This window comes from Pipistrellus kuhlii, unplaced genomic scaffold (genome assembly GCF_014108245.1).
Source record: "Pipistrellus kuhlii isolate mPipKuh1 unplaced genomic scaffold, mPipKuh1.p scaffold_m20_p_1, whole genome shotgun sequence".
NCBI classification, from domain to species: Eukaryota; Metazoa; Chordata; class Mammalia; order Chiroptera; family Vespertilionidae; genus Pipistrellus; species Pipistrellus kuhlii.
The window spans coordinates 33,757,182-33,817,305 of NW_023425404.1; the positions used below are offsets into that span (position 1 = coordinate 33,757,182).

A 60,124-nucleotide genomic window follows, 5' to 3' on the forward strand; every position below is an offset into this window, starting at 1 on the left:
ACTGCATTCGTTCTTCATGCAGAGTTTAATTTGTTGTTATCTGCTGAAACCGGTTTGGCTCGGTGGATAGAGCGTCGGGCTGCAGACTGAAAGGTCCCGGGTTTGATTCAGGTCAAGGGCATGTACCTTGGTTACCGGCACATCCCCAGTGGGGGGTGTGCAAGAGGCAGTTGATGGATGATTCTCATCGATGTTTCTATCTCTCTCAATCCCTCTCTGTGTAAAGTCAATAAAATATATTTAAAAAATGAAATCAATTAAAAAAAATAAATTGTTGATATCCATCTACCCCGGTGCTAGCTAAAACGGAGGTGCGGAGGGTGCGGGTGGACTGTGCTGAGGGCCTGGGGCTCGGAATTGGAGGCCGTGCAGGTCTGGCTAGGGCGCACCGGAGGCCAGAGGTAGGGGTGCGCCCCCGAGCCCAGGTTTGCCTGGCTGCGCCTCACGCAGCCTTCTCTCCGCAGCACGACTTCGGCCTGGAGAGGAGGACCCTCTTCTGGGTGGAGGCTGTCACCCGGGGACCCTGCCAGTTCCAGTGCGAAGCCCCCGGGTCGGCGTCAGCCCCTCCAGCCTGGCTCTTGCTGGTCAGCCCGGCATGCGGGCCGGCGGGCCTGCCTGCTGCAGCCACGGGCCCCGAGGCTGGACCCCAAGGGCAGCCGGAGGGACAGGAGGAGGAGGAAAAGGAGGAGGAAGAAGGAGCCATGCCTGCCGATGAGGACGAGCCGGGGCCTCGCAGCCCCCAGCCCAGCGCTCCCGGGAGCCCCAGCCCGGGCCGCCACCGGCGCTCGCTGCCCGGGCTGCGCGCCGTGCGGTCGGAGCTGGCGGGCGTGCGGCAGCGGCTCTCCGAGGGCAGCACGGCCGCCCGCCCGCGCGCCTTCCTGCAGCGCATCCGCCACCGGGCCCGGAGCCTGTGCCCCAGCCCGGAGCCGCCCCGGAGCCCCGCGCCGCCGCCCCGGGGCCCCCGTGCGCCCGCCCCGGCCCCGCGGCCCTCCACGGCGGGCGCCGCGCCCCCGCTGCGGAGCCGCAAGCCCGCGGCCGCGGTAAGGAACTTGCGGGCTCTGCCAAGATCAGCGGCCAGGCCCCCGTAGTTTGGGTCCCCAGCCATGTCCACAGCCAAGGTCCCCTCCTCTCCGTGCTCCTCCTCCCGAGCCTTTCCCGCTGCTCTTCCTGCAGCCTTAGCTCAGAGGGCTCCCATCCCCCGGTGCCTGCGTTGCCTCTGCTAGGGCTCATGCAGGGCGTAGTTATCCAGCACCTGTCTCTCTCCCCCCCCCGGAACATGAGCTCGCCTTCTTTTAGGGCAGGGGTTGGTGCGCACGCATTTTTGTTTGCGGAGCACCCAGAGGCAGACTTGGCCCCTAGAGGGTGCTCAGTGAATGTGACTCAAATCCAGGGCTTGCTGGGCAAGGCTTTCTGTGGACGCTGAGCTGGACGCTCAATCAGGGAATAGCCACTGTCTGTAAATCCCTGCCAGACACTGGGTGGGAAGAGACAAAGTCCAAACCGCTGGACAATTGCCTCAGGGGGCGTGGAGACAAGGCAGGGCGATCATGTGTGGAGAGAGAGAGAGAGAGAGAGAGAGAGAGAGAGAGAGAGAGAGAGAGAGAGAGAGAGAGACAGAGAGAGAGAGAGAGGTGAGGGCTGTTACAGGCCGGGAAAGCTGGGGACAGAGCACTGTGCCCAGCAGAATGGGGAGCAGAAGTGAATGTACCATGAACCCAATGAAGCTAAGCCTCAGGCCACTGACTTTGCTCTTTCCAAAGCTTTATGCCTAATTTTATATTTATAATTCTATCCTATTTTTTTTTAATTTAAGAGGTCCAAATGTATAATCATCAAACTCCACACAACCTGGAACCTGAATAGGTGGGGTGGGTCAGGATTAGCAGCAGGAGGTAGCAATAGGGCACAGCTTTCTGTCTTTTTCCCCTTGCCCCCGGCGGCCCCAGTCAAGCCAGTAGGTACAAAAGAATGAGGCCAACATGACATTAAATCCCAAAGAGACTCAAGGTCTGGCTTCTCCACTCACTGGTGTGTGATCTTACGCAAGTCACTGAGGTGCTCTGAGCCATCCCTTCTCTACCTTGTCAAGAGGGCCAGCCAGCAACCCTTCTCGCCATCGTTCAGAGCAAACATAGAGAAGAGGCGCTGTGAGCTGGACCGGCTGTGCCCACATCCTGGGCCAGATGTGAAGGCCAGGATGGCTCTTCCCCGATCCAGATTAAAATAACTCTTAAGCCTCATAACAACCCCTGAGATACCCAGTGTGACCACCTTCATTTCACTCTGAGTAACCTGAGTGAACAGTAGAGATCCAGGCTTTGGTCCAGAGCAGGATCCACGCTCCCCACTGCATTCGCCTCTGTACTCTGTACGGAAGGGGGCGTGAAAGGCGCCTTTTAGAATGCCCTGCCCAACCAGATGTTCTCCCGCTGGTAAATGACTCATCCAGCTTGTCTGCATTTCAGTCCCTCAGCCCATACACTTGCCTGCCACCTCTTGAGCGGGAGCCCCAGCCACGCCTCGCCCACAGACCGCACCCCAATTCTGCGGACCTGCTGTCCGCCCTGAGCCAAGAGGAGCAAGACCTCATCGGGCCCGTGGTCGCCCTGGGGTACCCCCTGCACAGGGCCATCGTGGCTCTGCAGAAGACGGGGCGTCAGAGTCTGAGCCAGGTGAGCGATCCTCCGGAGTTGGGGGGCCGTGGAGCTGGAACCAGAAGGGTGGCCATGTGGTTTTATCTTTACTTTTATTTATTTTATTTATTTTTAAAATATATTTCATTGATTTTCCACAGAGAGGAAGGGAGAGGAATAGAGACCTAGAAACATCGATGAGAGAGAAACATCAACCAGCTGCCTCCTGCACAACTCCCATCAGGGATGTGCCCATAACCAAGGTACATGCCCTTGACCGGAATCTAACCTGGGACCTTTCAGTCCGCAGGTCGACGCTCTATCCACTGAGCCAAACCGGTTTTGGCCACGTGGTTTTTATCTTTAACTTGAAGAAATTTTGTTTCCTTCTCTTCAGAGGCAGAATCTCAGCCTGCCATTAATTGTTGGGGGTTATGAGCAGCTTCTAGGTCCTGAAGCTACCTCTGCATAGGAGTTTATCAGGAATCCCTGTGCACACTTGGGGGCGCCTTGATATTTTACTCCTCTCCTGCTTTGTATCCCAAATGCAGGGGCTGGCGCTTTGGGCAGCCAAGAATCTCTCTAGCTGCCCGGTGGAACTTCTTGTAATGAGCGGTGTTTTATATCTGCTGTCCAATACAGGATCCACCAGCCATATGTTATTACTTGAAATGTGGCTAGTATGACAGAATTTTATGTGATTGAAATTAAAATAGTTACATGTGACTACTACTAGGTGTTGCAGCTCTAACCACTTCCCTCAACGAAAGAATTGTGTTCAGTTTGACCAAATCCACCTATCCATCTACCTATTGGGTATTTCCTGGGTGTTTAGATATGGCTGGGAGGTAGGGGGTTACCAGGGTACAGAAAAACCACTATTGTAGGCTGGAGTGAGTCCCCAGGAATCCACTCAGATGGAGTAAAGTAAGGAGGCTCTTGGGATTAACCCCTGCAGAAGGGAGTGGACAGAAGCAGGAGTGGGTAGATGGAGAGGTTGAGCTTTGTAGACCCAACGACAGTGTCAGCCAACTCCTCAACTCTGGAGCAGGTATGGCCCTCGAGAGCCATCCTAAGTGGGGCTGAGCTGGTCAGACCTTTATATCCCTTCATCAATCAGGCATTAGTGGTGTTAATATTTAGTTAATATTTGTGTGTGTGTGCCAGTCCCTCAATCTGAGAGTACACAATTAGGTCTTCTCAATTCTTTTTTTAAATTTTTATTTATTTTTTAAAATATATATTTCATTGATTTTTTTACAGAGTAAGAGAGAGGGAGAGTTAGAAACATCAATGAGAGAGATACACCAATCAGCTGCCTCCTGCATAACCCCCACTGGGGATGTGCCCGCAACCAAGGTACATGCCCTTGACCAGAATCCAACCTGGGGCCCTTGAGTTTGAAGGCTGATGCTCTATCCACTGAGCCAAACCAGTCAGGGCTCTTCTCAATTCTTCAAGGTTGCTATTACTATCCTCACTTTGCAGCTGGGGAAACAGGCTGGTTCACTCTGAATCCTTGTTGTTCAATGCTTTTCTCTCATTTTCTGCATGAGAACCTTTCAGGGAAGCACCTAGGCTCATCTTGATTTCAGAGAGGATGGGAGAGGGAGAGAGAGAAACATCAATGATGAGAGAAAATCATTGTTTGGCTCCCTCCTGCATGCCCCCTTCTTAGAATCCAGCCCAAAAACCTGGGCATGTGCCCTGACCGGGAATCGAACCGTGCCTCCTGGTTCATAGGTCGATGCTCAACCACTGAGCCATGCTGGTCGGGCAGCTTATGGGTAGTTTTAAAACTCCCAGTAGCTGCAATCAACACTAAGGCCACGATCCATTGCTGTGGGTGAGCTAAGAGGTGACGGGAGATCTCCCATCTGCCCTTGCCCCCACTCCTGCTTTCACCTTTAGAAACTCTTGTCTACTTTTAAGCTAGCTCGAGCCCCTCCTCTAATAGTGGCCCCACGATGGACAAGGCATTAGCTCGAGATTAGGTGACCTAGGCCCTCGTCTTGGGGCCCTGGGCAAGCTGCCCTCATCGTCTGGACCTGTTTCCTCAGGGGTGCAAGGCGGGCTTGGCTGGGTGGTTTTTCAGATGTGCTCCAGTAAGGCCTAGGTGCCCTAGGCAGGTGCTTGGACAGTTGAGAAGCTGAAACCATTCGTTGATATTATCCTTGCTTTCTGCCTACCTCTGAAGGGCTGCAGAAACCCAGCCTCTTTTTTCTCCGCTTACACCCACAATTCTTATGGTCTGGCACTGACTTCATTTGGCACTGACTCCCCATAAATCCTGCTTTGATTTGTCGGGGCCTCATGATTGCCAGTATCTGGTTTATCTCCCCCACTGGGCTGTGAGCTCCTCGGAGGTAGTTCTTAATTCACTTTATAAACACAGCATGTATTTATGGAGCTCCCTCTGCCTGCCATGCTGGGTGCTGGGACACAGTGGTGAACCAGCCCTTCCCTCATGGAGCAAAAAGCCAGTGGATGAGAAAGATGGGAAAGGCAGTAGGGCAGTTTTACCAAGTTGTTTGTGCTGTGGGACCACCAAGCACAGCACCTTGGAAACAGGGCAGAGGGGGTTCCCAGGTAAGAGGAGTGAGGCCGGCCGTGATGAGGGGCCTCTTGGGGGCTGCGGGAGGAGCAGAGATGACTGACAGGCAGGAGCCTTTGAGCCCTGGTTGGAGGCAGCACTTCACCCTGAGGCCAAAGCAGCCCCTGAGGGCTAGGCAGGAAGTGACCGACCGGAACGGGTCTTCAGCCTGGGAGGTCCGCTCTGTCCCCGCCCCTTTCCAGCACAGACGCAGGTCTGTTGCATGGTGGGGGCTCATGAAGTCCTGGGTGGCAGAGATGTATGTGTCTAGGGGTGGGATGGGGTAGGGGTGCCCAGGAATGGATGGCACCTTCATACAGGTAGGTGCTCCCCAAGGAGGGCGAGCAGGCTGCATGGGTGGTGAGTGAGAAGAGACCTATGTTGCAGGCCTGTCCCACCCCCACTTAGCTTCTGGGAACACCTTAGCTCACCCTAACAGCCCCTAGTGTGGGACAGTTGGTGTCTACCTATCCATGGCCCATGAGGTTTCTGGGGCCATGTCATGTGTGGTGGATTGCCTAGTCAGCTGGCCTGAGCTCAGGCCTTACTGAGGTCCTTGAAGTGTCTGCTCTAGCCCATCCACTGCCCCTGCTGTTCCCCCCTTTTTTAAAAACAAAAACAAAAACAAAACGTGTTTTCATTGATTTCAGACAGGAAGAGAGAGGGCGAGAGAAATAGAAACATCAATAATGTGAATCATTGAACAGCTACCTCTTGCATACCCTTTGCTGGGCATCAAGTTCTCAACCCAGGCATGCGCCCTGATCAGGAATCGAACCGTGACCTTCTGATTCATAGGTCGATGCTCAACCTCTGAGCCACCCATCTTATCCCCTCCCTCTCTGCCCCTTCCTGGCCCAGTTTCTCAGCTACCTCAGCGCCTGTGATCGGCTGCTGCGGCAGGGCTACGACGAGGGCCTGGTGGAGGAGGCCATGGAGATGTTCCAGTTCTCTGAGAGCCAGGTCAGCCGGCCCCCTGCCTGAGCTGAGGCAGAGAAGGGAGGGGGAAATACACATGAGCCTGGTGTGTGGGGGCATATGGTGCCAGAGCCAGCCTGGGGGCGACAGGGAGAGAGCCTGCTTGCTCAGCCCTGGGGAGCAGACAGCCAGGGAGATGAAGCACAGAAGGTGAGAGGATGAGGTGGGGAGGGAACCAGAGGCACGGCTTTGTATTGTTTCACTGAATAAGCACACGGGTCATTGAATGCCCTCTCTCTGTTAGACACCCACATAGGAGCCACAGGCAGCACAAAGGTGCTTGAAAACTCTGCTCAAGGAGCTGGCCGTCTAGCTGGGATCCAGCATAGAGGCCGCTTTGGGCCCAGTAGTACATTCTGCGTGCCTGGTGAATACGATCTGTCCATGCTCAGCAGCTGGTTCAGGCTCGAGAGCAACTCTTCACGGAGGCTGATGGAGGGACAGGAGGGCGGGAGACATACAGAGAAGGAGGGAAGAAGAAAAGCAGGGTTGCTTCAAGTGCTGGTGCCAGAGGAGGAAGGAGGACCAAAGCTGTACTGTGTGACACCTCGGCAGAGATCCTGGACTACGCATCCTCTGGGCACCAGTATTCGGCTTTCCTCTTCCTGCCCCAGCCCCCACCACAGGTAGTCAGGAGAGAGCTGGGGCAGGGGAGTAGAGCCAGGACCAAGCCAGTGGCCAGGCTGGGGACCTCCTTCCTTGGCCCATGTCACCTCACAGGCAGGTTGCCCAGGGTCAGGTTTACCTGGCCTGTGAGGGCCACAGCTTTCTGGGAGTAGATACAGAGGAGACTGGGGAGGGGGCTGCGCGGGTGGAGGATAAGCCTCAGTGCCCTCTCTGCTTTCCCTTCCTCAGGCAGGGGAGTTCCTGCGCCTCTGGGAGCAGTTCAGCGACATGGGCTTCCAGCAGGACCGCATCAAGGAGGTGCTGCTGGTCCACGGCAACTGCCGCGACCAAGCCCTGGAGGAGCTGGTGGCCTGTGCCCAGTGACCTCGGGGGCACTCTGCAATGCCCGGCATCCCAGACCTGTGCTCACCCTGGCAATCCAAGTCTACAAAGCGATGCATACCCGTTGTAAAAATGCAACAAGGCCAAGGTGGGAGCGAATGCTATAGGGGAGGCAGAACTTCCCCCATGTTGGGTTTTCAGCTGGACCAATTAACAAGAGAAAAGCAGTTAATGAATATATGCAGCACCCATTATGTGGGAGAACCCTCAGTGAAAAGTAGCTCAAAGCAGGGGTTTAGAACTCTGGCTTATGTAGCATCGACAAAGAGCACATTTGTATAGAGATAACAAGACAAAGGAGATCAGTTTAGCCTTCTAAAAATGACAGACTTGGAAGGTACATATATGGGAGGGAACTAATGGAGTAAGGCTCCTTGCAGATTCCTCTGTGCACCTCTGGAAGGATAAGAATCAATCTCAAGAAAAAGAGAATTTATATCCTGCCTTTAGACAGAAGAAGGAGAGGGAAGAGAAAAGCTTTTCCTGCATTTGCTGCTTCTTAATTGCCTTCAGCTAGAAATAATTTTTATGTCAAAGAAGCATATTTTGGATGACATTCTGCCTCCGTTTAATACCCAAAGGATTGGCTAAAAGACTTGAAAGTGGTTACCGGTGGGGCGGGGCAGGTGGGAGGGGTTAGACAAGGAGCTGTGTTTTCTCATACAAGTCTTGTAAAACTACCTTTATGTGAGCCTTTAAATTGTGTGCTTTGGTTTTCAGAAAATTAAAACAAACAAGCAAAATGATGGGCAATTCTTTTGGGTCTTACAGGTTCCTGGTCTTTTTGTGGAAATTATATTTAACCGTGGGTCCAAAGATCTAATTTCTGATTTTGGTTCTGCTGATGACTGGCTCAAAACTTTTTTGGGCCTCAGTTTCCCCAGGAAAAGTAGAGAGATTGGACCTGGCTGTTAGTCATACGAATCCCCTGGGAAGTTTGTTAGAGTCGCAGGCCCCACTCCTGGAGAATCTGACTCAGAAGGTAGGGATCCGTTTTGTTTGTTTGTTTCTTTTTTTTTTTTTTTAAAGAAGCTCTCTGGGATTGTTTCTTTAAAATCTTTTTTTTTCCTTTTTTTAATCTGCTGTTTGTTATTGTTGATTTTCTTCACCCATTTTCCCACTTCCCATCCCCTGGGCCCACCTCTGGCAATTGCTAATCTGTTATCTGAATCTATGAGCTTGGTTTTTTATTTTTAGGTTTCACATATGAAACCATATGGTATTTGTCTTTCTCCACCTGACTTATTTATTTAGCATAATATCCTTGAGGTCTACCCATGTTGTCACAAATGACAAGATTTTATTCTTTTTTATAGCTGCACTAGAGGCCCGGTGCATGAATTCCTGCATGGACAGGGTCCAGTCGCCCTGCCCCGATTGGAGCCAATCAGGGCAGGCTGGCCAGGGGAGGAGACCTGGGGGGTTGGCTGACGGCCCTTCCCCCTGGTCCAACTCCCAGTCAAACTCCTGGTGGAGGGGACAATTTGCATATTAGGCTTTTATTATATAGGATAACATTATATTATATATTCTATATAATATTCCATTATATAGCCTATATAATAAAAGGCTAGTATATATCCCATTATATATCTTATATAACAAAAGGCTAATATGCAGTTGTCCCCTCAATCAGGAGTTTGACCATGGGATGGGGCGGGTTGTCAACCACCATGGTCCCCCCAGCTGGCCCTGCCCCCAACCAGCCCGCCTCAACCCAAATAGGGGGCGGGGTTTGCCCACCAACTACCCATTCCCCGCCCCCCCCCCCCCCCCGCCTCTGCTGGACCAGCTCGATCAGGGTGGGCCAACTAGAACCCCTTTTGCACAAATTTGTGCACCGGGCTTCTAGTGTGTATGTGTGTGTGTGTGTGTATATATATATATATATATATATATATATATATATATATACACACACATACACACACACAATTTTTAAAAACATGTTTTTATTGATTTCAGAGAGAAGAAGGGAGAGGGAAAGAGAGAAACATCAGTGATGAGAGAGAATCATTGGTCAGCTACCTCCTGAACAACCCACACTGGGGATGGAGCCTGCAACCTTGGCTGGGGTTGCATATGCCCTGGCTGGGGATCAAACCATGACCTCCCAGGTTCATGGGTTGACTTTCAACCACTAAGCCACACTGGCGGGGCATACACAATTTCTTTATCCATTGATCTGTTGATAGACATGTAGATTATTTCCATATCTTAGATATTGTAAATAATGTTGCAATGACTATGGGGGTGTACATATATTTCTGTGTTAGTGTTTTCATTTCTTTGGACAAATACCCAGAATTAAGATTCCTGGATCATATGGTAATTCTATTTTTAATTTTTTGAGGAACCTGCATACTGTTTTCCATAGTGGCTTCACCAATGTACACTCCCACCAGCAGTACACAAGGGTTCCTTTTTCTCTACAGCCTTGCAACTCTTATTTCTTATCTTGTTGATAATAGCCATTCTAACAGGTATGAGGTGATATATCATTGTGGTTTTGATTTGCATTTCCCTAATGATTAGTGCTGTTGAGCATCTTTTCATGTACCTTCTTTGGAAAAATGTCTATATAGATCTACCTATTTTTTGTTGTTGTTAATCTTCACCAGAAAATATTTTTCCATTGATTTTTAGAGAGAGTGGAAGGGAAGGGAGAGATAGAGAGAGAGAAACATCAATGTATGAGAGAGACATCAACTGGTTGCCTCCCACAGTCCACCTGACCAGGGCCAGGGATTGAGCCTGCAACCTAGGTACATGCCCTTGACCGGAATAGAACCCAGGACCCTTCAGTAGGTAGGCTGACGCTCTATCCACTGGGTCAAACCAGCTAAGGCTAGATCTGACTTTTTTTTTTTTTTATCTGCCTATTTTTTAATCAGATTGTGGTTGGTTTGTTTTGTTTTGTTTGTTTGTTTGTTGCTATTGAGTTGTTTGAGTTCTTTATATATATATTATAATTTGGATTTTAATCTCTTATCAGCTATATGATTTGAAAATATTGTCTCTCATTGCCTTTTGATTTTATTAATGGTCTCCTTTGCTGTGTAGAAATTTTATAGTTTGATGTAGTCCCATTTGTTTTTTGGGGTTTTTTTGTGTGTGTACGTGTGTGGCTTTTATTTGCTTGTTTGCTGCTTTTGCTTTTGGTGTCATATCCAAAATATTGCCAAGACCAGATGTCAAGGAACTTACTACCTATGTCTTTTTCTAGAAACTTTATGGTTTGGGGCCTTACATGTAAGCCTTTAGTCCATTTTGAATTGACTTTTGTGTATGGTGTAAGATGATGGTAGAATTTCATTCTTTTGCATGTGGCTGTCCAGTTTTCCCAACATCATTTTTTAAGAGACTGCCCTTTTGCCATCAAATATTCTTGGCTCTTTTGTCATAAATTAATTAACCATACACACTGGGTGGTCAGATTATTATGATCTCTGAACACATAATAATCTGGCCACTCAGTGTATATATACTGAAGCGTGGTGCATGAATTCGTGTATGGGTGGGGTCGAGGGGGAAATTTGCATATTAGCCTTTTATTATATAGGATATACACTGAGTGGCCAGATTATTATGTGTTCAGAGATCATAATAATCTGACCACTCAGTGTATGTCTGGACTTTCTATTACGTTCCGTTGATCTATGTGTCTATATTTATGCATTTATGCCAATATCTCTGGGCATTCTTACTCACTGTTCTGGGCCCAGGGCTAGCATGTCCCTCAGGGTCAGCTGATCTGCTCTGACAGTTTGTAGTGCTATGTAGGTCTGTCCTCCATGTGGGGGATGTTCCAACTGGGAGCAGGGTTGTCTTCAATCACCACAGGCCTACCTACCCCTGGGGCTTGAGGGGACCAGTGTCTGGGCTGCCTGTGATTAGGGCAAGCAGAGGTCAGAAGCCAAAACACGGGTGCTCCTGCCCTTCCCAGCTGGTCCTGTGCAAAGGCCTGCAGCAATTCCCACAGAATACAAAGTTCTCACCCATCCACCCGGCAGCACAGCTGGACCTAGAGCTGAGGCTGTAAAACAACAAGCGAAATCTCCCACAATTCTCATGGCTCCAGCCCAGACACCTTGTCTGAGCAGGGAGCGAGGACGTCTGCAGGCCCACACAGGTCTCAACGGCAAGTTTGGAACACAGCCCAGGTCTCCCGGGCCCATCAGCCCTGGTGCTTTCCATGGAGCCTCATGCCTGCCAATTTCAAACCACACTAAAGATATTTTGGGGCCTTAAAATACCTCTCTGCTCCTCTTCCTCTCTCCTTCCCTCCCTCCCTTCTACTCTTGAATTAAATAACTTGTAGCAATGTAAAACTATTTTGAGAAAATCAGCTAAATGTCCTAAAGTTGATAAAAAATAAAACTGCATTTGGAAAATAAAATAAAATTCAAGTTAAATTTCTAAATCCAATTGTTAAATGTTAAATCCAAAGCTATTTGTGTTTTTATTAAGGTAACCTGGCCTCAGACTGCCACTTTATTAAGTCTCCATGATTCATAGTGACCAGTTGGCAGGCCCCTCACACATGTGACATGTCCTTCCCCAACGACAGTCCTCCCATCTGTCTCTACCTGCCCCAAACTTCCCTACCCATAGAAAGCTATTATTTGATTAAAAAATGAGACACCAAGACATCATCGTTAGTTTGAACTGTTTTTAGGAGGTAGAATAGTATGAGTTAAACATATGGACTCTGAAGTAGACTGGCTGAAACCACAATCCCATCACCAACTAGCTGTGTGACCTGTAGAAGGTCACATAACCTTTCTGTGCCTTAGTTCCTTACCCATGCCTTATGGCAATTGAAACTTCCCAACTGGGATGATTCATCAGGAGAGTGCACAGGAGGGCTGTGGCATGGTTTTGAGTAGCTTATCCATATTTATACCCTGCCTTGTTCTAGAATCAGTACTACTTTTACTCTGATCGTGCTCCTCTTCATTGTTATGATGAACACATCAGCATTTACAATCAGACTGAGAAATCCTGGCAGAAGCTCTCCCCACCTCTGGTCAGAGGGTTTAAGAAGGTGCAGAGGATTCTGGGAGTACCACCTTGGTGAAGGACAATCTCCACAGCTAATCCTAAGGGTCAGGTGACTGCATTGGTGGCTCCTTGAAATGGCAGCTAAGGACACACTCCGCTCCCTGAAGGCAGGATCTAGACAAGGCAACCCTTGGTGCCCTGGCTGGTGTTGTTCAGTGGTTAGAATGTTGGCTCATGCACCGAAAGGTCAAAAATTTGATTCCCAGTCAAGGGTACAAACATGGGTTGCAGGTTCCATCTGGGTGAGTGCAGGAGGCAACTAATCAAGATACCTTACATCAATGGTTCCCTCTCTGTTTCTCTCTCTCTGCTCTTCTTTCTCCCTCCTCCTCTCCCTCCCTTCTACTCTTTCTACTATCTATAAAAATCAATGGAAAAATATACTCCAGTGAGAATTAACAAAACTATTTATATCTTTCTATCTATCTATCTATCTATCTATCCATCCATCCATCCATCCATCCATCTATCCATCCATATAACCCTTGGAGAGGAGGCCAGGAGTATGGTAGAGTCTAGGGTCCAACTGCTAAACCAATGCCTGGCCCAAGGATGCAGAATGAAGCAAGTCATACCTTGATTCTTGGTCTCAGTTCTGTCCCCTCTCCTCTCTCCCTCAGAGGCCCAGTGCCAGCAAGTTGAAGAAAATCTCCTGACTGATTAGGAAATATTTTTAGGAAGTAAAATATTGTGAATTAAATGCATAGACTCTGAAGTCAGACCTGGGCTGATATTATAAACGCATAAACTATTTCAGGCTGAACTCTCATTTTCTGTGTGGTCCCTTCCCAGGGAAATGTGCACATCACCTTCTATTAATTGGTCCTTATGCCCCCTTGTTATAAGGACCTCTGTAATTAAGATGGGCCCACTTTGATAATCTAGGATAATCTCCCATCCCAAAATCTCTGATCATATCTGCAAACTCCCTTTTACCATGTAAGGTAACATAATTCCAGGGATTAGGACATGAACATCTTTGGGGGACCATTCTTCAGCCTACCACAGAGGGGCAATGCTTAACCCAAAATAATATGTGACTAACGGTGGAATTTCAGGCAGTCATCTAGCGGATGTTGTTGTACAGGGACATTCCTATTTTGGAGCAGAATGACTGTGGCGTAGGCCTCACCCCAGGGGTCAGGGTCTCGGGCAAGGCTGGACGCTCCCTGGGCTCAAGCTGACACAGCTGGCTCCGATCCTGTCTCTCCTCTGCTGGGAGCCTCCGGGGCTCTTGCTTCAACTTGAGTCGGGCTCCTGTAGCTGACAACACTCTCCCGGCACCAGAGAGGGGCCAGCTGCCCGGCTGCCAGAGCCTCCCTCAGCCCTGACCCTTCCCCTCTGGGAGGGTGGAGGGGGGTTGCCCTCAGATCAACTTCCTCTTCCCTGACCCTTCCCCCTCTCAGGCCCCTTCCTTCTCCCCTTCCTCCCAGTCCTTCTCCCCAGTCTGACCTCTACCCGCCCTGTCCTGTCTTTTCTGGTGATTGGAGAATTCTTTTGTGGGCCCCTGCAGGAGTGCTGTTTGTCTTAGGAGAGGATTTAGGGCACATGTGTCAAACACAAGGCCCGCGGGCCAAATCCGTCCCGCCAGGCCTTGCAATGTGGCCCGCACCGCGCTGTCATCACTGCACTCCGCTGCGTTTCCATCACAATGACAGTTTATGACTGTTCAGTAAACCATTCGGCCCGCGATTTAGGCTGGATTTTAGATTTTGGCCCCTTCTCTGATTGAGTTCGACACCCCCTAATAGGGAGAGGGCTTCACTCAGGAACCGCATGGCTGGTAAGTGATGGGTTTTAGGCACAGGAGAAGCTGGCGAAGGGATGGTGTGGCCCTCCACCTCCTCCTCTCTCTCCTCTGACCATCCATGCTCTCTTGGTAAGACTCGCTGCCAGCAGGTGTTTGGGGAGCTCTGAAAGCCTTCTCCAACGAGGAGCGGGGAAGGCTTCCGGAGCCCTTCCCTCCGCACAGGGGCCCCGGGGTTCGCCTCCCCTCACCCTCACCTCTTAAGGGCCAGGGCTTTGTTCCTCAGGGTCAGAGAAACACTCTGACAGCCAGGACTCTTCCAGAAACTAGCTAACTCGCTTTCTTCTTCTCTCCTTCTCTCTCCTGTCCTCCCCGTCACGCGCACACTGTCCTCAGGGGACAGACATTCTCTGCAGGAGTTTGGGAGCATTCCTGCCTTCACATTGGGGACAAGTGCGACGCTGAGTGGGGCAAGAAGTGATCACGGCTCTACTCAAAGTCATGGCCCCTTCAACCACCAAATCCTTTATTTTTTTAAAAAATATAATTATATATATATATATATATATATATATGATATATATATTGATATATATATTGATATATATTGATATATATATTGAGATATATATATTGAGATATATATATATATTTTTTTTTTTTTACAGAAAGGAAGGGAGAGAGATAGAGAGTTAGAGACATTGATCAGCTGCCTCCTGCACACCCCCAACTGGGGATATGCCCACAACCAAGGTACATGCCCTTGACCGGAATCGAACCTGGGACCCTTCAGTCCGCAGACTGACGCTCTATCCACTGAGCCACACCGGTTTTGGCACCAACCCCTTTACTGAGTTGCTCCCGTGCCCTCGGGCCGGCACTGGTCCCTCCGTGAAGATGCTGGGCCTGTGTTCCATCAGCCCAGCTGATGAGCCGAAACTACCATCCACTACTCATCCTTCCACCCAGCAGGCCTCTATTGCCTTCCAGTTGGGCAGGACTGGGCAAGGCGGGAAGAGGAATGAGAAGCTGCCTGACCCGGGGTGGAGGTTCCCAGTGCGAGGCTGGGCAGTGGGTGGGCAGCAGCCGGCCGGGAGCAGGTCAGTGCCTGTGCGGGTGACGATGGCCGGGAGCAGGTCAGTGCCTGTGCGGGTGACGATGGCCGTGAAGGGGGACAGCAGGTTTGGGCCCAAGGGGGCCTGTGGAGGTGGCGCTTTGCTGGCTTCCCCCGTGGAACTGTGTCCTCGCCAGCACCCCTGCTGGCTCCGCTCCCGGGCCAGCCAGCGGCGGGGCACCCGTCCCCTCCCCACGTTCCCCTCCTGGCGGGTGGCCTGCCTCCTGCCCACTCTCCTCCTGAACCTGTCCTTATAAGGCCACTCACTCAGGGGACGCGTGCTCCATGTCCTCTGGGACGTTGCCCACACAACGTCATCTGCTGTTTTATTGCTCAAGATTTTTAACCTATGATTTTATTTTTTTGTCATTGGGAAGATGTTTACAGGCTTAGCAGAGACATTAGCAGGGTGCCAGCTTAAGAGGGAAGGAACGGGAGCCAGAGGCTGGGTACCCAGGGTCCCGAGGTATAGCTGAGTCACAGATTCTGAAAATTCCCTCAGCAGCCGCACAGCTCCATGCACCTCAGCCAGCCCCGTGCTGGGCACAGGAGGGGCTGGGAGGGGGGCGGCCCCGAGGGACTCTGCCATGGGGTGGACAATGCATACGCCATAAATTATGGCGCAGCTAAGGAGGCCTCCAGGCAGACGTGAGGCTCCACACTCAGGCCTCCAGGCTGAGCGATCTTCTAGGAGGGGCCACCCTGAGCTGGGCCTTGCAGGGTGCGCAGGAGTTCTCTGCATGGAGAAGTAGAGGAAGGACATCCCACCAGTCACTCAGGCACGAGACAACCTGGGATGGGAGGGGGGATGGGAGCTCCTCGGTGTGCCCGGGAGGAGGAGTCCGGACCTTGAGGCGTTTGAACTTGACACTTGTAGCCAGGGAGCACCAGGCTGAACACAGAGGCAACAGAAAGGAGACCGTGGTGGTCGCTGCTATTTTCTTGCCACCACTTAGGGGCTATTTCTCCTCATTCTTAAGTAGCACCTGGTGAGCGCGGAGGAATTACCTGCCTTGCCATGGGGGGCCATCTCAGTGTGCTGTCAGTCAGAGTGCCCTGTCTCCCCCTGGCCAGGGGTGGGCACATGCCGCCCACGCAGGGCCAGGCACGAGGCCTGGGCTCTTGATGCACTCCCGCTGGCTGCAGCCTCTCGGGGCCCGTGCACAGTTCCTGCTGCCGCAGACCCCGCGGCTGCTGGGCTCCTGGCCTTTCCGGGCCAGGTGCACTCTCTTCCCAAAGCCCTTCTGGTAGCACCCTGTTCTCCTTAGCTTTGCTGACAACCACAGCCCCCTGCTGGGTGCAATGAGAGAACACGGGTAAGGCAGCCCCCAAAAGGGGAGAAGAGTGGGTTCTGTCACCCTGGAAACTAGAGGAAGGTCCAAGATGGCAGAGCAGGAGGAGGCAGGTTGACTGTCAGGAGGCTGGGAAGTCCTGGTTCTCGCAGAGGGGTGTTATCTCATCAGGAAATTGTCACGGGGTCCTCTCACTGCCAAGGGGCTGCCTCCTTCATTCCATGGTGAAGCCCTGGGGGGCAGGGCCTGCACCTGGTTTGTCTCTCTGCACCCCCTTCCCCAGCTTGTGGTTAGAGGAGGTGCTCAGAGTGTTTGCCGGATGAAGAGGAACAACGGGAAGGGAGGGAGGGGAGGAGGGAGGAGAGGCAGCCCAGGAAAGTAAGCGCTCCGAGGAGTGGCCACGCTGAAAGGCTTCCAAAGAAGTTTCACTGAATTGCCAAGTGAAGGATTCACCCGGAAGTATTAAGGGAGCTCGGGGTACTTGGGTGACACTATCCGTGGGGTGATTTCGAGAGACAAAGGCAGCCCAGCCCCTCAGAGCCTGGAGGGACCACAGGGCTGGGGCTGGGTGAGCAGAGGTCCTGGCCGCTGCAGGGAAGGCCCTGGTGTTCGTCTGCACATGAGCTCCCCAGGGCCCCGGGAAGGAACAGGCTCTCAGTCCCTTTGTGAGGTGTGAGGTGTGAGGTGTGAGGTGTGAGGTGTGAGGTGTGAGGTGTGAGGCGTGAGGTGTGAGGTGCTCCTTTGGGGAGATGTGGCCCTTTCGATGGCAACAGGGCTGGGCAGAGACAAGCGTGGGTCATCGTCCCTGATGGGGCCAGCAGCAGTGGCCGCTCTGTGGTGGGCCGGGCTGAGCTCTGAGAAGAGGCTGGTGCTGCAGGTCAAGGAAGCCACTACCCCTGTCTCTGTGATGAGGAGCTTTGCTCTGTCCACCCCAGCCCCAGGCCAAGGGGGACTGTGGCCGAGGGGATGGCTTACTAGCAATCCAGAGCTATTTTCAGGGTTCAGGGTAGGTCACTGTTTCTGCTGCTAAGAGAAGCATTTTGAGCTTCCTGGGGGTGCAGGGCCTTCATTTACAGGGGCTGGGCCTTCTCAGGATCTGGTGAAAAGACTCACATGCCTACCCCTGAACCTTACCTGCCCTACTCCCTAAGACAGTACGGGGTCAAGAAATTAAATTCTGGAGATGATGCCTTCCCGGAGGAATAGTGTGAGAGGAAGGGAGAGGGAGAGAGAGATCAAAACATCAATGATGAAAGAGAATCACTGATTGGCTGCCTCCTGCACACCTCCTATTGGAGAACTAGTCCACATCAGGCATGTGCCCTGACCAGGAATCAAACAGTGCCCTCTTGGTTCATAGGTTCTCAACCACTGAGCCACACCAGCCTGGCAGGAGGAGGTGATTCTAAGGCCAAAGCCTTTCTTGGGGCTCCCAATCATGTAGTCATTAATTGCCTTCTCCATCTGAAGCCAGAACAATTGCTGCTGCCAAGTTTAGCCACTGTCCTCCCCTGAGAGTAGAGAGCTTTCTGGTTTATTGATACTTGCTGTGGGCTGGGCACCATCCTAAGCTCTTTCTGTGCCCTCTCTCTCTCACTTCGACAGCCCTATTGACAGATGCCACCTGACGTTAGCAGTGACGAAAGGTCACATAATTAGGAGTGCTAGAGCTGGTTTGGAATCCAGAAAGTCTGAGCTAGAGCTGGAGCATCTTAGCTCCCCTCACCACGGGCCTGCACAGTCTCTCACCTGGCCACACAGCAAGTGTGTGCATCAGATGGGGCTACTATCTTCAATGAAAGGTGCAACATTGGGCACAGAGAGGTAGGGCAGCTAGCCCAAGTAACCCAGCAAATGGGTGGCAGGACTGGGCCTGGAGTGAGGGTATCCAGGGCTCCTCCTGAGTACCCAGCAGGATGTCTGATTAAACCTGGTAAAGGCCAGGTCTGGCCAGAGAACTAGGCCCTCCTGAGAGGTGGGGCCTGCAGACCTGCCTGGTCCCCCACTTGGGAGGGGGCAGAAGCTGTGCACCCTGGAGCGCATGCATCTGGTTCCGTTCCCATTCCCAGCCACTCCTCCGAGAGCTTCTAAAGGTCACTTTGTTCCCCTCAAACTCAAGTGGCTTGGGAGGCAAGTCCCCAGCTTCCGGTCACCGAGGCACCACCCCTTCTGGTAAGACATCCCTCCGGTTCCCATCACTGTACAATCAGGCCACGGCCCTGAAATGGACAAGTTGCTGTATTCTCTCTGTGCCCACACTAACCTCTCAGTGACACATGCCCAGAGAGACCAGGGCCAGAGGGGACAGGGCATGCATTTCGGCAGGAAGAAGAAAGGAACCTTGAGGAAAGAAGCCATGTACACAGAGTGGAAGGCCGCTGTAGGGAGAGTGGAAGGCTAGTGACAGGACAGAGTTCTCACCTCTCCTGCACCTGGGGACTGAGCGGCCGTGCAGACAGGGCCACCCGGCAGGAGCTGTGACCTGGTGAGTGCAGGAAGAAGATGGGTGCGAGGCAGCCCTGCAGGGAGGGATCCAGGAACAAAGTCCCTTGACTTCCCACTCCTCCCACACCCACCTTCTGCTAGAACCGCCCCCCCCCCCCCCATTTGGAGCCAGAATCGGGAGAAGAGCCCATCGATACAACCCAAAAGGGCAGCCTCCTGGGTGTGGAGCATGAGAAGGGGAGAGTCAGCCTGGAGGGGCAGACAGGAGCCGGGCAGCACAGGGCAGGGCTTGGTATTGGTATCCATCTTCCGTAGTTACCACCTCCGACACTTGCTGTGGCTCCCCACTTCCTACAGAGGAAGGCCCACGTTGTCAGCCTGGCACTGCAGGCTCTTCACACCTCAGGCTCCAGCCTCCCTCCCCACCCGAGAGCCACAGGTGCTCCACACAGCAGCTCTGCACGAGGATGTACATCTCACCGTCATCAACATTTTACACAGAGACCCAGTTTGCCTGAGGTGACACAGCTGGCAAGTGATGGAGCTGCCAGGTGCCCTGCCACCAAAGCCGACGCTTACCCGTTCTGCCATCCTGAGTGCTGAGAACATCGACAGGAGAACCACAGGCAACTCGTCACAGGAAGGGTCTCAATAAAGGGGTGGGGAGAAGAAGTAAAAGGAAGGGAGGAGAAAGGAGTGCGAAAGATGAGCAGAACATATGCTGAGGTAGGTTCTCATCTTACTCTCATACCTGACAGAGCCAGGGTTTGACTAAAAAACCAGCTGGTTACCTGTCAGGCAGAGCCAGCTTCTGCAGAGTGGTGCGTGCAAGATTCTCAGTCCCTAGTTTTGACCCCAACCCAATGCTATGTCCCTCAGAGCACCTGAAATTGCCTCTGCCAACCACGACTTGGAGTTAGGCACACCTATAGAAGGCCCTTGTTAGAATGAAAATGTTAACTGGAAAGAGAAATACTGGGCTAATGGCATCAGGCCACTCTTACAGTTGTCAAAAGTGTGTGTGTGTGTGTGTGTTTTGAAGGCCCCAGGTGCCCAAATACTACAATTAGAGATCAACTTGTCCCCACCTGCTGAATGAAAGCAGAATGCTCAAAGCGTGGGACCAAGAGAAGTGAGACTTACTGGAAAGAATAAGGATGGAAGTCTGGAATCAGGGCGCAGGCCTGATGGGTCATTTGGAAGGCAGCACAAGAGAGGCAGCACGGTGCAGTGACAGAATTCTGGAGACGTGGGTTTGGCCCCGGGTTGTCCACTTGGCTTCCTTCTCCTCCCGGTAAAAAGAGGGGGGTTGGATGAGATGCTTACATCCTGTTCCAAGACCCCGTGACCCCACAAAAGGCCCCCTTTCCCTTTTGTCAGCAGCTGAGAGACACCGGAGTGGGGCTCCCTCTGTCCATGCTCCCCCACTTCAGCTGGACAGAATCAGGATGGCTGCAGCAGACACTGCTGGGTGAATTCTAGGAGACTCCTCCATTGAGACCCCATATCCTGTGCCCGTGACGGGCCTGCTCCGAGGTGGCCTGTCTGCCCACAGCCGTGTCTCCCACCAGCACGGTTAATTTGCTGCTGCTCCTGGGAAGTGGCAGCAACTTGACGCAAAGTAATTAGGATGAAAAAGAGGCCCAGCTGCTTGGGGCCAAAGGAAAATAAACAGACCAGCCCTGTGTGTATTCCACCGCCAAGAGCAGCAATTCTTCACAGGGTGATTACCACTTCCAGCTCCAGCCTCCTCCCCTCCACAGACGGCAGAGAAGTGGCCTACCAGCTGCTGCTGCTCCCCGACCCCACTCTTCTGACAGGGAACCTGGCAGCCCAGCACCTCCTCAGGAAGGTCTCCCTCATTACCTGGCCCCCTACCCCTGCAGAAATGAAATCTACCAGTCTCCGGGTTTTTCCTTTGGTTGATTGACCAATTCATTCATTCTTCTGACATCCATTGAGAGCCATTCATTCGTTAAATATTTATTGAGCCCCTATGTTCCAGTCACTGTTCTGGGTCCTGGCTGGTATAGCAATGAACAAACGGAAAAATCTGTGCCCTCATCAAGCTCCATTTTAGTAGGAGGAACAGACACTAAACAAGTAAAAATATAGCATGGTTGCCCTAGCTGCTTTGGCTCAGTAGATAAAGGGCCAGCCTGTGGACTGAAGAGTCCCAGGTTTGATTCCTGTCAAGGGCACAAGCCCCAGTTACAGGCTTGATCCCCAGTCGGGGATATGCAGGAGGCAGCTAATCAATGATTCCCTCTTATCATTGATGTTTCTATATCTCTCTCCCTCTTCATTCCTCTCTTAAATCAATAAAATATATATTAAAAAATATATATATAGCATGGTAGACAATGCTAAATGCTATGGAAGAAAGAGAAGCCATAAAGAGGAGTATGGAATGTAGAGAAAGAAGAGGTAGATTTTAAAGGAGGGTGGTCAGGAAATGAAAGTGACATCTAAGCAAAGACCTGCAGGAAGTGGGGGTGAGCCAGGCAACCAGTGAGGGAGGTGTGCCCGGCAGAGGGACACCGTGCAAAGGCCCTGAGGTGTGCCCGTGTTCAGTGAGGCTGGGGGCGAAGGGTAAGAGAAGTCAGAAAGGAAATGGACTTTGGTTTTTTACTCATGTGAGCAGAGGCAACAGGACTGGCTGGCATTTCATTCTGGCTGCCATGTGAGCAGACTGAAGGGAGACCAGCAGGGAAGCAGGCCCTGGGTGAAGTGTGAGAAGGTCTGGCTTCTCCTGCCTCTGTCACCAGGCTACATAAGCAGAACAGGATAACTTCCAGGGAGAGGAAAGCTTGGGGTGCAGGACATCCAGACATTAACTCTCTGGGTCAAGGAGAGAGAGAGAGAGGGAGCGAGCGCGCGTACAACCGGAGAGAGCTGCAGGGAGTTGGGCTGCAGGGCTGTCATGGAGGTTCAGGAAAACACTCCTTGCTGCATGGCACACACGTGTGCCACATATACTAGTACCGTGGTCGCCAAATTGCGGCTCGCGAGCCACATGCTGCTCTTTGCCCCCTTGAGTGTGGCTCTTCCACAAAATACCACGGCCTAGGCGAGTCTATTTTGAAGAAGTGGCATTAGAAGTTTAAGTTTTAAAAATTTGGCTCTCAAAAGAAATTTCAATCATTGATGACATATACACATAAGGAACTGTTTGACATTGAAATTGGGTCTCAAAAGAACTGTTAGCCCAGAAAGAAACTCACTACAGACTGATTCATATGCCTTTCAGCATAACCATTATTGCTTGTCTCATTTTCGATTCTTATATTTCCAGTAGGACATGATTTCACTCATCTAGGGGAAATGGTGAACAGCATAGACTGATGAACAAGAACAGACCCAGAGATAAGGAGCCATGGGTCAGACTGTTGGACCCCAAAGGGAGGGTGGGGATAAAAGGGAGAGACCAACCAAAGGACTTGTGTGCCTAACCAGTGGTCAAGGACAATAGGGGAGGTGGGGGCATGAGTGGGAAGGGGTGGGGGATTGGGATGGGGGGTTGAGGACAAATATGTGATACCTTAATCAATAAAGAAATTAAAAAATAATAAATTTTAAAAAAGAAATTTCAATCGTTGCACTGTTGACATTTGGCTTTGTTAACTAATGAGTTTGCTGACCACTGTACCAGATCTCTCTGGGATAACAGATTTCTCATCGTGGGCCTCTGGGCTGGGGCAGAGGGATTTCTGTACCTGCAAACTAGGCACGGGGACAATCCTTGCCAAGTATGTCAGGTTGTGGGAGGAACACGAAGTCTGACCTTTGGGGCCAGAGTGGACGATGGGCCATTATGGAAACTTCCCCGAGAGGGAGTCTCTGTGATAGTGCAAACAACCCAGGGCCTCCACCAGGCACTGACACTCTTGTGAAGTGGGCCATTAGTCTCCCAGCTAGATCCTAAGGCTGAAGAACCCAGGACAGTTAATGTTCCTCTTGGAGGAGGAGGAAAAGGGCTGGGTCCAGCAAAATGGATGAACTCCTCAAAGTAGAGGTGCTGAGAGAAGGTAATGGAGGGGAGTGTTAAGGAGACAGGCAGAAACACCCCGTCCATCTTAGAATGTCAGCCAAGCAAGAAGGCAACAACAGAAAATAAGCGTGTGGTCCTGGGTTCAAAGCTGGGCTCTGCTACTTCCTAGATGTGTCTCTTCCAATCTCATACCTTTGGGTGTTTTGGGTTATTTTTCTTCCTTCTTCTTTAAGAAGGGAGTAGGAGTGTTGGTGAGATGTCTATCACTAAAAAATTCTTACAAAGCTTAAATAAGTCAACTGTGGGAAAGCTGTAAACATTGCATTGTTACTATGCACACAAGACAGCCCAGAAAGGGCTGCTCTGGATCAAGGAACAACCAAATCTCAGGAGCCAGCAGGCCCCATCTGGGCTGGCCCATGCAGCCAGCTGCAAAAGCTGACCAACACAAGGCTCTGTGGATCGAGAGCAAATGAGCTGACAGATCTTGAGATTGCAAGTCTCAGGGTCGTGAGCCCTGGACTGAGCAGAGATCACTGTGTTAAGTAGGCAAAAGGAGGACTGTGTGTCCTTTCAATGTTATCCTGGGCAGAATTGAAGAGCTAAGAGTTACACAAGTCTCTAGGACAGTGGTCGGCAAACTCATTAGTCAGCAGAGCCAAATATCAACAGTACAACAATTGATATTTCTTTTGAGAGCTGAAAATAGACTTCTATGCATGGGCCATGAAGTTTCAATCGCACTGTACACGCATGCCTGCATGTGGTATTTTGTGGGAGCCACACTCAAGGGGCCAAAGAGCAGCATGTGGCTTGGGAGCCGCAGTTTGCCAATCACCGCTCTAGGGGAATGTACTTTGCTTTTATAGTTTACTACTGATCAGTGTCCTGGCTTTGAGAACTTACATGCTACTATGCATTTGCATGTACAAATATGTATAAGCATGTATGTGAAGATGCAAAGGATTTTAGTCCAGTAGAGAACCACACAATTTATGGTTTTATTGACTTGTAAGACATTAACCAGTTTCATTTCTTACCTTAGCAAACTTACTTCAGTATGTCTTTCCCAACTAGATATACAAATCTCTGCATCTCAAATGCTCCTTGGAGAAACCTACCATTCCTCTGGTTCCCTTCTTAAAAGAGTTAAGTAAGTCTTGGATAAAAGTTATGCTTTGACAAAACCCCAAAATGAGGACTCTGCCATACTTTGGCATGGGCCAGTGGCTGTGGGCCAGCCAATCAGCCTCTGAGACTCACATATCGCATCTGCCACAGGGAGAAGGCACCCGACTCCAAGACTGAGGTAGGGCTGCAGTGAGGAGAGGGATGGGAAGGTACATCATTCACAGGATGCAGAAGGCAGGACTCATTGTTATGACTCATCACATTAGGCTACTCCAGGGCTAGAAGGTCCCAGCCTCTGAGGGCTGCCTTCTCCCAGGCTTGGGACACAAACCAGGGGAAAGGCAGGTAGGGCAGTTCTGATGCTAGACTCCGTGTGCAGATGCTGCATTCTCCACTTGTGATGAGGCCAGGATTTCCCATGGGCCTCGGGTCCTGGAGGATGGAGACCTTTCAGGACCACACAGGGGCATGGAAAGGATGGAGGACTGGAGTGCGAATCTGACCAGGAGCCAGGGTGGGGTATTCTAAAGGAGGGACAAGTGTCTTCAACCAACACCAGGTCCCTAACTAGTGGCCTCTGTAGCCTGTCAGAACCTCATCATATTATTTTGTGGGTAGGAAAGTGCCCAGCTCAACTGACAGCACAATAGGATCTCTACCCTTGCTATCTGCATACTTGTGTGGCTGTACACGCACATGCAAACACACACACATACAGAGAATGATGTCAGTCAGGGGTCCAATAAGCAATGTAGGCGGCTAAGGTCAACAACAGCCAACCCTGCACAGAAGAAGGGAGCACAGAGCCAACAGAAAAAGAGAAGAAGAGGAAAGGCATTCCAGGCCCAGAGAACAGCAGGGGCAGAGGCTGGAAGGCAGAATTAACCTGCAGAATGTGGGGAAGGATAAGATGAGGCCATCAGAACTGGCCCGAGTGTCCTGTAATCAGGGAAGTTAATAATCCACTGACCCTGTGGTAATTGTAAAAAGGAAGTGGACAAGGGCTTCCAACTGGGTTCTCCCCTGCAGGGCCACACCCCGTAAGGGGTATGAGAACCCCCTTTTTCCTCATAGGTCTCACTCCAGGTTCAGTTCAGTTATTGTCTCTATAAGCCAGCCCAGCCTTGCCCCATCCTGGAATGCCTTCATTGGTAGCTGTTCTGCCTTAAACCCTGGGTTCACAGACTCATATGAACCTCCCCTTTCATTAGCTAATTATCCCAAATATTTCCTCATAGTTAGTGTACCCTCCTTCCTGGAGTTAGTACTTTTCCTCTCCCTATTTTCCTTTGCCCTGATTTCCTTGGTACTTTGTTTTTTATATATTGGGGGTGGGGGTGGGGGGCAGGAGTTTGTTTTTGCACGTTGCCTTCAACCCTTTGTGGACCAAGACACAAGTATGTTTAAGCCTTTTGTTGTCCTGTCAATGTTCTGTTAAGACGAATTGTTTTGGACAAAATTCTAAGCTTTGTGGACCCCTGTCTGGCAACTACAGATTACATTAGGGCAAGCACTATGCAGGGCCCACAGTAATTGCCTAATTCTTGCCTCGTGATTGGCAGTTTAACATTACTTAACTCACTCCTAGCCATGCTCAATTACTGGTCCATCATTCACCTACAAGCCTAGGTGATAAAAATCCCACTCTCCTGCCCTTTCCACTGACCCCCAGCTCTCAGAAAAGCTCAAATAATTTGAGGGCTCACACCCCAGCATTGCTCCCTGAGTTTCTTGGACATGTACACACCACCAAAAGACATGCGATTTAGACCTCGCAATCAGAGAGAGAGAGAGAGACGTTCCCTGCCCAACTAAGGCCGGCCTCGTAGACTCAGCCACAGCCCAGGGAAGACTCAGGAGGTCGTCCCCTCCTAAAGCCAGGGGTCACAGTTCGGGCGTTGTTAAGGCCACAGGCCCCGGAGCACCGGGAGGCAGCCTCAGGAGAAAGGTCTGCAACGAGCCGGGCCGCGGGAAACCCGCCTTTTCCCTGAGCAGCCGCCACGTGCTGCCCTCGATGGCGTAGAGCAGCGTGAACATGCGGTTGACGGTGTAGACTGTGTCGCCGCGCACCACCGCCGTGAAGAGCGCCCCCTTGCTGTTGACGAACTGGCCGGGCAGCGCCGTCCACTGGCCCGTGGCCAGGTTGAGGCAGTCGATGGCGCAGTGCAGGAAGTCGTCCGACGGCCCGTTGCGCACCACGTAGAGGCTGTCGCGGTGGGCCACCATGTAGTGGCCGTAGCTCTGCGGCCGCTGCAGGTCGGCCACCGGCAGCCAGGCGTCGGCCCGCCCCGCGTACTCCACCACGGCCGTGGTGTCCGCCGGCCGCCACAGGCACACGAAGAGGCGCCCGCGCGCCTGGGCGCAGGGCACGCCGGCGGCCGGCTGCGGCAGGTCCGCCACGAAGCTCCAGCAGCCCGTGGCCGGGTCGTAGCGCTCCACGGAGCTCATGGCGGTCCTCTGGAACTCGCCGCCGATGGCGTAGAGGCGGCCGTCGAAGCCGGCCAGCGCCGTGTCGTAGCGCGGCTGGTGCGGGCTGGGGATCGCGCGCCACGTGCCGCCGTGGTCGTCGGGGTCGTAGCAGAAGCCCAGCTCCACCACCTCCTTGCTGGCGCCGCGCACGCCGCCCACGATGTAGAGCTTGTTGCCCAGCGTGGCCACGCCCGCCAGCAGCGTGCTGGCCTCCAGCGGCAGCGCGGCCAGCGTGCGCCACGCGTTCTCCTCCTCGTCCAGGTAGCACACGGTGCGCGACGCGTCCTCCAGGAAGCCCGGCGCCGGCGTGTGCGTGCTCACGGCCACGTAGCTGCTGGGCCGTAGCGCCGCCACGTAGGCGCGCGCCTCCGGCAGCGCCAGCTCGGCCGCCAGCTCGCGCGCACCGTCGCGGATGAAGAGCGCGGCGCTGTGGAACACGTCCCGCAGGCCGAAGGCGGCCGCCGCGTCGCACAGCGCCGCGCAGTTGTCGGACGTGAGGCTGTGCTCCAGGAAGCGCGCCAGCGCGGGCGCCTGCAGGAAGGCGGCGCACTCCACGGCCTGCAGCAGGTCGTCGGCCGCCTCCAGCGCCGGCCGCTCGCCGCGCAGCACCCGCAGCGCCGTGCGGAAGCCGCCGGGGCTCAGCGCGCCCAGGCGCACCTCGGCCGCGCGCGCCTCCCGCATGCCCGAGCGGAAGAGGCCGCGGAAGAAGCCGCAGTGCTCCACCAGCAGGGCCCGGTCGGCCTGGAAGAGCTGGCCGTCCACCCACACCTGCACCGGGACCTGCGGGCTTGGAAGCATGGCGAGCCGGAGGGCGGGGAGCCGCCGCTGGGGGGGACCTGGGTTCAGCGGCCACGGACTCTGGGGCTCCCCACCCCCGGAGCAGCGGCAAAACACTTCCCCGGGCTATAAATATATCCCTGGCTAAAGATAGGATGGCTCATGTGATGTGGCGGCTGGCTGGCAGGTTGTAGGGCCCTGCGCGCAGAGGGCATCAGAGACCTGCACGGTCACCCAGTCCCTCACGGGAAATGATAGGAGTGCCCACATACTGAGCATCCACCTGCGGCATGCTGGGCAGTGTGAGGGATGCTTACAAAGATATCCCGTTTAACCTGCACTACACCAGCGGTATGCTCTTCTGTAAGCAAGTGCCCTGCCGCCAGGCCCTCTGTTCCCTCAAAATGGGGCTAATAATAGCACCTCTTTCACGGTAAAGGTATCCCCTGCTTCTTTAAAGTTTGCTTTATGCCACTTCGCTTTCTTGAAAGACCCCCATTACTATCTGTTTCCCTAACTAAAAGATTATCTGAGGAGCAAAAATAGCGTTCAGTGTTTTGTAACCAGCCCTTGTAGGAGCAGCTGGTACCCTGAGCAGCAGCCAGAGTGGCCCCTCCAAGCTCCTTCCCTGGAATTACACTCTGCATCTCAACATCAACCCGTGTAACTCTACACTATGTCTGTGAGCATCTCTGCTTTCTTTATTTTCTGCATCCATTAGCAAGATAATGGCTTTTTTGCTTTTAGGCTATTTCGATTTGCAAAAGGTTTTGTAGGAACACTACTTTCAGATAGTTGGAACAATATCTGTAGTGTTCAGAATAAGGTTCAGAGACTATTCTGTGACTTGTTCAGGGTTATTCAACTGGGAAGAAGCAAGGACAGGATTAATACCTAGCCCACACCATCGGCTGGTGGGCATGGAGTGATTGGGCACTGGAGGGACAAGGCAGAGGTAGAACAAATAGGTGAGCCAGGCTGGGGTCTGGAGCAGAGTGCTAATCTGGTCTGGGCCCTGAGTCTGGCCTAGTCCAATCTCATTTTGAGCCTGGATTTTCTTCTCTAAAAATGGGAGGGTAGCACGTATCTAAAAAGCCCCTGAATGTGGAAATACTTCCTGACTTGGGTTGAGAATGGGAAGCTGATGTCTACTCCCCACTTGCCAGCACTCCTCCGCTTCTGTGTCTTTAAACCTTAGGAAAAGGAAAGTGGGGCTGCGTATCATGTATCTCTGGATGAGGAGAAGGGCTTCTTGAAATAATAATAGCACTTAAATTGCACTGTGTGTCAGACACTTTTGTAAGCACGTTAATTCCCATAATTATTGTAACAATCCTATGAGTAAATGCTATTATTTTTCTTTCGTTTAATAGTTAATTTTCTACTTATTGGTTATAGCAACACTATGACTTAATTTTTTATTTTTATTGATTTCAGAGAGAAAGGGAGAGGGAGAGAGAAACATTAATGATGACAGAGAATCATCAATCGGCTGCCTCCTGCACCCCCCCACCCCCACTGGGGATCGAGCCCACAACCCAGGCATGTGCCCTGATGGGGTTCATAGGTTGACACTCAACCATTGAGCCACACCAGCCGGGCAATTACATACTATTAATGGCCCCACTTCATAGACTAGGAGACTAAGGCACTAAGAGGTGGTCACATGCTTGAGGTCACATGGCTGGAAAGTGGCAGAACTAGGATTGGCATGCAGCCAGTCTGACTCTGGAGCATGTGCCCCTAGCCCCTGTGCCTGCTGTCTCTCTCTACTACAAATGCCAGGAGGTCACAATTGGAAGGAACCTCAGGCTCATAAGGCTCAACACCTTTATTAATAGTGGAAGATCAGAAAGAGAATTGCCCAGGGTCAATTAGCTTGGGGCAGACAGTCCCACGCCTCCTGCTGTCCAACCTTGTGGCAGTTTTCCCCCTGCACCGAACTTTCTTGTGTGACACCTAAGAGTCTGGGTCCCAAAATGTCAGTTGGAAGGGAGCTTAGTGATTATTTTATCCTGCCATCTCATTCTACTGGTGGGGAAACTGAGGCCCAGACCTGTGTAGGATGATACCTGCCATTCTGGAGATGTTCAGCTGCAGGACTACTTCAGGAGGATGGAGAGGCTCACAGTGACCAAGTGGGAGTTGGGAGGAGGCAGGAGAGTTTCCCTTCCCCAGGACACACGCACGCACAGACCCTCACGTACGGATCTGCAGAGCCAACACAAATGTGCCTCCCCTGCCAGGGAACTGCCACCCAGTTCCCTACATCAAAGCAGGTCTGGGATGTGGGGACCACTTTTGTGAGCCTGGGAAGCCAGAGGCCTGGAGGAGGCAGCCAGAAATATCCTAGATGCTCTGCCCTAGGGACCAGACAGGAAGAGGAAGTGGAGTTGGGGGGGGGGGGGGCAGGAGTCCCCATGAACACTATCCCAGGCCCTCTGCCAGCTTCTTTATTTCCCTGAGGCCAGTCACTGGCTGACAGGGAACATTGTGACCATCTCCCTGTTGGAAGAAAATAGACTCTGCAATGCCTGGTCTTCACTATCCTTGCTGGTGGGCTCGGGTGTAGGAAGTGGGTATCTGACTATTCCCATTTCACAGACGAGGAAAGGGAGGCCCGGAGATGGAATGGGCCTTTCCTTGATTATGAACAAAGTTGTGGGACTGGATTGGACCCTGTCCACGGATCCCAGGTCCCAGCCCAGCTGCCTCTCCTCACCAGCACTACTCGAGGATAGAAACTGCTGTCTCCAAGCTCAAGCTAAGAGGCGGGGCTGAGAAGGGGCTGACGCCCAGGAGGCCACAGTTTCCTCCCAAAAAGCCTGTTTCAGGTAGGTAGTAACTGGCAGACACAACCAGATGGAGCCATTGCCTGGACTGCTCCTGAGAACTTGGGGGGAAAGGAGAGCAAATCCCTCCTGGTTGAAGCTTGCTCCCAATCTCACATTTCCCCAAGTCCAGCCCCGGCTTGAGGGTGTTGGGACTCTGGTGCACACACACACCCTTTGGAGCCAGCAGTAGGGAGGGGTTCACCCAAGGTGGGGGTCATGGTTCTGAGGCTGGGCGGAGGATCAGGCCTTTGGCTCTGCCCCAAGACCCCAGTGGGGTGTTGTCTGCAGATGGTGAGTTTCCTCCCCCCAGGCAGTGAGCATCCCTCTGGGACTCGGAGAGGACAGGAATTATCCTGGCTGTGGGCAGCCCACGGAGTTCCCAGGCCCTGCCTGACCTCACACCAGCCTCCTCCTCCACTTTGCACCCCTAATGCTGTGCAAGGTTGGAGGTGGGGGAAATGAAAGGAGCTATGCGTCAGACTTCCTGGGGCTTTCTAGAGCATACGCCCAGTCTTTTTGTCCCTGTACAGAACGATTGGCCCACAGGAAGGGGTCTGTTACGTGGACTCCGGGCCCTAACCTAAGTAGGAGTCCCAGGCTGATGGAGGAGACATAGCTCTTGCCCTGGGAGGGGTCCCCACACTCTGATGGGGGACCCGTGGCCTTTGCAGCCCCTGGTGGTATTTCTACACACAGGGTAGTAAGGAACTCACCTGGACCTGGCAAAGGAAGAACACTGGACTAGGAATCAGTATTACTGCCAGGCTCCGATGCTGGGACTGGCACTGCTTTGATTTGCAAAAGCTACCCAACCCTCTCTGGGTCTCAGTTCTCCATCTGTAAAATGGAACTCTGGATCTGATTTCCAAGGTCAGTTCAGCTTTGACATCTGAGTTTATCATTGTACAACCACTGGAGAGGCTGCCATGTTGTCCCTCCAGAGAAGGCTGAGGCATCACAACAGGGTCTCGAAAGCTTAGCTTTATGTGGAATGGCTCCTGAGGGGTGGGTGGCAAGGGTAGGACCAGGCATCCAGGAATCCCCCCTGGCCTTCCCATCTAGATCTGCACATGCCCCACTCATCCCCTCCAGACACATCTCTTCTTAAAAATATATTTTTATTTATTTCAGAAAGGAAGGGAGAGGAAGAGAGAGATCGAAACATCAATGAAGAAAGAGAATCATTGATTGGCTGCCTCCTGCACACCCCCCATTGGGGATCAAGCCTGCAGCCCAGGCATGTGCCCTTTGGTTCAACCGGAATTGAACCCGGGACCCTCCAGTTGGCAGGCCGATGCTCTATCCACTGAGCCAAACCGGCTAAGGCCAGGCACACCTCTTGAGCACCTGCTGCATGCCCACTGCTAGGCTGGGCGCCACATCCTCTGTGCTTTGAGTGCATGAGGGCCTCCTGTAAGAAGCGCGGGGAGGGTGGGGCTCCTTGCCCTAGCAGGATGACCTCTCTCTTGACCCGAAGTCCAAACCTCTGGTCACTAAACAGTTTGGCTTGTTGGCAGGTGGGTGAGAAGTGTGTGCTATTCATGTCAGAGGGAGCAGAGGGAACTATCTTTTGCTTTTGGGGGCCATGGGTGGAGGACTCTTTCATGTTATCTCATCTAATCCTTACTATTACCCCTATTTTAAAGACGAGGAACTGAGGCTCAGAAAGGCAAAGGAGCTCATTCCAGGGTCTGACAGTAGCGGATTATTCCAAAGGGCTTTGCAGTCCGCCCTGACCCTCCTGGGTGCTGGACAAGCAGCCTGCAGAGAAGGGCCGTGAGGATGAGGAAAGGGACTGGGTGCAGTTGGGAGGTCTGCGCTGTCTTCCTCCCACGCCTCAGAGGAGGGGCTGACTTTGGCACTTAGCAGTCACAGCTGAGGGCCTGACTAACCAGCTGGCTACTGGTTCAAATCTCTGAACTGGAAGGGAATTAAGGATCATCTCATCTGATCCTTTGAGTCATGATGGAGTCTCCTCTACAATGCCTCCTTGAGTGACTCACTGCTTGGTTGTCTTCCATGTTGGGGGGCTTCAGAGAGTTAGAGCTCACCCTCACACTGAGCTAGTGGCACGCCTCCTTGCGGATCCCATCTACTTTGGATCCGAGTTTTAAAGAGAAGGAAAGTAACAGCTCCCGCCTCACACCAGCAGGGAAGTAGTGAAATGTACCCCTCGTTGGGTCTGTGGGTGTCCACAGCTTGCCCTCTCCCCGGGCACCCTCCAGTGAGACTGGTTCTCTTCCCACAGACCCCATTCAGAACCAGCCTGTCCTCACAGCCCAGGCATGTGCCTGGAACTTGGCTCCCACTTTTTCTCCTCCGAAAACTCAGGAACACCCTTGGCCGTTAGCTCTGTGAGGAATTCTGGCCCCAGGGTGTAATCTAAACAAATTTCTCCCAACACCTTTAGAGCCTTAATAACACAGCTGGTTTATTACCACAGCTCCCAGAAACACAGTTAAGCTGAGTCAGTATTTATGTCCTGTCCTGGGAAATAATTTTCCTTCTTGGTTGAGGAGTTTAACATTAGCATCTAATACCCCACTCCCCTCTTGCCTACTGACCTGGGTTTATGGTTTCTCTTGTGCATGGTGGGTAGATTAGCTGGGTGTGGGGGGGGCGGGGAGGGAGGATGGGATTAGAGTGAGAAACGCTGCAGTGAGAGGTCTCTGAGACTCTCATTCCCTTCCCCACTCTAGCCTGCAGTGTATTCCAAAGAGTCCCAACAGAATTTTAGAAAGTGCTCAGGCATGGAGCCGAGGGCTGATTCCATCACTCTCAATTAGGCCTAAATCACATCGTGGAATTTTGGATTTATTTCCCCCTTTTTTAGTATTATAGATAGGGATAAAAGGCCCAAAGAAAGGTCACTTGCCTAAGGTCACCCAGTGAAGGAGTTGGCATAGATCCTAAGTGTCTGGGTCCTCCATGTCATGTGGGCCCTCTGCCCTGTGTCTCACATGAACAGATTTACCCTGAGTCCCAAGGGGAATGATAGGTGCCCCCCACCAGGCTCCACCAACCCCAGAATTATTATTATTTTTAAATATATTTTTAAATTTCAGAGAGGGAGAGAGGGAGAAACATCGACGATGAGCATCCTTGATTAGCTGCCTCCTGCACGCCCCCTTCTGGAGATCGTGCCTGTAACCCTGGCAGGTGCCCCGACCAAGAATAATTCTTAGGTCTACACTCAACCACTGAGCCACCACAGCAAGAGGTGTGCCAGGTTTTAGGACAAATAAAATGCCCATTTACACCCTAGGGCCTAGGCTACTAATAGATGCAACTTATTAGCTCTGATCCGGTGGCAATCTGCAATGCAGAATGGGTTTCGTTTTTGAAGCGGAGCCCACATTGGCCATGGACTGTTAGTCAGGAGTTCTCATCCTCCCCCTCCCAGGAGCCTGGCTCCTGCCTGGGTGCTGCAGAGATGCCTGGAAGTCTCCACAAGGGCAGGGGAGTGCTGCCCTGGAAGTTGTGTGCCAAGGCTGTGACCTAGAAAAAGGGCAAGGCTTGGAGTTGAACCCAGCCGACTTCCCGGAGGAGGGGGCAGGGGAAGCTGGGTGGAACAAAGGGAGGGAGGGACTTGCTTGCTGGAAGGAGAGACTGAGCTGAGGTTCAAACTGGGCTGGAAACAGACTTCCTCTCTCTCTCCCTACCCAGGGCCTGGCTCTCTCTGGTCCTTGCCTTCCCCGGGCCCGGGGGTGGGGTGGGGGAGCAGGGGAGCGCTCCGAGCAGTGACAGCAGCCCCTGGCCCTCCCTCGAGGCCGAGCACGGCGGGGTGCACGGGCGGTTGCAAACCCTCCTTCCCCGCGTGGTCTGCGGGGTGAGCGCGCCCGCGGGGTGCTCCGCAGCCCTTACAAGGTCTTTGGCGGCGCTGGGGCAGCCCCGCCCGCCGGGCGCCGCGGCCCCTCCTCCCGCCCCCGCTGGCCGAGCTGCGGGGACCGGCCCGCGAGGCCCGCGCGGACTTCGACGGGGCCGAGCGGCGAGAGCCCAGGGAGCCTGCGAGGCGCCCCCGCGGCCCCGACGGGCCGGCACGCTGCTCGGGGCCTGGGGGCCGAGGACCCGGGCCCCTCTCCGCGGCGTGGCCATGTCCTCCGTGTTCGGGAAGCCGCGCGCGGGCAGCGGGCAGCACAGCGCGCCCCTCGAGGTCAACCTGGCCATCCTGGGGCGCCGCGGCGTGGGCAAGTCCGGTGAGCGGGCCGGGCGCCGGGGAGGGGAGGGCGCAGGTGGGGGCCGGGAGCAGAGGAAGAGACCTCAGGGTAGAGTCTTCCACCGGCTTTGGGGGCTTCCTGCTTGCACCCAGGGAGCTGGCCAAGACACTGGTTTTCTCCTTTGCCTCGGTTTCTCTGTCTGCATCCCCTATGGCTCGGTTGGTTGGCACTGTCTCTGCTTTGCTCTCATCTTTCCTCCATCTCTCCTCTGTCTTCTGTTCCTTGCCTGGCTCTCCCTCTGTGTCGCCCTGTGTGTTTCTGTGCTCCATGTCTGTACCCCAGCATTCTCTCCCTTCTGTCCATCTCTGTGTCCCCCAGACCTCCGCGGGTCTCGCCTTCCTGGCTCCCTGGCCCCCATCACCTCTCCCTGGGGCCAGCAGTCAGCTTTGGTGGATGGCACTCAAGGACCTCTTAGGCACTATCCCCAGCCCCAGGCCCCTGTGAGCTCAGGCTTGCTACGCCCTGGTTTAGGCTGGAGCTGCAGGAGCCACTGGCCCGTGAAGGCAGTGGGTAGAAGTCACTGGCTAGTGGGACTTCCCAGGCCATGCTCCCCACTCCCTTCCCTGGGATTTGGGGGTAACGTGTGCATTCGTATCAAACGTACTTGTTTCAAGCCAGATCCCTCTCTTGACTTTCTGGGAACAAACTGGACTGTGGTCCCAGTGCTAGGACCATCCTTGACAAACCAAGATCTTAGTTTCCATTGAAATCATGACAATCGACACTGGACTCCGTCTCCATCATTCCTGGCAGCTCTCACCCACCTGGGGCCCAGGAGGGTGGGAGCGCAGGAGTCACCACAGACAGAGACCCAGCAAAAGGGTCCAGCCCGCCCCGGCCACTTACAGTCCACGGCAGCTGCAGGTGGGAAGCCAGAGAGGCTCCTGGCGGCTGCTTTCCAGGGACGGCCATTGGGGAGTGGTCAGCACAGCTCTGTTAGCGCTGGGCTCCTTCCCCAGGGTGTCTTTGAGGACTCTCTGGGGGCTTCCTCTCTACCTTTAAAGCCAGCCCTCTGGCTCAGAGAGGGACGATTCTGAATCACGCTTTCCAACAGAAAAGTTTCTCCCCTTTGAAAATAAAATTGTTATCCGGAGCTTTGTCCCTGATACTGTTTAGCCAGTGGCTACGTTAATGAAAGAGTTTAAATTTTAAAAAATAAGTACTCCCTGGGTATTGCTTGGCAAACTGACACTGATAGGAATCCTGGGAAAGAATTTTCAGGATTTCCTTTAAAATATCTCATTACTTTTTAAGAGTTCAGTATAATAGTTGGCTGGCCCTTGGCTTTCTGTGGTTAAATTCTGAACAAAATCAGAATTCTGTTAATGCATTGCACCTGGGGATAACTTCATTCCTAGAGGCACCGTGACGGAGTTCGGAGGCCCCAGAGCCAAGACTGGAGATGTGAATGGCTGAGGACTAACGTGTGTTTACTTAGGACACAGATCTTGCCTGGCCTCGCCTGGAAGTCCCAGGCCCTCGAGGGGTCACACTGCCCCTAGGGATCACCCACTGATCAACTTGGCTCTTACTCTCTCTTTGGCTTGTAGCCAAAATTGAAATAAATGCCGCCCGCTTCGGAATCTCTGTGCCTTGTCCAGGGTGGGAGATGTCTCTTTTCCATTGACTGCTTAGTTTGGATCTTCACAGACACTCCTTAGACTTGTCTCTTATTGCTTTTCTTGCCTCCAAAATAAAAAATCCCAGGGAACAGTTCCCCATAGTTCTGGTCTCTTCTGAGCCTCTCAAACCAGCTCCTCAGCTTCCAGCCGCATTCCCCCAGAGACTCGGGCTTGGTGTCAGCCAGGGGTCACGGAGGCTAGATAAGACCTTCCTAAAAGGAGAGGGGCAGCCTCCAGGGCCCGCAGCCAGACACAGCGGGAGACTGAGCCGACTTCTTTCTTTCCCTCTCTTTCTTTCTTCCTTCCTTCCTTCCTTCCTTCCTTCCTTCCTTCCTTCCTTCCTTCCTTCCTTCCTTCTTTTCCTTTCTTCCTTTCTTCCTTTCTTCCTTCCTTCCTTCCTCCTTTCCTTCCTTCCTTCCTTCTTTCCTTCCTTCCTTCCTTCCTCCCTCCCTTCCTCCCTCCCTCTCTTCCTCCCTCCCTCCCTCTCTCCTTTCCTCCCTCAATCCCTTCCTCCCTTTCTTCCTTCCTCCCTCCCTCCCTTCCTTTCTTCCTCCCTCCCTCCCTCCCTTCCTTCCTTCCTTCCTTCCTTCCTTCCTTCCTTCCTTCCTTCCTTCATTCCTTCCTTCTTTCCTTCCTTCCTTTCTTTTTAAAAAATATTTTTTTACTGACTTCAGAGAGGAAGGGAGAGAAAGAAACATCAATGAGAGGGAATCGTTGATTGTGAGTCAATTCCTTTCTGCTTCTTGCAGCCCTGACCGTGAAGTTTCTGACCAGAAGGTTTATCAGTGAATATGACCCCAACTTGGGTAAGGAACTCCTTCCTATCCCTCCTGCTGAGCCCCGCTTGGACCCGCCCTCTCCCGTGGCAACTGCCCTGGGGAGGGGGGGGCCAGGTGACACCAGGACAAAGATCTGGAGGCAAAGGGGAGGAGCCCCCACGATGAGTCAGCCACGCCAGGAAACTGTGTTAAGTGCTAGAAATACGCCCTCCACAGCCCGCCCCAGACATCTTGGGGGTTGGCCAAATTCAGAGAGCTGTGCGATTTACCCTAAAAAATGGGGCATAGATGATACTTTAAAAAAAAAAAAAAAAAAAAAAAACATAGCAGAACATCCACATTCATTTAGTGTTGTTCTTCAAGATGGTCAATCAATGCACTTTTCGAGAAAAGCTGGATGAGACATTTGAGAACTTTTCCAGTGCAATTGGCTTCTGAGCCAGCTATTGAACCATACAAATAACTAGTCTTGTTTTATGGACATATCATGGTATATTAGAAAAAAGGGATGCTCTGGTGTCAGTCAGAACTGAGTTTGAATCCTGACTCTGCCACATATTGGCTGTGCAACCTTAAGGCAGTTACCTAACCTCTCTGAGCTTCAGTTTCCTTATTTGTAAAATGGGCATAAAAACCACTTATTTCAGAGAATTACTGTGACAACAAAAGAGGTAACATAAAAGAGCTAGCCTAGTACTTAACCTACAGTAGACATTCAATGCATATTCACTTTTTCCTTCTCCTCTCTCCTCCAATGGCTTCTTATCTATGACGGCTAAGATTCCCTCAAATTAATCAGATCGGTGTTTCTGAAAATTACTTTTAGCAGCAGGACCTTGACCTCAAGTGACCTCTTACATGGAACCCCGATATCTAAAACGAACACAAGCAGAATTTTATTAGTATAAATGTAACCTATTTATAACATTTGTTATTGTAAACTGTGCCCTAAGAAAAACGAGTTGCCTGGATCTCTTTGCCTTTTGAAAATGAAGGCTGCAGTCTTGGATGTTGTCCTCACTCATAATAATTGAATAAAGCCTGCGTGGTACCCCCAGGCCCCCTGAGGAAACGCAGGGCTTTGGAGCGCAGGTTGAAAAGCTGCACCATATAGCACTTCCTGCAGCAGGCCCCTGACGGAATGCCCGTGACACCTGAAGGACGGAACTGCTGAGCCCATCGGTGCCCACCAGCCCCTCAGCTCAGGCTGGAATGTTGAATCCCAGGGTCAGAGCGAGAAAGGACCTCAGAGCTATGTAGGCCAACAGTTCTTAGAATGATTTCCTTGAATAGCAGACTTCTAACCAGGAGGTTTATCAGTGAATATGATGCCAACTAGGGTAAGGAATCACTTGGGTTAAGATCTTAAACTCTCTTCAACTATGTTATCGGGTACCCGCCTGCTTTGTGCAGGGTCCCACCTAGGAGCCTAGTATAGTGGTGTTTTGAGCTTCCTGACTGAGTAATTTCTGACCTGGGAGTGGAATGCATGGTCAGACTGTGTAGGGGGCAGCAGCCCTGAAATGCTTAGTCATCCCCCCCTGAGCGCCTATGAGCTGGAGAGCTGACCAGATGCTCTTCCCTCAGCCATTCCCGGAGGCCAGTGCCACTCCTGGAGGTTCTGTTTCACCGTCTAAACATTTCGGCCACTCTCCCATGGCTGGTTCCAGTAACAGTGGGGATCCCGGGACCCCACAGCCTTTCCTTCTATGGAAGAGGTCTGAGCCTCCAAGGGCAGGAAATGGAGAACCACTCTTCGCCCTTTTCAAAGATCTCCCAGGAGCTTGGGCTCCAATGGAGCCTCTGGAGGCTGGGAACCTGCATTTGTTCCCGTTTCCAGCATGGAGCGCAGTACTAGGTACAACATGGGTGCTTGTAGACATGAACTTGAACTTTGATTTTAGGATTGTCCTTTAAAGAACAGTGTCCATTATTATCCCCATTTTACAGATAAAGAAACCGAGGCAGCGATTTGCCTAAGACCATGGAGAACCTCAGGTACAAAGGAAGAGGAGACACCAAACCAGTTGCTCTTCACTTAGGACAGCCTGGTGCGGTAGAGGGAGGTCTGCATAGTGCAGGGTTCTCTGAGCCGTGGTTTCCCCATCTGGAAAGATGTGACCAGTAGACTGTCCTGTCTGTGTAAAAGTTGTGCCTCGTTAGGCATTGGGACTGGCAGAGCCCGTAGGAGCTGAGGGACTCAGGGCCTGTGAAAGGGCTTTGCCCATGCTGAGCGCTGTAGGCAGGGAGAACATCCTCTCGCAGAGGCCTGGGGTCATCTCATCGGCTCACCCAGGGCAGAGTGATGGCTTCTGTCTTGCCCTCATTCTGCTCCAGCAAGCACACAGTCACCATTTCTGAGGCTTCATCCTGTACACAGTCCCCTGACCTCCTTTGGTGCCTTTGAGAAAATGGCCGAAACCTGTTTGGCTCAGTGGATAGAGCACCCGTCTGTGGACTGAAAGGTCCCAGGTTCAGTTCTGGTCAAGGGCATGTACCTTGGTTGTGGACACATCCCTAGTGTGGGGGAGGGTGCGGCAGGCAGCTGGTCGATGTTTCTCTCTCATCATTGTTTCTGGCTCTCTCTCCCTTCCTCTTTGTAAAAAAAACAATAAAATGTTTTGTTTTGTTTTTTAAGGAAAAAGAAAATGATTACTGTAAATGAGAGAAAAATGCTTTGGGAAAACATTCTTCTCTCAGCATTAAAGTCCACAGAGCGTTATTTATATAGAACCAGAAGCGGTGAGGTCCTTGTACTTAAAGATACCAGACTGCCTGTAGGACAGAAACTAGGTGATGGGAGGACAGGACATCCCTGTGACTTGGAAAGGAGCCCACCCCCCAGTGCAGGAGAAGGTGGGTAAGATGACCTTGGAGCTTCTTCCAGCTCACCCGTGCATGCTCCTCATCCTCAGCTGGGCTGGAACGTCTGCTCTCCCTGTACCCTGCCCAGATAGAGCGGGAAGTTCTCCCCTGAGCAAAGGGAGTGAGGGGTGCCCATGGGGGAACAGCCCCGCCCAGAAAACGTGTGAGTTCTGATTCCTGTATAGATGGGTGTTGGGGGCAATGGTTTCGTCCTTCCTTCTCTGGGCCTCACCTCCCTGCCATCTCTCTGTGGTGGAGCTGACAGCAACCTCGGAGGGAGGGCCGATGTGCTATACGGACTAAGGAGAGCAGGCCCAGGGGGGCGCTAACATTTTTCCTTGGACTGGGCAGGACCCGGTGCCTGTTTGGGAACAGGGGCTGTGAAGTACCTAAAAGGGGTGCATCAGGCAACTTGGGCAGGAAAATCTGAACGAGATGGAGACATCCAGGGGCAGCTCTTGTTGCACCAAATATAGTTAAACATTTGGGACATATTTTCCATTAGATGTGGTTTGGTTTTTTTGTGTTGGCTTTTTTTTTTTTTTTTTTTTTTGTCTTTGAATAAGAGCGGCATTTATCCAAGTCCCCAAAGCAGGCTGGGGACGGGAGCTGTCTGTGATTCCTGCTGGCTGCTAGTGAGCCTGGCGTGTGTCCAGGCCTGGCTTGGCTGCCAGTGGCCCTCAGAGAGGAGTATTTGATTCAGCCAGGGTTCAGGGGTTTTTCTTCTCACAGCGGCTGCCACCAGGAAGACAGAGAGGGCCCCAGTTCAGCCCAGAGGGGGTCTTCTTGGGGGTCACTTGGGGTGCTGGGGGGACCCAAGGGAAAGGTAAGGACCCGGAGCACGCACGCACGAGGGCCAGTGACAGGGGTTAAGGTTGGGGGAGGGGAGAGGGATGGCCAATATGGCAGCGAGGTCCTCTTTGCACGCTCGGACTCCTGCTGCTTTCTCAGGTGTAAGGTGATGAGAACTGAAAAATTAAAAACTTATGAAATCCAAATAGGATTGGTAGTTCAGTTTGTAGTGTGCTACCAACGTCAGGCTCCTGGTTTGGATCACTGTACTATGGTTATGGAAGGTGTGAACAATGGGGGGATGGATATGTTGGGTGTGAACAAGGGGAGGACAGGGTTTGGTGCTTGTGTACACGTGGAGACAAGTACACACACGTTTACACAGAAACTTCACTAGGCCCAGCTGGGGGAATGGTACACAGGAACTCTCTGTACTGTTGTGTAACTTCTGCATGAGTCTAGAATTATTTCAAAACAAAAAGTAAGCCCTGCTGGTGTGCTTCAGTGGTTGAGCGTCAACCATGAACCAGAGGCCATGGTTCGATTCTCCATCAGAGCACAGGCCCAGGTTTTGGGCTTGATCACCAAGAGGGGGCATGCAGGAGGCAGCCAATCAATGATTCTCTTTCTTCTACATCAATGTTTCTCTCTCTTCCTCTTCCTCTCTGAAATCAATAAAAAACATTTTTTAAAGAAAAAAAAAAAGTAACCTGCCCTGTAAACTTTGGAGCACCATGGTCCCCACTGTCCTTTACCAGCGATTTGTGGAGGGCCAGCGCCCCTAACTTGCGGCCCATCCAGTCCTCGCACAGCCCTGTGAGGTAGTGCGGGGCAGCATTTAGCACAAAGAAAAAGCTTGGAACGGTTAGCGAATGTTATCAGTCTTATCCTCATTTTAAAATGAGGAAACAGCCCTTGCCAGTTTGGCTCCGTGGATAGAAAACCTGCGGACTGAAGGGTCCTGGGTTTGGTTCCTGTCAAGGGCACGTACCTCGGTCACAGGCTCTTCCCTGCCCGGGTGTGGTCAGGTTCCTGCGGGAGGCAACCAATTGATGTGTTTCTCTCACATCAGTGCTCTCTCTGTCTCTCCCTCTCACTGAAAAATCGATAGGAAAATGTTCTCGAGTGAGGATTAACAACAACAACAACAACAACAAATAATAATAATAATAATAATAATAATAAATTAAAATGAGAAAACAGTTCTTTTCAAAGAGCTGAAATGACTTGACCAAGTCCCATTGCTAAAAAGTAGCCGCAGTGGGGTTTGATTCCACATCTCCAACCTAAAACTTTCGACTACCAGATTCCTCTATTACTTTGACAAGAATTATCTGTAAAATTTCCTTGGGCCCAGCTAGTTGAGTGTTGACTCATGAGCCAGGAGGTCATGGTTCAATTCCTGGTCAGGGCACGTGCCCGGGCTGCAGGCTTGATCCCCAGTAGGGGGCGTGCAGGAGGCAGCCAATCGATAGAAACATCTATTGATAAATAAATAAAAACCCTAAAAAAAAAAAGTAAAAAAAACATCTTGGGACTTCTTAGCAGAGTTCTCCCCGTGGGGACAGGAGGACTGTCCTTGGGGGCTGCCTGTGGGCCAGCCTCTGAGGTTAAAGGGGAAGAGGGTGGAGAAGCTTGGAGTTCGGGAGGTAGAGGCTGGCAGTGCAGTTCCTGAGGCCTCTGCTGCCACGCACTCCATCCTGCCAGCGTGGCTGGTGGACCCGGAACACAATCCCGCCCCCCGTGGCGTGTTCTGTGAGCAGCCTCTGTTGCTCTGAGCCCTGGCAGGTGGACAGTCTCTCCTGGGTGGGAGGTGCTGCTCAGGCCCTCCCTGTGGGGAGAGCCGAGGCCTTGGCAGTGCTCCCGGCTCAGCCAGCCCTGGATTCGGCCCCCGGGCTGCCCAGAGGGAAGCTGGGACTCAGGCCCAGTCCACTATCAGCGTAGGGGCTTGCTCGGCCCTTAACGAGCTGCCTCTCTGTGTTGCAGAGGACACCTACAGCTCGGAGGAGACTGTGGACCAGCAGCCTGTGCACCTGAGGGTCATGGACACTGCAGACCTGGTAACAGCGCCCCCATTGCAGCGGAGAGGAGAGGGCGGCCTCCTGAGAAGTCCTGGCCCCACAGCGGGGGCAGGCTGCGGATGGGAACATCCCCTTTCCGCTCCAGTTTGCTGCGTGACCCTCTCCTGGCCCGAATCTCTTCATTTGCCAGATGAGGAGGAAAGGGGTGGGGCCTGGAGAGACTTGAGGATCGAGGGCATCAGCCCCAAGATCCTGTGCTCTGGGGCCTGATGCTCGTGCACACGTGGAGACAGGTGCACACACACGTTTCCACAGAGGCTTCCCTCGGCCCAAGTTCCCCCCCTCCCCCAACACACCCATCTCCCTGTGTTCTCACCACCGCCTGCCAAGGCCGGATGCCACTCGTTCTCAGCAGCCAAAAGAGCACCATGAACCTGACCCAAAACCAGCGGTGCCCAGAGACAGCCAGGTCTCTTTAGGGGCCCTGCCCGGGTGCTGGCTCCGCGCCCCAGAGGCCAAGGTCTCCGAGTCTCCGGCTGGGTGGGGGGAGGGAGGCTCACGAGACAATGTCTCCTTTCACCCCGAGCCAAACCCACACTCAAGTGCCCCTTTGACGAGGGCTCCGCCGGGAAACAATATACAAAGACCCCGGGAGCGGGCGGTGCAGGGGGTAGCTCAGGTGAAGGCCTCCGTCCCTGACCTGGGCTTCCCTCCTCTGCCCCAGGACACCCCCAGGAACTGCGAGCGCTACCTGAACTGGGCCCACGCCTTCCTGGTGGTGTACAGCGTGGACAGCCGCCAGAGCTTCGAGGGCAGCGGCCGCTACCTGGAGCTGCTGGCGCTGCACGCCAAGGAGACGCAGCGCAGCCCCCCGGCCCTGCTGCTGGGCAACAAGCTGGACATGGCCCAGTACAGGTGAGCGCGGCGGGCGCCCCGCACCTCCCGAGCTCTCGCCCCGGGGCTGTGAGGTCTGGGAGCCGTCTTCAGGAACATTTGGCTGCTAAGAACAGGAATCTCGAACTTGGGTGAAAGGGGTGTGTTGTGAGGGCGTGGTCTTCTAGGCAACCATGGACAGGAAGGGCGGGGCATCTGGGCAGCATGGGGGCTGGACCCTGAGAGTCAGAAGAGAGGCCACGCCTTCCTTCCTCTCCGGGCTCTGTGGTCTCTCTCAGCCTCACCCTTTCTTGCCTGAGTCTGTATGACCTTCTGTTCTCACTCGGTGCAGCTGGCTGGTCACGCTGTGCCCAGTTCCAATTCGAGGGAAGGAGACTCCGGTTTATCGGGTAAGGAGTCTGCTCTGGTGCAACCGGCTCTCACCTCACCCTCGCCCAGCCCCCAGGCTCACTTCCACTGCTGGCTGTGCTGAGGGCAGTTCTCTCAGCAAGGGCTGGACTTGGATCAGAGGTCACCGACTGGACCAGAGAGCAGATTCCTGTCGAATACTGCAGCCATCTGTTGCTCGGAGGCACTGTATTTGAGAAGGCCTGGGACTGGAATGCTGAGGCAGGGCATGCTCTTTCTAACTGACCACAGGCCTCGCCACTCCCTGTGGCTCCCCTCTCCTCTCCTCCCCTCCCCTCTCCTCTCCTCTCCTCTCCTCTCCTCTCCTCTCCTCTCCTCTCCTCTCCTCTCCTCTCCTCTCCTCTCCTCTCCTCTCCTCTCCTCTCCTCTCTTCTTCTCTCCACACACATTTAAGTTGCCTGTCTGCCCTGAAGCATCTGAAACTACGATGCCTGCACTTGATAAGTAGTCTCATGGGCATTCGTGCTGACATCCGTCCTAAGTGGCCAGTCCACCTGCAAGGTATGGCACCTTCTACCAGCCTGCTCCCGGTCCCTCCCTGCTCACGGACGGCCGCTCCTGATTCCTGAGGCCCCTCGGTGCATTGACTGGTGGTAGCAGGAGGGGACCCTTTGTTTAAAGCAGGTCAGACGGGCAGGGGGAAAAGGGGTTGCAGCCTCATGAAGGGGGACAAGCCCTCAGACCCAGACGTTCCGTCTCAGGGCACAAAGGAAGCTGTGTGAGCTTAAAGCCAAAATGAACCACAGAGCCCCAGAGCCTAGAAGACTGGATTGAGATAAACTAATGAGGGGGGGGGGGGAAATAGACTGTTGTTGATCCCATTCTTTGCCAAATAGCTTGTCTAAAAATGGTTTGGGAGCAAATAACAAAGAACATAGCTCAAGTGAAGCAGCATCCGTTCCCTGAGAACGAGTCCCAGTATCCCCATTCCCTTCTCCGATCAGGCCCCTAGCTTAGACGGTCAGGACCTGGTGGGCATCGTAAAGCTGACTTGGAGCTGAGCACTGATCTGCCTCCCATGACTGTCCTGCAGCGAAATGTGGTTCAGAGCAGCGGCTCCCAAACCACCGGTAAAATGTTCACCAGGCTCCAACACAATGAGGAAAAGGCTGTTACACGCCTGCATCACCCACTCACACGCATGCACGGGGGAGGCACGGGGTTCTTGTTCCTGAACGCTCATTATTCAAGCCCCACAATGACCAAGCTTCAGATTCAAGTTTACTATGAAAGTAAATAATACTAACTGTTCCTTCACCAGGGGCACCTCGGGAAGCAGCGAGCTTGTAGACAGGACACCAGCCCTGGGTGGGGACGGGATCCGGTGCTCTGCCCTGACCCTTTCTGTCCCAGTCACTCCAGCTATCTGCTACTCCCCCGGGTAGCTAGCCCGCTCCCAACCCCTGTTCCGGCTAAATGAACCCTGGCTCCGAAACCTGTTCCCACCAGCGCCCACCCTGGTGTCTCCTCGCATCGCGGGGGCTGCGCCATTGTCCTCAGGGGCGGTGGATGGGGCAGCTCAGTGATGGGAGGCGGTCCGGAGGGTTCAGCCATTGATGCTCGGCCAGGGACATCCAGTCCCTTCCCTCTCCTGGACATCCAACCCCGCCCAAGAACCAGCCTGCCCCCCCTCACCTGGGCTCCCAGGGCCACCAGGTCAGCAGCATTCAGGGCCTTCCCAATTGCAAATAGTCGATCTCACCATCCTGGGAGGTGGGATGAAGCTGGGAGTAGGTGCTGCTCCCCCCCCCCCCCCCCACTCCACAGGAATGTTGTCACCCTTCTCCCTCCTGCCCGTCCCCTAGGCAGGCAGACAAAACTCCCCACCACAGGCATCCCCAGTGACCCTGGCCCTCCACCCTCTGTAGGCGCTGCGGTCTCTCACCCGTCAGTCCAAACCACGGCCTTCGTGTAGGAGGGCTGAGGGCGGCTCCTGTCCTGACCAAGGGCCCCACAGGGGAGTAGAGGGAAGGGATGTGGATGGCTGTCTTCCTCCAGCCACCGGCGGGGTCTAGGTAGGGCCTTTGGCCAGCTTCTCTCTTACCCTCAACCTCGCTCCTAAATTCTGGCTTTGGTGACATCAGCCACCATTTATAGAGGGCTGACTCTGCCAAGTCCTGTGCCAGGCGCTCCACGCGAATCGTCTTGCTTCTTCCTCGGGAAGCAGCGAGCTTGTAGACAGGACACCAGCCCTGGGTGGGGACGGGATCAGGTGCTCTGCCCTGACCCTTTCTGCCCCAGTCACTCCAGCTATCTGCTACTCCCCCGGGTAGCTAGCCCGCTCCCAGCCCCTGTTCCGGCTAAATGAACCCTGGCTCCGAAACCTGAAAGGCAGAGGCCATTGTCCCATTTCACTGGTGAGAAAGCTAAACCTCGCGGCTTCCTAGTCGCCGAGCCAGGAGGTGGGAGCCTGGGGTGGGCCCAGGCCTGCCTGACGTGGACGCCTGCCCCTGACCTCACCTCGCCCTCCTTCCCCTCCAGGCAGGTCACCGAGGCAGAGGGCGCGGCCTTGGCGGGAAGGTTTGGGTGCCTGTTTTTCGAGGTCTCGGCCTGCCTGGACTTTGAGCACGTGCAGCACGTCTTCCACGAGGCAGTGCGGGAGGCGCGGCGGGAGCTGGAGAAGAACTCCCCGGCCCGGCCCCTCTGCATCTCCGAGGAGAGGGCACTGCCCCACCAGGCCCCGCTCACGGCCCGGCACGGGCTGGCCAGCTGCACCTTCAACACGCTGTCCACCGCCAGCCTCAAGGAGATGCCCACCGTGGCCCAGGCCAAGCTGGTCACGGTGAAGTCCTCCCGGGCCCAGAGCAAGCGCAAGGCACCCACCCTGACCCTGCTGAAGGGCTTCAAGATCTTCTGAGGACCCCAGGCTCCGAGCCCCGCAGGGCTGCGGGAGGTGGCTGACCTCTGGCCACTGGCTTTCCCTCTGATGGAACCGTAGCCGGCGCCCTCTGGCGGACGGCTGGCCTCTGCGCCAGCACCAGGCCGTGTCCGGGACACCCAGTTCAGTGTGTGAGCTGGAGGGATGGGCAGGAATGCTGCTCCTATCCCGAGGGCCTTGGTTTCCATGGCAACCACGACATTCCCTGCCATTGAAGGAAAACAGCCCCCCTGGGACACCCCAGATGCCTGGAGTCAGCCTTAAGCAGGAGGAAACTGCGGTGTCCGTGGTGGTATCACCCTTTCCTGCTCCAGCTCCAGCCATGCCAGAGGTGGCCCGTGGTGGACACTCCGGGGGGACAGCTCCAGGAGGCCCGGGATAAGTGGAGGCCCGAGGACATCCTGCAGGAAGGACAGGCCGAGGCCCTCGAGCCACCTGGTGGACTGGAGGGCAGGGTGGGCCCAGCGTTTGGAGGGCCAGAGTCTGGTCCTCCGTTGTCTCCTGATCTCACAGAAGCCCCAGGCAACGAACGCCACAGTTTTTCTAAACAGCATCTAGTGTAAACCTATGGGGCATCCTGCAAGAAGCAAAGTCGCAGGAGGGGCTCTTCCCGTGCGGGGCCTCTTAAGGCGGGGAGAGGGAGAGGCTGTGGGCGTCCAGTGAGGGAGCCTTAGGATTGTCCACCAGAAGGCGGGGGCCCCCTTAATTTCCCACCTCAAGTGAAGGACTCCGCCCATAGCCAGGGCCAGTCTCCTCAGTATAATGATCAAAGCTGCAGAACAGAGTTTCCCTCTCTAGTGACGAGGACTCGGGATTCCAGGGGGCCCACGGCTGGCAGTGTCTGACATCCAGGCACCATTCGCTGGGGAACGGTTTACCAGTATCTGACCAGTTGACCAGTTTGTAGCCTGGTTCAGCAGGACCTGGTACCCTTCATCCTGGGTCTGAGTGTCCGAGGTCTTCTTTTGGACGATAGAGCCTAAAGCATTTTTGGTTCTTAAAAGCAAGTTTTTGCATAAATTACTTGGGGTTGCCCCCACAGCTTAGACCACAACACTGGGGCTCAGACACAGATCAGGACCTCCCTTGGGGTCCCATGGTTAGCAAGAGCAGGGTCTCAGAGGTAGGGCGTCCCCTAGGTTCTAACTCCTTGTACCATGGGACCCCTGGCCCAAAGGCAGTCTTTCATGGGTCCTCAGCAGAGAAGCAGATGAAGGAGAAGCCCCTATGGGAGGGAGGGCTGGGAAGGGAACTCTGAGCCAGAATCCCGCTCCTTTCCCTGCCAGCCATTCCAGGAGCGTGGATGGGGAACAGCGGGTCTAACCCAATCAGCCCCGCTGAGTAGAGGTGAAGCCGAGGTCAGAGAGAGCTGGGACCTCCTTGGACCACAGGCCAGGCTTCCTGACCTGCAGGCTGGCTGTGGATTTTGCACTTTTGCTCCCAGCCAGGAACGTGGGGACCACCCCCATGGGAACAAACTATGCAATTCCAGCTGCCCACATTGGGAAGCATTTTAATAAAGAGGGGGTTTGCGGGGGTGTTTTATTTTTCCTCCCATCACAGAATTGTAGTTGGATGGCCGTTCTTCCGGTTTCATCTGCTCACAGCACGGGGGCCCTGCCCGGCCCTCTCACTAGCTCTCGGATTCCTGCGGGTCTGGAGGGAAGGCTGGTGGCATGCTCCTGTCCTTTAACTCAATGTCCGCCTCGGCCAAGGTCAGCTTTTCTGAGAGCAAAGTCTCCCTGAGGATGTTCAGGTTGTTGTCATCTTTGGTTCCGGCCTCAGTCAAGACTTCGGGAGGTTGTTTTTCCCGGGGCAGCGTCTTCTGCTTTCTGGGGGGAAGAAAACACTGGTGGGCGTGCGCGTCCCCTGAGCTGGGGGTCCTGAGTGGCTGGGGGAGGCCTGGGTTTCCCAGATGCGATAGAGAGCTTGAGGGGAAGACCCAGGAGGCTGTCCTGGGAGCCGGTGGGGAGACGGCTTTGATGTCCTTTCAGCAGAGAAGCAGAGTGGGCTTGCCCGTGCCTCTCGCTGGATCCTCCTTGCCACCTGCGAGCTCCACTCCTAGTGCTCCTCCTACGGAGCACATGCCTGGGACATGCATTTAAGTCTCCTGACTCTGAGTCCTGTGTGTTCACCAAATCACATTTTTTCCCGATCCCAGAACTGTCATGGCACTTAGTGCAGGTCCCGGTCACCCCACACCACACCCCCGGCAAACTGCAGGGATTTCCTAAACAATCTTTCTGCCTCTCCGCGTTTCCTTCCCCAAACCAACCGAAACACACAGTCACATCCCCAAAGCCCTGGTGTGCACACATCACCCCCCACCCCCCCAGCTCAAGCACCTTCCGTGACTCCCTACTGCCCACCTCCTTCACCCGGCATCCAGCCTGCCTTCCTTTCAGTAACTCCCCCAAATGTCCTCCCTCTCCGGGGTTTTACTCCAGGTACAGTTCCTGGCCCTACAGGAGGGACCCCATTGTGGATGGAGCTGATGCCCAGAGACTCAGCCTGGGCCCCGGGGTGGGGGAGAGGGATGTGCAGCTCAATGTCTGCTGCTCCCGTGGCTCTGAGTGGACCTTGCTGAGGGGCTGCTTCCCGACAGGATGAGGGAGGCAGAGCCCCTTAAGGCGACACCTCTGGGCCCTTCTGCATCCTTCATGCAGAATGAGCTTCTAAAACAGAAACCTCTCGCGTCCCTGTGCAAAGCCCTTCTCATGAGCTAGAAGCTGAACTCTCTAGGATGGCCCTCAGAGTGTGTACACCCTGGGTCCTGCCGCCTCTTGTTCTCCCTCTCCCCACCCTTTTCTGCAGCCTTCCTCACCACCCCACCTACAGCCACACTGGCCCTCCCTCCCACCTGGAGTTCGGTGCATGCTGCCCCTTGGTCTGGAGGCTTCGGCAGCCAGCCTACCATCTCTTTGCCCCGAAGGCCCCGGACCCCAGCTCTGTGCTCCCACAATACTCTGTATGTCCCACAGTCACCATCTGTCACTTCGAACTGCCGCCACCTCTTCAGCAATCTGTAGATTCCATAAGGCCAAGGCCGACTCTGTCTTGGCCGCTGTTGTGGCTCCCACGCTCAGGACAGAGCTTGGCACAGAGCAAGTGCTCAGCCCTATCTCCCTCTCTGAGGGTGAGTGATGAAGGGGCCACGGCAGTTCATAATGGCTGGTTCTCAGTGTGAACTATGGGGCTATTTCTTTTTGACTTGGTAGCAGAACTGTGAGGAGGATTCATAGATAATGTAAAATACGGTGTATACGGAAGCGCAGGGAAGTTAGGCCAATTCTCCCATGCATCCTTAATGACCTTATTTTGTACAATGGGAATTAATAACTTGTGCCTGCTGTGCCTTACAGAGTTTTTTAAGGATCAAATAAGAGAATGTGAAGGTGCTTTTTAAAATCACAAAGCATGATACAGACTTGAAGGCGAGAGTCTCATTATTGTTTCAGAGTTACTGATGTGATGTTGGTGGGCATATAGCAATTGCTGAATGCATGAATGAATTAATGGGGATGAATGAGCTAAGCAATCATTGAGTGAGTTCCTAATAGGTCCACACATCGTGGCAATTGCTTAGGGGAAACACGTTGAATCAAATGTGGTACCTGCCCTCAAGGATCTCAAACATTAGCCCTGGAGCCATCCAGAGAGTGTAGCTACATGCCTCTGTCCAGGCCTCTCCCCAACCCCTATGTGTCAGAATCTCCGAAGGGGGCCCGGCATTCTGAGCGTCTGATGCTCCGGTGAGTGTGTGTGCATCCAGGGTGAGGAGTGTTGTTGTTATAAAAATTACCCCGGAGCCTCACCTGCTGTCAGCGCTCTATCCAAGCCCTGCTTTTGGCCTTGGAGCAGGCTTTCCCCTTGGCAGCATCCCTTCCTCTGCAGTAGCCCCACTGAGCACTCCCCACAGAGAACTGGGTGCTGCCACCACTCATAGGAATAACTGGTTCGGAGGTATTCGGTGTGCTGCCCCACTGGAGAGTGACAGAGCGGGGCCCCTGTGACTCCAGAGCCAGAGATCCTGACCTCTGAGACAGACCAGCCCCTGCCCTGTTCCCTGGCCAGGGCCAGCAGGTGATAACTGGGGACAGATCCTAGTTTTCCAAAAATTCTGGGTTCTCAGAAGACCCTGAAGGCTGCATTTTACTGTCCCAAAGGGTGGACAGCCAAGGCCCCTCGGTACCCTTCCCCAGGTTTCCCTTGGGAGGGCAGGGCCCCCACCTTCCAGAGCCCGCCCCTCCCCCCGACCATCTCCTCACCTGTTCGCCTTGATGCTCCTTCCCAGGAGGACCATGCTTATCACGACCACCACACCCACCAGGGCAAAGATGGAAATATTCCAAGGAGATGCTGGGGGGACACAGAGAGCAGAGACTTGAGCAGAGGCTGGGGTGCCCCTTAAGCCCCCTGATATTTGAGGTTTGGGCTCAGACACAGCTCACAGCATCCATGGTCCCTGCTGTGGATCAAGTGTTGTAGGTGAAGAGGAGCCCTCCACCCTGCGAGAACTCCAGTGTGTGTGTGTGTGGGGGGGGGGGGGGGGTAAGATCTCTGCCTTGGAGCAGCCCAAGGCCAGCACTGCAGTTGGGTGGTAGTGGGGTGGGGGTGGGTGAGTCAAGATAAACTTCACAATCTTCAGACTGAGGCATTGGGCAGTGCCAGGAAAGGAAGGAAGGAAGAAAAGGAGGGGACAAGAAGAGAGGGAGGGATGGAGGGAGGAAAGGAGGGAAGGAAGGAAAAAAGGGTGGCAGTTAAAATGGATCCAAGAACTGCCCACAGATAATACATAAAATGGCTAATCTGAATCTGGATAGCCGAGATCTGGCCACACTGTACTAACCTGAGGCAGGATCCAGCCTCGGAGCTTTGGCATCGGCTGTTCCCTCTACCAGGAATGGTCTTCCCCCACATAACTAAGTCCTTCACCTCCTAATGCCTTCATTCAAATGTCACCTTCTGAGTGACCACACTACCTACCCTTTGCTACCCATTCCTATTCCCTTTCTCTGCTTAATTTCCCCCCTTATTTTTTCTCAGTCCTGGAATCATCCAGAGCATTTAACAAAATGCCACTGCCCCACTATACGTTTTGATTGTTTATCCTGTTTATTTTCTCTCTCTTTCACGAAAACATATGCTTTGTGAAGGCAGAGTTTGGTTTTATTCAGCGCTGAAAGCAGTGCCTGGCGCACAGAAGGAACTTAAATATTTGTGACTGATTGGACGGTGAGTAAATGAATGACCAAGCCCCAAAAGAAGGACCATGAGGTTTAACTACACCCTCCTGGGCACTGAGACCCCTCAGCTGCTTTGAAGCAAATGTGCAGCCTGCTGTGGAGGAAGGGACCATGTCCAGGGCTTCAACCAGAATCCAGTTTATGTTTTGTGTTGAGAGGACACACCCCACACACCAATTCCCTGCCACTTACCATCTTCTACCCGAAAAAACCAAAGCATTTCTTCCAGCAGCTCCGGAGGCACCACAGTGCCTGCTGGTGCTTGGGGAACCCCCTCGCCATGGGGCACGCCCTGCTCCTGGTTGGGGTACATTTCTGGCAACGAAGTCCTTAGGCCCCTTTGGCCCCTCAGCTGCCCTTTTGGCCTCGTAGGTGCTGGCCCCTGAGCAAAGCCCTGCAGATCCTGGAAACAAAGCAGAAAGCATGACCCATAGCTGACCCCACCATGAGCTCCCCTCCTGCCAAACCCAATTCTCCTCTCACTCCAAGTTACAGGACCAGAACAGGCTGACCCAGAGAGGTGGGGCCTGGAGAGGCAGAGACCACAGACTTGAGAGTCACTCTGCCAGGGTTCTTGTCCAAGCTTTACAAAGGGTTCAGCAATCTGGAGAAAGGAGCTGCGCATAGATGATTAAAGAGTCCAAGGATGAAAGATAATTTTGAAAGGCACTGGGGGTCAGAGGATCTTCAGCTAAAGGAAATAAAGACTACACTTGGTCTAAGGACCCTGTGCTATTTATTAACACAATTTGTCCTAAGGCAAGGTGGAGACATACACTTCAAAGGGTACAGTTTACAGAAGCATTGTCAGTTTGGAGAATAGCCTACAGGTGTTCAGGTGTTTGGCCAACAGGAGGCAATAACATGTAGATTTAAGATGCCCTGAGCTGTTTGGTAGCAAACAGTGATCCTATTCAGGTTTAGGGGAAGTGCTGTTTAGCCGTTTCAACAGGTAAACTACATACGTGGCTCAGCCCTTGTTGAGCCCCCCTAGCTTCACTAACCTTTTGATGAAACTCTTATAATTATTACATGCTAGAATTGGTTCCCTGCATCACTCAAGTCTTTATTAAAACTCATCACACATGGGGAAGAGCACTGACTTGGAGTGAGAAGGACTACGCCACTGCTGGGCTGTGGGATCCTTGCAGGGGACATTGTCCATTTTTGCCTGCTCAGCATCCCCATCTAGCTTCTATAGCCACAGCTCCCTTTACCCTGGTTCCTTAGCAAACTTTCCCATCCCTTGCCTTTGATTTTCATGTGGTAGCCAGTCACAGACCCACATAGCAAAGGTTGGGCCTATCACAGTCTCTAATCTGGAGATTGGCATGCCTGTGACCAGAGGTGAGAAGAGAAAGTACCAGAAAAGAGTAGCTGTCAGCTGTTGCTGCTGAGAGCAGGCAGCTCGCTTTCTTCGCTGCCACCCCTAAGCCTGACTGCCCAGGGCCGCTCTCGGTTCAGCAGCCCCCTGATAACTTCTTTTTTGGGGGAAGGAGGGGAGGACATGTTATAAGAATTGTTTTCTGTCGTTTGTCGTGCAAGAAACTGAGTCCATGCTCCCTGGCTACATCCTTTCATAATTTCAGCCTGTTTCTATTCTCGAAAAACAAAGCAAGTTAAGCAATCTATGTTTACTAAGTCAGACATTGAAACCTAGTAATAAAAAATCATAAGCAATTCCAATTTTGGATGTTGACATAAGGCCACATCACTATATCAAGGGATCAGAACAGAAATTTCGTGGAGACCTATGCACACATGGGAACTTGATGTATAATAAAGGACGTTCCACTGATAGGTGGGGAAAGGAGGAGTCGTTTAGTAGGTGCCGGGAACTGGCTCACTGTGTGGAAAAAAGGAAGACTGGATGTACACCTAACAGTACATACACAAACAGACGCCACATTAAAGGCTAAATGTAAGAGGGGGGAATATAAAGTTAATAGAAACGGGGTAAAACTTTTTTTTTAATATATTTTATTGATTTTACACAGAGAGGAATTGAGAGGGACAGAGAGTTAGAAACGTCGATGAGAGAGAAACATCGACCAGCTGCCTCTTGCACACCCTCCACTGGAGATGTGCCCGCAACCAAGGTACATGCCCTTGACCGGAATCGAACCCGGGACTTTTCAGTCTGCAGGCCGACGCTCTATCCACTGAGCCAAACCGATCCCGGCGGGGTAAAACTTTTTAAACAAAATCATAAAGCTCAAATTATTCAATAATAACCAAAAAAAACTGATGAATTTGATTATATCAAAAATAAGATTATCTGTTCACTGAAGAATACGATCAATAAAGTAACTAACACCTTTCTGATTGGGGATACTTGCAATGCTTAACACCAGGAAGAGACTGAGATCTAGGCTACACAAAGAATTCTAGCACATTAACAAGAAAAAGACAGGAGCCCTAATGAATGGGTAAAGGATCTAAACTGCAATTTACAACATAGGAAACCCCAAAGGCTAGCAAGCATATGAAAAAGTGCTCAAACTATGGTAATCAGAAGGATGAAAATTAAAAATGAAATACCAGCTGAAACCGGTTTGGCTCAGTGGATAGAGTGTCGTCCTTTGGACTGAAGGGTCCTGGGTTCAAGGGCATGTGCCTTGGTTGCAGGCACATCCCTAGTGGGGGTGTGCAGGAGGCAGCTGATGGATGTTTCTCTCATCTCGATGTCTCTAGCTTTCTATCCCTCTCTCTTCCTCTCTGTAAAAACTCAATAAAATATATTTTAAAAAAGAAAGAAATACCAGTCGACATCCATCAGATCATCATAGTTGGAAAGGTGAATCATGTCATGTGTTGACAAACTCATTAGTCAACAGAGCGGCAAACCATGGCTCACAAGCCACATGAGGCTCGCCAGCCGCAGTTTGCCGGCCATGTTCTAGGTTATAGCCTCATGCACTGAGAGGGGCAGTGTATCCATCTAGAGAGCAAATTAGTCACAGTAAGTGTGCACAGCCACTCTGCTCCTGAGTGTGTAATATATAAAAAAGTGTATCCCTAATGCTCGGCCAGCATGGCTCAGTGGTTGAGCGTTGACCTATGAACCAGGATATCACAGCTCTGCTCCCAGTCAGGACACAAGCCTGGGTTTTGGACTCGGTCCCCGGTGGGGGGCATGCAAGAGATTCTTATCACAGATGTTTCTATCTCTCCTTCTCCCTTCTTCTCTGAAATTAATAAAAAAAATATTTCTAAAAAAAAGTCGCCGAAACGGCTTTGGCTCAGTGGATAGAGCGTCGGCCTGAAGACCGAAAGGTCCTGAGTTCGGAGGATCCAAGATGGCTGCGCCCAGGTGAACACCTAGCCGCAGCCGCACACAACAATTTCAATAAAATACAACTAAAATATAAAACGGACATTGCCCAGAACTACAGGAAGGTTGACTGACTGGAAATTCTACAGCGAGAAGCAAGGAGAAAACCAGAAGGAGGCGCGGAGGAGCTGGAAAAGCCCAAGGTACGGAGACGCGGCGCGCGGAGAGGACGGAGCCGGAGAGGAGGGAGGCGGAGTGCCTGGCGGGCGTTCCCTAGCGGAAAGGAGAGAAAAGCTCCGACTGTGCTGGGCCCCCAACTGCTGTGAACCCGGTTCTGGGCCAGACCCCGGGGACTCAGGCTCAGCCATAGGGAGCCGGGCTGTAAGGTGGAACCCCAGGGAGAGGCGAAAGGAGGTCCCGGAGGCGCGCACACTGCGCACAGAGAAGGGACGATCGGCTGTGCCGCGAGATTGCCCTGACGGGAAGGAGACTGGGGCTCCAGACTGCTCTGAACGCCACCTCCAACTCCACTTCCAACTGAACTGAACCCCAATACCGGGCTCATTGTGGGAGAGCATAGACTGTTTGGCAGCAGGCGAAAATCGAGGGCACCTTTCTCTCAGAGGCGCCGGCAGCAGCGAGCACTGAAGGACCCGCATAGGGCGGGGCTGACAAGCCAAAGCTGCAGGCTCCACCCTGAAACCCCGTCCCATCTGTAACTGCGAAATGCGACAACAAAATAGATCACAAACAAAAGAAATGGAGGACAAAAAGCGTCTGGATATAGAGTTCAAATCTACGCTTATAAGGTTTTTCAAGAATTTCCTAGAAAAGATGGATAAGGCCTATGAGGATATGAAAAGAGATCAACTAGAATTAATAAGGAGTCAACAAGAAATGATAAGGGATCAACAAGAAATAAAGAATACATTGTCTGAAATAAAAAATATTTTACTGAGTCCTAAAAACAGAAGGGAAGATCGCAAGAATCAAGTCAAAGATTTGGAACATAAAGAACCAGAAGACACTCCTCCACAGAAGCTAGAAGGCAAGAGAATCCAGAAAATTGAAGATAATGTAAGAAACCTCTGGGACAACTTCAAGCGAACCAACATCAGAATTATGGGGGTCCCAGAAGATGAGAGAGAGCAAGATATCGAAAACATACTGAAAGAAATAGTGACAGAAAATTTCCCCTACCTGGTGAAAGAATTAGACTTACAAGTCCAGGAAGCGCACAGAACTCCAAACAAAAGGAATCCAAAGAGGACCACACCGAGACACATCATTATTAAAATTCCAAGAGCAAAAGACAAAGAGAGAATATTAAAAGAAGCAAGAGCAAAGAAGGTAGTAACCTACAAAGGAGCACCTATACGATTGTCAGCTGACTTCTCAACAGAAACCATGCAGGCCAGAAGGGAATGGCAAGAAATATTCAAGGTGATGAATAGCAAGAACCTACAGCCAAAAATAATCTACCCAGCAAAGCTATCACTCAGAATCGAAGGCCAGATAAAGAGCTTCACTAATAAAAAAAAGCTAAAGGAGTTCATCACCACCAAACCAGAATTATATGAATTGCTGAAGGGGGTTCTTTCAGAAGAGAAAGTAAACAAAGATAAAAATTATGAACAACAAATACATAACTATCAACAAGTGAATCTAAAAACCAAGGAAATTAAAAAAATCTGATGAACAATATTAACTGTTGAATATAATAGAATCAGAGGTATGGAAGGGGAGTGAACTGACGATTCTTGGGGTAAAGGGGAGAGGGGGGTGTGGGAAGAGACTGAACATAAACTGTGCACCTATGGATGAGGACAATGGGGAGAGGGGAAAGGGCAGAGGGCGGGGTGGGAACCTGGTGGAGGAGAGCAATGGTGGGGGGGGGAAAGGAACATTTGTAATAATATGAACAATAAAAACTTATTAAAAAAAAAAAAAAAAAAAAAAAAGACCGAAAGGTCCTGAGTTCGATTCCGGTCAAGGGCATGTACATTGGTTGTGGGCACATTCCCAGTGGGGGTTGTGCAGGAGGCGGCTGGTCGATGTATCTCTCATTGATGTTTCTAGCTCTCCATCTCTCTCCCTTCCTCACTGTGAAAAATCAATAAAATATATATATTTTTTTAATATTTCTAAAAAGTTATCCCTAAGGATCACAGAGGACATGCCATACTGTTTATGGAAATACAAAATATATGCACACAAAACAACACATTAAAAAAACAGTTTAAAAAAAGACACATTAAACACATTAGAATAGTTCTCTCTGGGGGAAAAGGAAAAAGGGAACAAGAAGGGAGATAGAAGGAACTAAAAAAGTAAGAGATGGGTTTTTGAAGAAACCATAGAAACACGCCATGGGGCTAACAACAACAAAAGAGGCCCAGGCTGCCTCCAGTCCCCCCACTCCACTGCCTTCCGAAGTGCCTTGGAGGCCCAGCCAGGAACGTGAGAGACAACTGATGGCAGACAGACAGACACAGTGCTAAAATAAGGACTTAACATCAGGCCCCAGAGGCTCCGAGAAAACAAGAAACATCTACAGGTTTTTGAGGGGAAATATTTTCACATGTGAAATAACATTCACATGTCAAGGCGGAGATGGAATGCAGGGGGAGAAAAAGGACCTGTTTAGACTTCTGAGGACTCAGGCATTTACCCACTTATCCTTTTGGGGGGTAGCTATAATAATAAAAGCATAATATGCTAATTAGACTGGACTGCCAAATGACCTTCCTACAAAGCTGGGGCTGTATGTATATATATTGAATAATGAAGAGACAAAGTTTCAGGGATGGCTAATCGTTGTGATCTTGTTTCCAGTTCCAACTGTCTGTCCAGAGCACTTGCTGAGAAAGGTTGTGACTTTCTGTCCAATCTCAGATGCAGGAGTGCCTGGATTAATTAGTAACATCGCCCAAAGGCCTCTGCTGCCTATGCAGACCTCCCCACACCCACCGAGAAGAGGGTGAAGGTCCAGAAAGCAAACACCGACTCCCTCTGGGAAGGTGGGATGGGGCCTAGACGCCTGGGAACACTTTGAGAACTTCTGTGTCATATACACTTCTCATGAGTACACACCACCTTCATGAAAACAATACATGGAATTATATGTATTTTAATGTATATCTTTTTTTCTTTTTTTTAATATATTTTATTAATTTTTTACAGAGAGGAAGGGAGAGGGAGAGAGAGCTAGAAACATCAATGAGAGAGAACTATCGATCAGCTGCCTCCTGCACACCCCCTACTGGAAATGTGCCCACAACCAAGGTTCATGCCCCTGACCGGAATCGAACCTGGGACCTTTCAGTCTGTAGGCCGACACTCTATCCACTTAGCCAAACCAGGTAGGGCTTAATATATATCTTAAATATATTTTCTATATTTGAATATATATATATATATATGTGTATATGTATATATATATATCTATTTATATATATATATATATATATATATATATATATATATATATAGTATTTATAACTTTTGAGACAATTCCAATTTTGGGTGTTTAATTAATAAAACTAATTAAGATGTCAGTTATTCCCAACTTGACCGATGGATTCGATACAATTCCAATAAAAATCCCAGCGAGTTATTTTATGGGTATCCACAAAATGATTCTGGAGTTACATGGTGTAACCAAGTCAGAGGACTGACACTACTTCAAGCCTTCCTGTAAAACTGCGGGGATCAGGACAGTGTGGTGTCGGAGCCAATCTGATAAGACACACACAGTGGAATGTGTGTCTTAAATATGGTGATATTATTATAATAAACACCAACAAGCAAAATAACAAGTCGGACTCGAGTCCAGAACTGAGAGTCAGCCCTCTGGGCTGTGTTTAGATGCCCCAGAAACAAAGACCCGTTTCCCCTCAGAACACTTCCTCAGTTTCCTTCTAGAGTGAGCATCATATTACTCTCCCAGCTTTTAAAAAAATTAACCCATATTTCATGAGTTATTCGGATTTTATTTTTCTATGAATATCTTTTCTTGTTCCTGGATCTCACCTAGGATATCACATTGTGTTTATTAATAGTTGTCCTGTCTCCTTGGGCCCCTCTGGGAGATTCCCGCACTTTAAACAGAGCTTAACCACCTGCCATCGGCCTGTGATTCCTACTGGAGACCCTGCTCACTCACTCCCACGGCAGGCTGGAGACACTCACCCTGGTCCTGGGCTCCTGGGCCGGCCTTGGTCTGCTTTGGGGAGCAGCACTGTTTGCTGTGTCTTCCTCCTCCTCCTCTCACAGAAGCGTGGGACGGTCTTTGCACTTGAGCTCTCCACACGGCTGTCACCGGATGAGTGCAGAGTCTTTGGAGCCCAGCCCATCTGGGAGCTCTGCTCTCAGCACACGCCCAGGCCTGGAGTCTTTTGCTACGCTGGGGTGACTGACCTCTTGAATGAGTGGCCTCGGATGACAAGCAGGCTCCACCCGATTTTAATTGCTTAAAGAACTAGCAGCCCACTGCTCACTTTCTTATAGGGTGGCCTCAAGTAAAGAGAAAACAGCATGACCCTCTTGCCAGCCCCGAGGAATGGCTTAGAGGACCCCCAGGCTGGGGGTTCCTGCACTGCAGGGGGATACGTGGTGTGTTCTCTCAGGCCTCTGTATCCCGGTGTTATCAATATTTAACCACAGAGCAGGGAGCCAAGCTTGGCCTTTGATAGCCTGTCCTTTCTCACGGTGAAGGCCAGGGCCGTATAGGAATTCCTCACAAGGAGCTGTGAAATAAGACCTTGGGAGGGCAAGGAGTGGGAAGGCAAGGCAAGTGAGTGAGGCTGTGTGAGCGGCACAGAAGGGAGGAAGCGGGTCAGGCCAAACAGCACAGAGTGAGGAGAGGTTGGAGGGAAGCAGGAGTGAGATGCTCCCCACCCCAGGCCAGACCCGTTCAATTCTGATCATCGGTGGGCTCTGGCTTTTACACCCACTGGCTCCTTGCACCTTCAACAATCCTTGGGGTTGGCTTGGTAAGGAGCAGAGTTCCCATTTCACAAATGAGGTCATAGAAGTTGAGTGAGGTCAAGT

The 60,124-nt window shown here is 52.3% G+C and overlaps 4 protein-coding genes across 6 annotated transcripts in view; 2 read left to right on the forward strand and 2 right to left on the reverse strand.

The window, feature by feature from the left end:
* Positions 1-7,965, forward strand: part of UBAP1L (ubiquitin associated protein 1 like) — a 13,209-nt gene extending 5,244 nt beyond the window's left edge. Inside the window, exons 2-5 of the mRNA XM_036438809.2 lie at positions 465-1,040; positions 2,466-2,672; positions 6,088-6,189; positions 7,060-7,965. Coding sequence (XP_036294702.1) covers positions 465-1,040; positions 2,466-2,672; positions 6,088-6,189; positions 7,060-7,194 — 1,020 coding nt within the window. The 3' untranslated portion in view covers positions 7,195-7,965. The remainder of the gene's footprint in view (positions 1-464; positions 1,041-2,465; positions 2,673-6,087; positions 6,190-7,059) is intronic.
* A 15,881-nt stretch (positions 7,966-23,846) lies between these two features.
* On the reverse strand, positions 23,847-27,583 carry KBTBD13 (kelch repeat and BTB domain containing 13). Its single transcript, XM_036438960.2, has one exon. The coding sequence runs from the start codon at positions 27,261-27,263 to the stop codon at positions 25,881-25,883; it is 1,383 nt and encodes a 460-aa protein (XP_036294853.1). The 5' UTR covers positions 27,264-27,583; the 3' UTR covers positions 23,847-25,880.
* A 6,209-nt stretch (positions 27,584-33,792) lies between these two features.
* Positions 33,793-48,117, forward strand: RASL12 (RAS like family 12). Of its 2 annotated transcripts, XM_045581562.1 has the most exons (6): positions 34,246-34,272; positions 36,665-36,721; positions 39,333-39,550; positions 42,338-42,411; positions 43,097-43,287; positions 46,156-48,117. In XM_045581562.1, the coding sequence occupies exons 3-6, from the start codon at positions 39,343-39,345 to the stop codon at positions 46,529-46,531; spliced, it is 849 nt and encodes a 282-aa protein (XP_045437518.1). In that variant the 5' UTR covers positions 34,246-34,272; positions 36,665-36,721; positions 39,333-39,342; the 3' UTR covers positions 46,532-48,117. The 2 variants fall into 2 exon arrangements, with proteins under 2 accessions (XP_036294866.1, XP_045437518.1); XM_036438973.2 differs by lacking the exon at positions 39,333-39,550 and having other exon boundaries at positions 33,793-34,272.
* SLC51B (solute carrier family 51 subunit beta) lies at positions 48,049-59,637 on the reverse strand. 2 transcript variants are annotated; one of them, XM_045581575.1, is made up of 5 exons: positions 59,263-59,637; positions 54,395-54,401; positions 51,991-52,202; positions 50,821-50,911; positions 48,049-48,384 (listed from the first exon to the last, which is right to left on the reverse strand). In XM_045581575.1, the coding sequence occupies exons 3-5, from the start codon at positions 52,109-52,111 to the stop codon at positions 48,186-48,188; spliced, it is 411 nt and encodes a 136-aa protein (XP_045437531.1). In that variant the 5' UTR covers positions 52,112-52,202; positions 54,395-54,401; positions 59,263-59,637; the 3' UTR covers positions 48,049-48,185. The 2 variants fall into 2 exon arrangements, with proteins under 2 accessions (XP_045437531.1, XP_036277522.2); XM_036421629.2 differs by lacking the exon at positions 54,395-54,401 and having other exon boundaries at positions 59,263-59,633.
* Positions 59,638-60,124: the final 487 nt, after the last annotated feature.

Coding starts and splice junctions, on each gene's coding strand:
- RASL12 (XM_045581562.1), top strand. CDS start 39,343: ATGATTACTGTAAATGAGAGAAAAATGCTTTGGGAAAACATTCTTCTC. Junction 39,551..42,337: donor ACCCCCCAGTGCAGGAGAAG/GTGGGTAAGATG, acceptor TCTGTGTTGCAG/AGGACACCTACAGCTCGGAG. Junction 43,288..46,155: donor CTGGACATGGCCCAGTACAG/GTGAGCGCGGCG, acceptor CTTCCCCTCCAG/GCAGGTCACCGAGGCAGAGG.
- KBTBD13 (XM_036438960.2), bottom strand. CDS start 27,263: ATGCTTCCAAGCCCGCAGGTCCCGGTGCAGGTGTGGGTGGACGGCCAG.
- SLC51B (XM_045581575.1), bottom strand. CDS start 52,111: ATGTACCCCAACCAGGAGCAGGGCGTGCCCCATGGCGAGGGGGTTCCC. Junction 50,912..51,990: donor GTTTTTTCGGGTAGAAGATG/GTAAGTGGCAGG, acceptor GTGTCCCCCCAG/CATCTCCTTGGAATATTTCC. Junction 48,385..50,820: donor AGGAGCATCAAGGCGAACAG/GTGAGGAGATGG, acceptor TCTTCCCCCCAG/AAAGCAGAAGACGCTGCCCC.